This window comes from Bombina bombina, chromosome 2 (assembly GCF_027579735.1).
Source record: "Bombina bombina isolate aBomBom1 chromosome 2, aBomBom1.pri, whole genome shotgun sequence".
In the NCBI taxonomy this organism is placed as follows: domain Eukaryota; kingdom Metazoa; phylum Chordata; class Amphibia; order Anura; family Bombinatoridae; genus Bombina; species Bombina bombina.
Genome location: NC_069500.1, coordinates 1,002,144,820 through 1,002,216,908, shown reverse-complemented (window position 1 = coordinate 1,002,216,908; position 72,089 = coordinate 1,002,144,820). Strand labels below are relative to the sequence as shown.

The 72,089-nt window shown below is 37.1% G+C and overlaps 1 protein-coding gene across 1 annotated transcript; it reads right to left on the bottom strand.

The window, feature by feature from the left end:
• Positions 1-12,614: 12,614 nt before the first annotated feature.
• Positions 12,615-51,199, bottom strand: LOC128649974 (uncharacterized). The gene is made up of 6 exons (XM_053703563.1): positions 51,147-51,199; positions 47,529-47,876; positions 46,959-47,039; positions 44,844-45,002; positions 19,509-19,576; positions 12,615-14,857 (listed from the first exon to the last, which is right to left on the bottom strand). Exons 1-6 carry the CDS (start codon positions 51,193-51,195, stop codon positions 14,801-14,803), a joined length of 762 nt encoding a protein of 253 aa, XP_053559538.1. The 5' UTR covers positions 51,196-51,199; the 3' UTR covers positions 12,615-14,800.
• Between the last annotated feature and the right edge of the window lie 20,890 nt (positions 51,200-72,089).

The window sequence follows — 72,089 nt, the reverse complement described above, 5'->3', positions numbered from 1 at the left end:
AGGACCTCTACACCATTGCCTTTACCTCTCTTTTATCTGCCCCAACCCCACTCCCTCTCTTAATATGAACACCCTCCCCAATCCCTTTTCCCTATATTCCTCCCCTAATTATACTTTCTTTTTTTTTTTCTCCCCTAACTTTATCTTATAACTTAGCACAGTCTGGAAGAGACTAATTTCATGCTCTATACTTACATATACCATGGGTACATTATGGTGTTGGTAATGACAGCTCTCCTATGACCTTATGCCAAATGTGTATATTGCTGTTTTATCTCATTAAATGGATAGCGAATTATCCTTCTAATAAACCAGATCTATTATGATTCCTATTAGCTGGTCCGAGGGGGCCTTGTCACTCATGGACATTGGACTATTCTACCTTGCATACCCCCTTCTCTGATTATATCTACTATGTAAAATGTAATACACTGAAAATGTAATTCTGTTTATCGATGTTACTCACAACTTTGTTATTGTTGTTATTATTGACATTTTTCTGAATAAAAAAAAAATATTTATTAAAAAAATATATATATATTTTGCGCAAAAAAAAAATGCTTGGAAGGCTTACTTCCCAAGAAGGCAAATATCAATCAATTTAATTAATTCCAGAAACCTATTTGGGAGAGTGACAATGAAACACGCATCTGCCATCAAATCCACATGTAGGTAGCCGTTCCAGTCAGAAAAGCATTTTGCGTTAAAAGGATACTAAACCCAATTTTTTCTTTCATGATTCACATAGAGCATGCAATTTTAAGCAACTTTCTATTTTACTCCTATTATTATATATTTTTCTTTATTCTCTTGCTATCTTTATTTGAAAAAGCAGGAATCTAAGCTATGGAGCCGACCAATTTTTGATTCAGCACCCTGGATAGCGCTTGCGGATTAGTGGCTACATTTAGCTACCAATTAGCAAGTGCAACCCAGGTGCTGAACCATAAATGGGCTGGCTCCTAAGCTTGCATTCTTACTTTTCAACTAAAGATAGCAAGAGAAAAAAGAAGAAATTGATAATAGGAGTAAATTAGAAATTTGCTTAAAATTGCATGTTTTATCTGAATTATTAAAGAAAAAATCTGGCTTTAGTATCCCTTTAAAAAGGCCCAGAACACCCACTTCCCAAGTGAGCACACCAACAAAATTCATCAGATCTATAAGGTTATGTGAGAGAGAGACAATGAGCCACACAACCACCACAAAATCACATCCAAGTAGCTGCTACGATAAAAAAATATTTTGTGTAAAAAAGACTTCCCATGTAGCCACACCAACTAAATTCACCTCTTCCCCAAGGCTAAGTACGATAGAGACAATCAGCCACACACCCACCACAGTATCACATATTTACCAAATTCACATATTCCATAAGGTTAGGTGCGGAAGAAACAATAAGCTCAACTGCTACAGAAACCACATCCAAGTGGCTGCTTCACTCCCTTCGTCTTCAAAGGTATATACCATAAGTGGTAGGGTGATCCCTCTTGTGTACACCCTGGCCGACAGCAGCTGGAGGCTTTAGGGTAAATATATTTTAGTTGGTGTGGCATAAGATACAACCTGAAGAAGAATTTATAATTTGTTTCTAGAAGGGTAGCGGAAAGTGCTGATTTTGCTGTGATAAAACATATTGTGACCCATTCCTTTTCTGATAATGTGAAAGGCAGCTCTTTCTGCCAGGAGCATTGGTGGTTAGGGTTTGTGAGGTAGGAGTTATTAGGAATGAGACAAAAAGTGAAATTCATGAGGAATTGGGTTTTCTGAGCAACATAATTTCTCAAAAGGTGTGCACTCCCTGGTTAGTAGGTCTTTACACTTATGAATGTCAAAGAAGTTTTGTAATTGAAGGTATCTAAACCAGTGTGAGAATAATACAATGCTAAAAGAGAAAACTACTAACTAGTAGTAGATTACTCAACCCACAGCGCTAACAGCTTAAATCAGAACACTAAAATATATAATAATATCAAATGATGACAATATGTTGCAAATCAAATACAGCTAACTCACAGATGTAAAATGTATCAAATATTACAATTTATTAAAATACATGAAATACGCTGATCAGACATATATATAAAAACAAAATGCAAAAAACAAATTAAAGCCAATGTTAAAAACAATATTAAAAACTAGAGGGATCATTCATTAACAGTATTGTAAATTAACCCCGAAGAGCCGATAAGATGCACAAAGTGTAGTATCCAAGATCGCTGTGAAGCTGGAATCAGAACCAGCAATCAGATGACTTTCATTGCGTTATTTCAACCCAGGATCGAAGCTGGAACACAAATATATTCAAAATCACACGAAGAAAAAGAACCAAGCAAAAGGTTTTCACTTTTACTGTCCCTCATAGGCTTCTGTATCACAAAGGTTCTGTCTAACAGCCACTGCATACTTCGTACCATTAGTGTGGACATCGATACAGCTGGTTACCGCACAGACAAGGATACGCCTAAGGGGAAGACATCGCTCTCAAATAGAATCTCTGGTGTAAGTAAAAGTGAAAACCTTTTGCTTGGTTCTTTTTCTTCGTGTGATTTTGAATATATTTGTGTTCCAGCTTCGATCTTTGGTTGAAATAACGCAATGAAAGTCATCTGATTTCTGGTTCTGATTCCAGCTTCACAGAGATCTTGGATACTACACTTTATGCATCTTATCGGCTCTTCTGGGTTAATTTACAACACTGTTAATGATCCCTCTTGTTTTTAATATTGTTTTTAACATTGGCTTTAATTTGTTTTTTGCATTTTGTTTTTACATATACGTCTGATCAGCATATTTCATGTATTTTAATAAATTATAATATTTGATACATTTTACATCTGTGAGTTAGCCGTATTTGATTTGCAACATATTGTTATCATTTGATATTATTATATATTTTAGTGTTCTGATTTAAGCTGTTAGCGCTGTGGGGTTGAGTAATCTACTACTAGTTAGTAGTTTTCTCTTTTAGCACGGTCAAACATTTGGAGGTTTCGGATCCTCCGTTTCCCACTGGCTTATCAGGTCTAACCAGTGCAGGGAAAAAAATTTCATTTACGAGAATAATACAATACCTTCATCAATTAGATGTTGTCTTGTGAATAATTAAGCTGAGTCCATTAGGGTATAGAATGGTAGGAAAATATGTCGATTGTTAGTGTCAGATGCAACAAATCCTAGAGGAAAAGGAATGGTACTTCTTTTAGTGTTAGAACCACAACTGCAGATTCTGTGAGTAAATATATTATAGAGATGTATGAAGGACTGCCTGACATAGAGAGTTTGGATTACGGAAGGCAACTCAATGGCAAATACTCTGTAACACCAGGGAGTCTTACACTTGATATAAGGTTGGGTTGATTACAAACAGTTGGGTATGAAAAGCAGAATAATAAAGCCTAACTCAGTGTTTGAGTCACGCCTTCTAAACTCATTAGCTTAACAATTAATGTAGAACAAAATAGTATAGATATCTTAGGTATAAATAGATATCTATACAGAATGTAGAATATGCATAAAGCAGCAAGAAGCCAGGCAGTTAGTTACCAATTATGTATACTACGGTATATAAGGCTAATACTCTGAGCAGTATTAACTGTGTAAATATTTACTTGAACACGAGGAAATAGATTTATGTGCATATATATGTTGATAATTATACATAAGTAGCGATCTACTTACTGTGAGTATAGTAAGGTGAAGGTTTGACAAGCTGTAGATACCGTCAAAGCTTTGGATAAGGATTCGAGCAAAGTCCATACAAACAGCAGCTGCAGCATGTGTATCTGTCTCTTCTGTGTATGCAAATGTGCCGATGGCGTGTGACGTCATTGCTCCAGAGTAACGCTGAGAGGAGTGAATACAGCTGGAGGAGTCTCGTAGTAGACAGATGATAGCTCAGATCAAATTGCATTAGACTGAGTAACGTAGCAGGATTATCAAGCAAAATAGGAGGCGCAGGAAAATGTTTTATGTAAAACTTATGGGCGGTAACAAAAGCCATGGTAAATAAAAGACCTTTATTTTTTACATATGGGGTCCCAGAACAAACATACAACGTTTCAAGCCAGTATTAGGCCCTTAGTCATGTCACACATGACTAAGGGCCTAATACTGTTTTGAAATGTTGTATGTTTGTTCTGGGAACCCATATGTGAAAAATAAAGGTCATTTATTTGCTGTGGAGGCTGGAATCTTTTTGTTTTTTGGATATTGAAGTGGACCTGGCAAGTCTAGTACTCCGTGCCCCACACAGACAAGAAAGGTGTGCTGTTTTCCACTTTCTTTGAAAACAAAAGCCATGGTGCAAGGATATATCAAGAAAGGATTGTCAGAGAGTGAGGTAAGTGGTAAAATTATGAAAGTTAGTATACGTTGGTGTTAGGGGAAATCCTATGCGCAAATCAGTGTTGTAGAGGACTGCTGTCAAAGGCAAGGGGTTGAGCATAATGAAGGGTGTCTGCGTAATAGCTGAGACCACATGTCAAAGGTTTCCTTGATAATTGGGTGACATCCTGTGAGTTTTGGGCAGTTAGATGCATTTTGCCAACAAAGTGCACCCAGCATAAGTGTATGCTCCAAGTGGACCAATCATTTACTGCTTTCTGCATTATATGTGCACCATTTAATAATTCTATGCAAAAAGACATATGCTTGATATTTTCAGTGTGGTTCTGGCCACTCTAGGTGGATGTTTTTTCCAGATATAGAAGTTTATCACGATCTGTTGTCTGGGCAGGTAGGTCTCAGGGAGGGGTATGGGAAGCTTTTGAAAAACATTTAGGAATTTGGGCAGGATTGTCATTTTAATTACAATGATTCTACCCAACCAGGAAATATTTTGGGGAGCCAATAGAATGTTTCTTTAGCTATGTGATCGAGAAGAGATTCATAACTAAGGTCAAATAGTAGTTGGGGATGGGTTGATAGATGAATGCCTAGATATATTAAAGATTTGGGTTGGATCGAATATGGGGTTTGTTGTTGTAAGAGTTGGTTATCTGTGGCCGAAAAGGCTACAGGGAGGATTTCTGATTTATTTTATTTTATTAAGTAGTTTGAAATGAGGTCAAATTTTGCTAAAGTGTGTTGTACTGCGGAGAAGGAAGTCAATGTAGATGGTACAGTCAACAGTAAGTCAACAGCAAATAATGCTAATTTGTAATGGTTATTTCCAATCTTTATCCCCTTAATATCAGGATTTTTGCATAAAGTGATGGCCAGTATTTCCATTGATAGGACAAACAACAAGGGAGATGGAGGACAACCCTGCCGAGTTCCGTTGGTGATTGGGAAAGAGGTGGATAATATTCCTTTCACTCAGACCTTGGCCGATGGGGAGGAATATAAAGGAAAAATCCTATGAACAAAACAGTCCGGGTTAGCCAAATTTCTGAATAGTCAGTTTGAGAAATGTCCAGTCTAGCCTGTCAAAGGTCTTTTCAGAGTCAGTAGACAGAAAGACTGAACGGAGGTTATGTTGGGATGTATAATGTAGGAGATGTAGGACTTTGATGGTATTGTCTCCTGCTCCTCTCCCTGGCACAAAGCCCATCTGGTCTGGGTGAATAAGTAGAGGAATGTATCAGTTTTCTCTATTGGCTAGAATATTTGCATAAAGTTTTATGTCAACATTGAGAAGGAATATTGGGCGGTAGTTGGAGGGTGATTTTAGGTTTGGTTTCGATATAACAGATACTATGGCTTCCAACAAGGAGGCCTGTAGAGAGGGACCTTGGTCAATGTGATTAAAGACAGATAAGTGTGGTATTAATATAGATTTAAATGTTTTATAATAATTGCCAGTGAGGCCATCTGGGCCTTGGCTTTTCCCCTGTTTCAGGGATTTGATAGCAGTCTCTAATTCTTCTGATTGTATGGGCTGTGTAAGGTATTCTAAGTTCTCAAGAGATAGTGTAGGGGAGGTAACAGTGTCTAAGTATTGGCCACAGATGTGGGCATGATGTGTCTGAACTCTATATGAAGTTAAATTATACAGTTTAGAATAATATGTACAAAAGGTTTCAGCAATGCCAACAGAATCTGCAATCAGGTTATGGGAGGGGTTGTATTTGAGAAATTTAGTTGGTTGAGTGTTTAGCTTTTAGAGCTCTAGCTAGCATTTTGCCTGCTTTGCTTCCTTCTATAAAATACTTTTGTTGTGATCCAAATGCTTGTTTTTGGGCAGAAACCTTTAAATTTAATTTAATCTTGATTTAAGCTAAACTATGAGAAGTTGATTTGTCTTCAGGGTGCACTTTATGCGCATGGTCTAGCTATATTAGTTGAGTAATCAAATCTTTATATTGCGCTCAATTTTGTTTCAGCTGGATGGATTTTATTTTAATTAGGTCCCCTCTAATAAAGCACGTTTGTGTTTCCCACAGAGTGCATGGGTTTATTTCTGGACTGTTGTTAATTTGAAATAATTCTGTCAATGATTTTTCTAACCTGCTGCTTGATAAGGTAATCTGTTAGTAGGGTGTCATCTAGGCGCCAATGAAATGGTTTGAGGGGTGCCGATGGCCAGTTTAGCCTACATAGGACTAAAGAATGGTTGGACCACATGGTTGGGAGAATATGGTTTTCCTGTAAAGTAGCTAGTGTAAGATGATAAACTAATATGTAATCAATCCATGAATATGTGTAGTTGGGGTTTGAGTAGAAAGTGTAATCCCTAAGGGTGGGGTGCTGATAGCGCCAGGTGTCATGAACCCCCATTAATAGTAGGTTGTTACTAATTGACTTGAGGGTGCATTGTGGGATGTGGGTTTGGGCAGTGGAACGATCTATAGTGGGGTTAAGTGGGACATTAAGGTGACCTGCTGTGATTAGGGAGCCTTTTGAAAATATTATGGAGTTGGTTATTTTGCGGATAAACGAAGTCTGGCGTGTGTTAGGTGTTTAAATATTAACAGGAGTAGCTGGTCTGCCAAATAACAACCCCAAAAGAGCTAGGTATCGACCCTCTTCATTTCTCTCAATCTGTTGCAGCTGAAATGGTAAAGAGCTGCATAATAAAATACTAACCCAGCAACTTTCCTGGAATACTGGCTGTTGTGATAGTGAATAGGGTATGCTGAAGTGAAGTAAGAGGGTTCTTTCCCAGCTATATAGTGTGTTTACTGAAGAAACAAAATATCTATTTGTTCAGGTTGACGATCATTAAACGCTACGGCTCGTTTATGTGGATCATTAAATCCCTTAACATTTTGCGTAAATAGTAGTAGTAACGGTCTCATAGATATCTTAAGGTATTAGTATGATTTGTGATGGGGAGTTTATAGGTCTCATCTATTATAAGATAGATTACAGGTGACAAATAGGGAAATACAAGTAATATGCAAGTATAAGAGATTACATAAGCAATACATAGTAGCGTCATAAGTAACAATCAGTTGCGTCCGTCTGTCAAAAATAAAAATAAAATAACTAAATATAGACATTAAAGCTGACATCATATGTCACAAAATAGGGGGTAGGTAGTTTATCCCTTCTATATAAGAAGATGATTTAACGGGCTATATAAGAACAACTCTGACCAATAAAGTTTTAAATAATGTGAAAACAGTGTAAACATATCAAACAATCAACTAAATAACGAGGATGTTAACTGTAAACGTTATGTGCATAGTTGCTGCATTAGAGATGTGGCAGTGTCCTTATGTTTAAAGCATCTTGTAAAGATAATCTATCATCTCAGGTAGGTTCACCAGATAGGGTTGTGGGTTTTATCTTGGGCTTCTTTGCAGGGATTTTCTGCCATTTGGCCTTCTGTGATCTTGGTTGAGGGGTAGAACCCACTGTTGTTGTATTTTCTGATGGATGCCGATGTTTAGGGGGTTTTAACCCAATAGTTACACATACTGCTGGAATATCTTCTGGAGATTTACAGATGTGTTTGTTTCCTTCATGGGTTATTGCACGAAAGCAGGGGAAGCCCCATCAGTATAAGATCCCTTTTGCTTGTAGAAGTGTCGTCAGAGGTTTAAATTCCCTACGACTCTGCAAGGTTCAAGGTGCTAAATTGGCAAAGAATTGGATGTGGCAGTTTTAAAAGGAAATTGATCTATATAATCTCGTGGCTCATAGAATTACCTTTTTAGCTTGATTATTATTATCATTTATTTGTAAAGCGTCAACAGATTCCGCAGCGCTAATGATAGCCTTTCAATTTGAGGATAACATCTCGCGGAGGTGCTTGATCAAGTGGATTTGGCCTAAGCACCCGGAGGGCTCTTTCAATAGTGGTATCACTTGTTGAGGAGGCTCCCAATAGATGGGAAAATAAGCCCTGTAGGAATTCAGGGAGTGCGTCCATAAAGACCAAGTGTGATATCACACCACCTGAGCTGTGTATACCCAGAGCGCCGGGTGAAAAACTCTTAGAAGAGAGGAGTGAGGAAGATCAGTGTCAGCCTAATACTGACAAATGGTTTGTGCTTGCCCGAATGAAGGGAAGTAGGAGCAGAGATCCTGATAAAACCAGAGGCTTGAGAAAAGTCTGAGACAGCCTGTGTAGGGATAACACCGGATAGGATATCCCATTACCTAACCCTCAACTACACACAAAAGTACTACATTATTTTTAACGACTAAGGGCTAGATTACAAATGGATTGTTTGCACCCAAGCGATAAGGGGTATATTGTAAGGGTTTGCGCTCATCGTGCTTATTACTAGTATTACTAATTGAAAGTAAACACAATCACGCAAGCGTAATTGCGAATTACGCTATAATCATTACCACGATCTCAGAGCTGTGGTAAACTGTTTCACGAAAATATAAACTTGCACAAAACACATCAAAAATATATTACAAAGAATAGTTTAAAAAAATACAGTGGGTATTGAAAAGAATCACCCCCATTGAAAATAATCACATTTTGTTGCTTTGCAGCCTGAAATCAAGACAGGCACAGTTTTTGTTTATCCAGTTGTAATTACTCAGTGCAACTTATAACATCTAAGTAAAAGAGATAACACCAACATGTCAGGCAAAAATAAAGACAATTCAAAAACAGAATCACTGAGTTGGAAAAAGGATTACCTTCCTAAAATTAATTGTAAACTCAATTAGGTGTAGCTAATCACCTTTTCAATGGCACACACAAACTCATTTGAACTTTAACTGTGATCAGCTGTGGGCATATTGATTAGCTCCGCATAAAAAGAGCTTTCCTGGAGCATCTCATTCCCTGGTAATGCAACTGAAGCAAACAATCAACTATGGGTGGCAAGGCACTGTCAAAAGATCTCCGGGATAATGTTGTGGACAGGCACAAGGAGATGGATACAAGAAAATATCAAAGTCTTTATCAATGCCTAAAAGCACAGTGAAGCCTATTATTAAGAAGTGGAAGGTATTTGGTACAACACAGACCCTCTCTGGATCAGGACGTTGCTCCAAACTGGATGAAAGAGACATGAGGAAACTGGTTAGAGAGGCTACCAAGAGACCCACAGCAACTCTGTAGCAGTTGCGGGAATTTATGACAAAGAGTGGTCATTGTGTGCATGTGACAACAATATCATGAATACTCCCCAAATGTGGCTTGTATGGGAGGGTTGCAAGAAAAAAATAGAACTAAATATATTTGAGAACAAGTTCCCAAAATAACAAGTAGCGCCAATATATATTGATAAAATTAGCAATAAACCAACCAACAAACAAAAATCAATGGTGATAAATAAATAATATTCGTAGTAAATTAATGATTCCAGTGCGTGACTGTGACATGCATGCCTAAATTATTATGATAAATGATTTTGGTATTTGACTCGGGTATTGAAATTCAGTGTGAAAATATGTGATTCAAAACAAAATAATGGTTATAGTGAAAAAAGTTCATAAGTGATAAATGTTCATCACACAAAAAAGGTTTTCGACAAATGTGAATAAATTGTATTGATTTTATATACTTTATGAGTCTCTGGTTATCCTCTGTGTATCCACTGAGGTAGTTTTGGATCTACTTACCTTGCCTTTACCCGTGAACTGTGGATTCTATTGTGGTGCTGTGCAAGGGTTGAGAGAGCAGTGGAGGTGTAAAGCCGGTCTGCGCGTTAGCTGAACAACTCTGAGAGTTCAGCCTGCCTTATTTGCACTGATGAGTGCAATGTGTTTGTGAGTATTAAGTTCATACACTTTTAACTGTCTTAACGTACCATTGAGACATTCTTCACCATTGGAGTGCCCTCTTTTATCTTTTTCTTGCAAGAAAAAAGCCACTCCTCAAGAAAGGCCACATGCAGTCACAAATGAGTTTTGCCATAACACACCTAGGAGATTCTGAGGCCACATGGAAAAAGGTGTTACGTTCAGATGAGACTAAAATTGAATTATTTAGCCTCAACAACAAACGATATGTTTGGAGAAAATCCAATACAGCTCACCATCCAAATAACACCATAGCTACAGTAAAGCATGGAACTGGTATAATCCTGTTAAGGGGGGTTTTCTCTGCAGCAGGCACTGGAGCACTTCTCAGGATAGAATAATGGATGGGGCAAAATGCCGTCAAATTCTTAAGGAAAATCTGCTGCCCTCTGCCAGAAAGTTGTCAATGGGAAGAAGGTTTACCTTCCAACATGACAATGACCCACAGCACACAGCAAAAATGACCACACGGTGGTTGAAGGAGAAAAAGGTGAATGTCCTTGCATGGCCTAGTCAGAGCCCAGACTTAAACCCCATTGAATATCTGTGGCATGACTTGAAGACTGCAGTCCACAAACGGTCACTATCAAATATAACAGAACTGGAGCAGTTCTGCAATGTTAGTAGAGACATATCCCAATTAAAGCAAAAGGTGGTTCAACAAAATACCGACACAAGTGGGTGATCCTTTATCCAACTTAGTGATTCTGTTTTTGAATTGTCTGACATATTGGTGCTATATCTTTTACTTGGTTGTTATAAGTTGCACTGAGTAATTACAACTGGATAAACAAAAAACTGTGTCTGTCTTTATTTCAGGCTGCAAAGCAACAAAACGTGACTATTTTCAGGGGGGGGGGGGGGTGATTCTTTTCAATACCTACTGTATATATTGCACACAAAAGTTATAAAAGCTCAGAGATATGAGATTTTGGGTGGTAGAGAAAAAAGCTGGCAAAGTGCTTTAACATAGAGATACATACATATACATTTCTTAAGATCTATATGTATGTATGTATATATATATATATATATATATATATATATATATATATATATATATATATATATATATATACATATATGTGTGTGTGTTTGTATATATGTGTATATATGTATATATGTAAACATATACAGACATATTTATTAGTCCATTAGAGCCCTTTACCTTTAAAGTTATATGAAATCCATTTTTTTCTTTCATGATTCACATAGAGCATGCAATTTTAAGCAACATTCTAATTTACTCCTATTATCAATTTATCTTCGTTCTCTTGGTATGTTTATTTGAAAAGGCAGGAATGTAAGCTTAGGAGCCGGACCATTTTTGGTTCAGCACCTGGATAGTGCTTGTTGATTGGTTGCTACATTGAGAAGTGTGTCAGGTAACAGCTGCTCTGGGGAGTAGGCATGGAGTTTCCACATTCATTTTCTCTATATGCGAGCTCCTGCTCAGTGCTGTAAGCTATGCACAACACATGCATATGTTTATATGGATGGTATCCCCTAGGACCCTTGCTTGCTAAAGAGAAATTTAAAGAAAACAGCTCCATTATGCTCCATCCAGTCAGGGAACTGCTTTAGATCTTCCTGAACAGATAAGTAAAAACACTAAATGGTATTATAATAATTATGAATTGTGAATCACTATCCCAGTGATATAACTAACTTTAACCCCTTGGATGCTAACTATGGATGCAATGTGTTGCTGAACTCCCTGCCAGTCAAAGACACCAATGTATTTTTTTGGAAACTTCATATATTGCTTCCTCTTACTGAGTTATATACATTCTAAAATGTTTTTAAACCATATGTATATATTTGAGTATATATACAGTATATATATATATATATATATATATATATATATATATATATATATATATATATATATATATGTGTGTGTGTGTGTGTGTGTGTATGTATGTGTGTGTATAAAGCAATATTAATTATGAGGGGGTGAAAGTATTGGTGAGTTTCCACATGTTTTTTCTTTATGTAGGACTTGACCCCTGCTCTGCAGACTGCCACCTTATTTTAGTTCTTTTGACAGACTTGCATTTTAGCAAATCAGTGCTCACTCCTAGGTAACTCCACGGGCATGAGCACAGTGTTATCTATATGGCACTCATGAACTAACGTCCTCTAGATGAGAAAAACTGCCAGAATGCATTCAGATAAGAGGCAGCCTTCAAGGACTAAGAAATTAACATATGAGCCTTACTAGGTTTAGCTTTCAACTAAGAATACTAACAGAACAAAGCAAAATTGATGATAAAAGTAAATTGGAAGGTTGTTTATAATTACATGCCCTATTTGAATCATGAAAGTTTACTTTTGAGTAGACTGTCCTTTAAGTATAATGGACGCTTTTCATGTTCTCTGAAGGGAGTAGCATTAAAACAATATTCAGATGTATTTTACAGCAAAAGTAGGCAAAATAAATAACAAACACATTGCTTTTTTTGTTTTCAATGTTATTTCAAATAAAAAATAATGTTTATTAAAATGTGAAGAGAGCACACTGAAACAGCCACAAATTGTCATAAACAGGTCCAACTTGTATAATACAAAAATACAGTAAAAAATGTTCTTGAGACATATTATCTTACTGATTGGAAGATGAACATTGCATTATAACCATGCAACTATGGCACTTTAGAATCCTGGTAATAAATGTGTTTTTTAATGTGTTTTTTTAAATGGATTGGAATGTTTGAATTTGAAAAACTCTTGAAAAGCCATGATATGCATTTCATATGGTAGTTGTGATGAATGGAGATGAATTGGAGTGGAGATCATTTAGGGGGTTTATTGGAATCATGAAAAATGGGGCTATAAAATGTCTACAAATTTGTTTTGTTTGTTAAATGCCAAATTAGATCCTTAAAGGGACATTAAACTAAAACATTTCATTTTCTGATTTTTAGACAGGTTAAACAATCTTGAAGTTTCCAACTGACTTCTTGTGGTATGCTTTGTTGAAGACATACCCAGGCAATGATATTTTTATATACCAAAAATATGTAAGTATATATTTTTGTATAAAGGTAAATCACGACAGAAATTAGGAACATACACCTAGATTACGAGTTTTGCGTTCTGGTTTTAACGTTGAAAATGAAAATGGCCATTTCAGCTTAAAAACCATAACGCAGCCAATACGAGTCGTGTCGGTATAGCTATATCGCAAGCATTTTAGCCTGTAGCTCAACGTCAATCCCGCACTCAAAAAATGCATGGGATTTTCATAACACTGCCATTACAAGTTTTGCGGTGAGGCTAAAAATCTTGCGTTACAGCCTATACTGACACAATCTGTTCCGCAATCTGAAAGCAGTAGTTATGAGTTTTGTGTAACAAAAATGTTTCACAAAACTCATATTTAAAGTGTTACACAGTACACTAACACTCATAAACTACCTAAACTCATAAACTACCTATTAACCTCTAAACTGAGGCCCCCGCATCGCAACCCAAAATCTGCCTCTCCCGACATCGCCGCCACTAATAAAATTTATTAACCCCTATTCGTCACCACTATAATAAAGTTATTAACCCCTATTTCCCTGCACCCCAATATCGCCCACACTATAATAATTATATTAACCCCTATTCCACAGCTCCCCTACATTGACGCCACTAAATAAAGTTATTAACCCCTAATCCTCTGGTCTCCCACATCACTGCAACTAAATAAACCTATTAACCCCTAAACCGCCAGCCCCCACATCGCAAAAAAAAAATTAAACTATTAACCCCTAAACCTAACAACCCCCTAACTTTATATTAAAATTACAAGATCCCTATCTTAAAATACATAAAAACTTACCTGGGAAATTAAAAAAACCTAAGTTTAAACTATAAATTAAACATTAAATAACTATCAATTAAATAAATTAAATTACACATAAAAAAAACTAACACTACTAAAAAAATTAAATCAACAATTACAAAAAATAAAAAATACTAAATTACAAAAAATAAAAACACTAAAGTACAAAAAATAAAATATAAAATATATAAATATAAAAGAAAAAAGAAAATTCAAAATAAAAACAATTACACCTAATCTAATAGCCCTATAAAAATAAAAAGCCCCCCAAAATAAGCTTTAAATGTAACTTTTTTTTCCCCATAGACATCAATGGGTGCGTTACAGAGCTTTTCATTCTGCGCTTCAGGTTTTTTTCTAACACTCACTCCCCATTGATGTCTAGGGGAAAGCGTGCACGAGCATGTCAAAGCAGCACTTGGATTTTGTGCAGTATGGAGCTCATCGCCACCATATCGCAGCACAAGGAGGCTTTTCAAAAACTTGTAATGGCAGCGTTATGAAGGGTGAAATAACGCAACTTTTGTTGCATTTGTTTTGCACCCTCTATAGCGCAAAACTCGTAATTTAGATGATAGAAAATTGTATTATAATAAATACTGGCATTGTTACAATAATTTATAGGTCAAAAATATATAAATAATTTCATTCATACATTTCATACAGATGATTATTACTACATTCGTCCTATTTTTACAGCTGTAATAAATTTACTATTATATAATATACAGTATTTACAACCCATAACTGAATAGGAAGACCTTCGCTGCGTCTATCAGCTACTGAGAATCCACAAAGTTCCATGAATCAATGATCTGTTTTCTTCAGACTGGTGTACGCAACTTCATAGGGTTTTGTAAGATCCTAGAAAAAGAGGGAATATATTTTACCATTATCCATTTAATCTTCTGTGTCTGAAAAACCTGCCAGGTTAACACTTCCTGAAACACATAATATACTGCAATTACCTTTCAATGAGCAAATACTACCCACTACTTGCTTTTTCTAGAGGAACCCATTTAGACTAGAGTAGACAATGATTGCCAATGTCACTTTGGGGTCAATTACAATTGTTTAGAAAAAAAATTCTAATGTTTTTTCTACAAAATCCACCCTTTAAGTCAATGAGGTATTTCAAAGAAAAAAATAAATCTATCTATCTATATATCAGCAAACCAAAGAAGGCACTCTCCGTTAAAAAAGCTGATTATTAGTAAACGTTTTCGGGGTCTCCCCCGTCCTCAGACCACTCAAGTGGTCTGTGCTGGTTCCCTGCTTGTGCTTATATCTATCTATATATATCTCCTATAATATAAAAGGCCAAGTGTGTTTGTCCGAAGCTGTCATGCGCAGTAGAGACAGCATGAGGACAAACACACCTGGCCTTACCTGACATGCTGTTTGTGGCGAAAGTGGGCATGACCGAGCGGGGGCGTAACGGACGGGAGTGTGGGTGTGGCCTGCTGTGGTTGGGCATGGCGGGGGCATGACCGTGTGCGGTCAGCATGAGAGAGGGGAGAGAAATAGAAAGAGGGGGGGAGACAAAAAGAGATAGGAAAGAGCTAAAGAGAGGGGGAAGAGCAGAAGAGAGGGGAAGTGCAGAAGAGAGGGGGGAGAGAGAGCAAAATAGAGGGAAAAGAGCAAAAGAGAGGGGAAAGAGCAAAATAGAGGGAAGAGAGAGAAAAAGAGAGGGGGAGAGAGAGCAATAGATAGTGGGGAGAGAGAGCAATAGAGAGGGGGAGATAAAGCAAAAGAGAGGGCGGAGAGAGAGCAATAGAGAGGGGGAGAGAGAGAGAGAGAGAGAGAGAGAGAGAGAGAGAGAGAGAGAGAGAGAGAGAGAGAGAGAGAGAGAGAGAGAGAGAGAGAGAGAGAGAGAGAGAAAAAGAGAGGGATGGAGAGAGAGCAAAAGAGAGGGGAGAGAGACAGAGCAAAAGAGAGGGGGAGAGAGGGGGGAGAGAGAGCAAAAGAGAGGGGGGAGAGAGAGAGCAAAAGAGAGGGATGGAGAGAAAGAGCAAAAGAGAGGGATGGAGAGAGAGAGCAAAAAAAGGAGAGAGAGACAGAGCAAAAGAGAGGGGGGAGAGAGAGAGCGCAAAAGAGAGGGGGGAAGAGAGAGCGCGAAAGAGAGGGGGGAGAGAACACGCAAAAGAGAGGGGGAGAGAGAGAGCGCAAAAGAGAGGGGGAGAGAGAGAGCACAAAAGAGAGGGGAGAGAGAGCGCAAAAGAGAGGGGGGAGTGCGCAAAAGAGAGGGGGAGAGAGAGCACGCAAAAGAGGGGGGAGAGAGAGAGCGAAAAAGAGAGAGAGAGCGCAAAAAAGAGAGGGGGAGAGAGAGCAAAAGAGAGGGGAAGAGAGGGAGCAAAAGAGAGGGGGGAGAGAGAGAGCAAAAGAGATGTGGAGCGAGAGAGAGCGCAAAAGAGAGGGGGAGAGAGAGCAAAAGAGAGGGGGAGAGAGCACAAAAGAGAGGGGGAGACAGAGAAAAAGAGAGGGGGAGAGAGAGAGCAAAATAGAGGGGGATAGAGAAAGCAAAATAGAGGGGGGATAGAGAGAGCAAAAGAGAGGGGGGAGAGAGAGCAAAAGAGAGGTGGAGCGAGAGAGAGCGCAGAGAGAGGGGGAGAGAGCACAAAAGAGAGGGGGAGAGAGCACAAAATAGAGGGGGAGAGAGAGCAAAATAGAGGGGGAGAGAGAGCAAAAGAGAGGGGGGAGAGAGAGAGCAAAAGAGAGGGGGGAAGAGCAGAAGAGAGGGGAAAGTGTAGAAGAGAGGGGGGAGAGAGAGCAAAATAGAGGGAAAAGAGCAAAAGAGAGGGGAAAGAGCAAAATAGAGGGAAGAGAGAGAAAAAGAGAGGGGGGAGAGAGAGCAATAGATAGTGGGGAGAGAGAGCAATAGAGAGGGGGAGAGAGAGAAAAAGAGAGGGATGGAGAGAGAGCAAAAGAGAGGGGAGAGAGACAGAGCAAAAGAGAGGGGGGGAGAGGGGGGAGAGAGAGCAAAAGAGAGGGGGGGAGAGAGAGAGCAAAAGAGAGGGATGGAGAGAAAGAGCAAAAGAGAGGGATGGAGAGAGAGGGGGGAGAGAGAGAGCGCAAAAGAGAGGGGGGAAGAGAGAGCGCGAAAGAGAGGGGGGAGAGAACACGCAAAAGAGAGGGGGAGAGAGAGAGCGCAAAAGAGAGGGGGAGAGAGAGAGCGCAAAAGAGAGGGGAGAGAGAGCGCAAAAGAGAGGGGGGAGTGCGCAAAAGAGGGGGGGAGAGATGAAGGCAAAAGAGGGGGAGAGAGAGAGCGAAAAAGAGAGAGAGCGCAAAAAAGAGAGGGGGAGAGAGAGCAAAAGAGAGGGGAAGAGAGGGAGCAAAAGAGAGGGGGAGAGAGAGCAAAAGAGATGTGGAGCGAGAGAGAGCGCAAAAGAGAGGGGGAGAGAGCGCAAAAGAGAGGGGGAGAGAGCACAAAAGAGAGGGGGAGACAGAGAAAAAGAGAGGGGGAGAGAGAGAGCAAAATAGAGGGGGATAGAGAAAGCAAAATAGAGGGGGGATAGAGACAGCAAAAGAGAGGGGGGAGAGAGAGCAAAAGAGAGGTGGAGCGAGAGAGAGCGCAAAGAGAGGGGGAGAGAGCACAAAAGAGAGGGGGAGAGAGCACAAAAGAGAGGGGGAGAGAGAGCAAAATAGAGGGGGAGAGAGAGTAAAAGAGAGGGGGGAGAGAGAGAGCAAAAGAGAGGGGGGAGAGAGAGAGCAAAAGAGAGGGGGGAGAGAGAGAGCAAAAGAGAGGTGGAGCGAGAGAGAGCGCAAAAGAAAGGGGAAAAGAGAGAGCAAGGGATGGGACCACTGTACTACAAAAAAATGGCCCATGTGAATGGGTTTTAGGACTAGTATATATGTAATGCATACATTTTTAGACATGTATATGTAGGTATGTCTATGTTAAAGCCCTTTGCCTGCCTTTTTTTTCTAACACCGGAGAACTCATATCTTATAACTTTTGTGTGAAATATATTTTGTGAATAATTTTTATTAGATGATGTTATTATGAGTGTACCTATACTTTGTAATGTATTTTTTATCTGTTTTGTGACACTTTTTTGTTTCACGAAACAGTTAACCAGAGCTTTGAAGTTGCAGTAATCATTCTAGGGTAAATCACAATTGCTCTCAAACTATCGCATTTACTTTCAACTCGTAGTGCCAGCAGTAAGCACGATGAGCGCCAACACCTGTGATAAATCCCTTATCGCTCACGCGCAAATGTTTGTGCTCTACTCGTAATCTGGTCCTTTGTCAGTGCTATTAGCTAAAGTTGTTGTCTAACTTATAAGCATATAATAATAATAATGTATCTACATCAGCCTAATGCACATAAAACCAACTGTTATGCTTGAAAGTCTTTGATGTAGTATATTGTACACCTTATTTGATATTTATGAAATTAAAGGGATGCTTAAGTCAAAATTAAAATTTAATTATTCTGATAGCACATAGAGTTTAAAAAAAAAAATCAGTTTACTTCCATTATTAAATTGTTCACAGTATTTTAAATGCATTCAGCAGAAAAGAAAGGCATCCAAGTGTCTTGATAAAACCACACTTTATTTCAGCATATAAAATATAAAGGTGATGAAGGCAAAACAGTCTTACGCATTTCGGCTAATCAGTACGCCGTAATCATAGACCTCCTGGAGGTCTATGATTACGGCGCACTGGTTAGCCAAAATTCCTAAGACCATCTTGCCTTCATCATCTTTATATTTTATATGTTTTAATAAAGTGTGGTTTTATCAAGACCCCTGGCTGCCTTTCTTTTCTGCTGAATACATTTCAAGAGCAAGGAGGAGCTAGTTTTACAGATCCAGGTGCCGTGACTGTGACGACAGAGGACAAGATTGAGGCTGTGAAGAGTTTCCCTTGTATCCCCAGGTCTCCAGTGTTTGCGGAGGGTAGCACGGATCCAGCTGCATGGAACTTTCTACCAGCAACATTCAGGTGTAAAAGAAGCGGGTGCCCCACTACCGACTAAGTCCTTGAGAGAACGGTGGACAGAGGATCCAATCCCAGGTATGAGCCTGATGGCTTTGGGCACGTTCATCAGAGGGTACCATTAATAAGGAAAAGTAAGTGTTGTGGCTCATATCCACTTACTGTGCCGTTTGCTGCATTTGGTCTTTGAGATCCGTTTGCCTTGTTTAAGCAATTGGTGCTTGATCTTTTGAAAGTCCTCAGTGTTTTACTATATGCAGCTATATAGCGCTAGTCCAGGCTGGTTTATTGTGTGTGTATTTTAAATGCACTCTTTCTGAGGCACCAGTTTATACATATAAGAGTAAGTGATTGGCTGACGACTGTCACATGACACAGAGGGCAGGAAAATGGAAGAGTATTTTGAAGTTTTTCAGAACAAAATCTACTCCTCATTTCAAATTTAGAGCATTATTCCATAGTCTTTTTATTTTGCCCTTATTGATTATTGCATGCCCTTTAAAGAAACATAATTATGCCCCTAGCTTTATTTGCAGATTTAATCAAACTGTTCATTATTTAAACTAACCTGGTATGCAGGATTAATATAAATGGGTGGACTGGAAGGCAAAATCTCCAAATAAGGAACAACTTCCCCTGTGAAAACAAAATAAGAGTTTTTAGTTGCATGTCAGTAGATAAACAACAGGACAGAAACATTGTGTTCAAATACTTGGTATTTCAAAAATGAAAAAATGTTTGGAGCCCCCAAAAAATATAAATATATATTTATAATCACATAATTTACAAAATATATTTATAAAGTAATTAGGGTTGCACCGCTACTATTTTTTTAAGACCGAGTACAAGTTCCGATACTTTTTCAAATACTCACCGATACCAATTACCGATACTTATTTTTATGTCATGAAAGTTAGCCAAACACAATATAGACTAATAATCAATATAGACTAATATTTAAGATTGCTTCTTTATAATTATGAACTGTATCTCAAAAGACATTTTTAAATAATAAAACAGTTGTATGTTCTTGTTGTCACAAAGTTCACAGAACATGTTTATAAATAAAAATATTACAATAACATATATTAATAATAACAATAATAAATAACAGCTGTAGCAGCTGGGGCTGGAAAGCTACAATTTAAAGGGGTGATTACTGGGTGCAATTGGGTTGTAGGGTGCCTATATAACTCATCAATCTGACATTTGTACTTAATACAAAGTAATATAATTTAATTCTGGAAATAATATTGGGGAAGGAGTAGCCCAGTAATCCCCTTTGAGAAAAATGGGGCATTTGCATTCTACTGACTCAACAGAAAATAGGGCTGGTCTTCATATTTTTACAGGGCTGCTTTTTATTCCCAGTCCAGCCCTGGCTAAGGATGTTCCTCAGAGTACAGCATGTGTTGTGCATAATTGTGCAAGATTAGAACAAGCAGTATAACAGGCAATCTAGCAATTAGAATCATTTTTCAAAAGTTAATGGCAAGTTGTTATTAAGGAACAGAAGCATCTCTTCATGTTCATCTATAAGTCTGTTTCTGCTATCAGTAAGGACATTTGATGCAAGGCTGAACAGTCTTTCAATTTTCACACTACTGCATGGGTAAATCTCAGTTTACTAACTGCCCAGTACTTCAGAGGTTTGTCTGAATGAGGTACAGTGATCTCTCCCAGATAGGTTTCCAGCTGTAAAGTAGCAGCTTTTGGAGCAGTGCTCTGATGTACAATAATACAAATAACAACAATTTGTATTGGCAGAACAGAAGTGAACAATTTTTAGTTAAGTCTCCACTCCAGCTTAATGAAATGGGAACATGCAGTTTGAAAAACGCCACAAGCTGGCAAATGGGTAGGAATTGGAGGTATTGGTTTAAGTATCGGTGCATTTGCACGAGTACAAGTAGTCTTGCAAATATTTAGTATCGGCACTGATACCGATACTACTATCGGTATCAGTGCAACCCTAAAAGTCATAATTGTGACTAATGATATCTTTGTATCTCATTTTGTATTTCATTTCTCTGGGACTTTCGAAACTCAAAGGAACAATCTAGTCAAAAATAAACTTTCATGATTCAGATAGGGCATGTCATTTTAAACAACTTTCCAATTTACTTTTATCATCAAATTTGGTTTGTTCTCTTTGTATCCTTTGATGAACGCTAAACCTAGGTAGGCTTATGTGCTAATTTCTAAGCCCTTTAAGGCTGCCTCTTATCTGAATGTATTTGACAGTTTTTCACAGCTAGAGGGAGTTGGTTAATGTGTGCCATACAGATAACATTGTGCTCACGCCCATGGAGTTACTTATCAGAGGGTACTGATTGGCTAAAATGTAAGTCTGTCAAAAGAATTGAAATAAGGGGCAGTCTGCAGAGGCTTAGATACAAGATAATCATAGAGGTAACAAGTATATTAAAGGGACAGAAAACCCCAACATTTTCTTTCATGATTTGGATAGAACATACTATTTTAAACACATTTACAATTTACTTCCATTAGCAAATTTGCTTTGTTCTCTTGTTATCCTTTGCTGAAGGAACAGCATTGCCCTACTGGCAGCAAGATGAACATATCTAGTCAGTCAATCACAAAAGACAAATGTTTGTAGGCACCAATTAGCCGCAGCTACCACTAGTGTATGATATGTGCGTATTATTTTTCAACAAGGGATACAAAGAGAACAAAGCACATTTGAAAATAGTGAATTTAAATGTGTCTTAAAATTACATGTTCTATCTGAATCATGCAAGTTTCATTTTTACTTTCCTATCCCTTTAATATAACAGTGTTGGTTATGCAAAACTGGGGAATGGGTAATAAAGGCACTGGGGCCTATTTATCAAGCTCCGTTTGGAGCTTGATGCCCCGTGTTTATGGCGAGCCTTCTAAAGACTGCTGGTGCAATGATACTGTAAATGCAGACAGCGTATGCTGTCGGCATTTATCGATGTGCAGCGGACATGATCTGCAATATCGGATCATGTCCACTCGCATCAAGATAAATAGGCCCCATTATCTATCTTTTTAAACAATACAAATTATGGAGTAGACTGTCCCTTTAAAACAAAATCCTAATATGTTGGTGTCTGGTGTAGGGATGGGCGAATGTTTCGCAACATTCAAAAAAATGAAACGAATTTTAACACATTCGTTCGTTCAAATCGAATTTCGAATGTTTACATAACATTCTAATATTCGATTTTCGAATGTTCGGTTTCGAATTTTACAATTACATTAGAAAATATTGGTTTCGAAAAATCTGAATTTATATTTGTAATAGTATTTCTAATGCTTTCTTTAAATGTAATACAGTATTCAAATTATGCAATATTCTATATAGAAACATTAAAAATGATATATTTGTATCTATTATGTATCAATTTACTAGATTCCCTCCCTACCACATGAACTATTAAACTTCTTAATAGTATTTGTTAAATAGAATGTTAAATTCGAAATTTCGAATGTGGACATTCGATATAATTATAAACATTCGAATTCGAAAACTGTAAATAGCATTCGATTATAGAATTTTTAAGAATATTCGTTCTTATCAACTTTCGGATTTATAATTCGAATTTCGGTAATAACATTCGTTCTAACTTTCAAATTTGGAAATTTACACATTCGCCCATCCCTAGTCTGGTGTAATGATATATAGGTTTAGAAGGTATACTTTTTTCATGTTAATTTGTTTTTTCTTTACAAGTAAAATATTTTTCTTTATAAGTATTATTGTAAACCTAGGCATAGATATCTATTTTACATTTACATTATTACATATACATATATATATATATATATATATACCGTATATATATATATATATATATATATATATATATATATATATATATATATATATATATAATACAAATTTAAAAAAAATTCTATTTGAACAACATAGGAATTTAAAATATATGTAACGCTCATCGGGTTTCATGCTTTAGGTCAAACACAGTCGGGTAAATGCACATGAAGAATTAGTAATCTTAAAGTGTGTTCTTGAATATTATTAAAAAGTGTTATACATACTGTAAAAAGTAATTACATTCTATAATAATTGTTATTAATATTTTTTAAGATTTTATATTTCAAGAATATGCTTTAAGATTACTTCTTTATATGCACTAACCCGGCAGCGTTAGACCTAAAGGGTGAAAGCCTATCCACGTTAACATTCCTATGTTTTTAACATTGAATTGTTTTAATTTTTAGTATTTTATATATACAGTATATATATATATATATATATATATATATATATATATATATATATATATATATATATATATATTTATATATATATATATATATATATATATATATATATATAAAAATAAATATATATATATATATATATATATATATATACATACACAGTCATGGACAAAAATATTGGCACCCCTGTATTTCTGTTAGATAATGCACCACTTTGCCCATAAAAAATGGTTCCAATCACAAATGTTTAGGCATTCTTGTGTTTATTTCTTTTGTTTGTATTGGTATGACATAAAAAGTGGAGCAAAAAAAAAGCAAAATCTGACACATTCCACGCAAAACTCCAAAAATGGACTGGACAAAATTAATGGCACCTTCTCAAAATTGTAAGAAGTAATTGCATTCCAAGTTTGTGATGCTCCTGTAATGTGTAATTAAACTCACCTGTATCAATTAACAGGTGCTGACAATATAGAAATCACATGAGCAACCAGCTAAAATGGTGAAAAATTGACTCAACCTTTCTGTTATGTGTCTCTGTGTGCAACACTGAGAATGGAGAAGAGAAAGAGCAGCAAAAAATTGTCTGAGGCTTTGAGAACAAAAAGTCCAGCTCCACTGTGCGCAACATTGTCAAGAAGTTTACAGCCCATGGCACTGTACCTAATCTTCCTGGACGTGGACGAAAGAGAAAAATTGAACAAAGATTGCAATAATGGATTGTTCGAATAGTAGATAAAGAACCTTAATCAACTTCCAGACAAATTCAAGCTGACCTTCAGGCACAGGGTACAAATGTGTCAGCTCACACTATAAGTTGCCATCTGAATAAAAAAGGGACGCTATGGTAGAAGACCCAGGAGGACCCCACTGCTGACACTAAAACATAAAAAGCCAGTTTGGAGTTTGCCAAAAACTTACCTGAGGAAGCCAAAATCCTTTTGGGAGAAAGTGCTGTGGGCAGACGAAACAAAATTACAGCTTTTTGGTAAAGCCCATCATTCTACTGTTTTCAGAAAAAGAAATTAGGCTTTAAAAGAAAAGAATACAGTCCCTAAAGTCAAACATGGTGGAGGTTCGCTGATGTTTTGGGGTTGCTTTGCTGCTTCAGGCACTGGATGTATTGATTGTGTGCATGGCATTATGAAATCTGAAGACAACCAAAGAATTCTGTGGTGCAATGTAGGGCCCAGTGTCAGAAAGTTGAGTCTCTGTCAGAGGTCATGGGTCTTACAGCAGGACAATGTCCCGTACATGTCAAAAAGCACCCAGAAATGGTTTAAGACAAAGTGCTGGAGAGTACTGAACTGGCCAGCAATGACTCCAGATCTCAATCCCATAGAGCACCTGTGGAGAGTTCTCTAAACAGCAGTTGGGAAAAGGAACCCTTCCAATCTGAGAGACCTGGAGCAGTTAGCAAAAGAAGAGTGATCCAAAATTCCAGTAGAGAGGTGTAAGAAACTCATTGATGGTTTCAGGAAACAATCGATTTCAGCTATTTTTTCGAAGGGGTGTGCTAGCAATAATTTTATGTGCCAATATTTTTTTCCCAGCCCATTTTTGTAGTTTTGCGTGGAATGTGTCAGATTTGGCTTTTTTTCAACTTTTTTGTGTCATACCAATACAAACAAAAGAAATAAACATGAGAATGCCTAAACATTTGTATTTGCAACAATTTTCTGGGCGAAGTGGTGCATTATCTGACAGAAATGCAGGGATGCCAATATTTTTGGCCATGACTGTATATATTTGATAATGTAAAATAGATATATATACCTATATATCTATAGGAATAGATATATAGGTATATACAGATAAATATAGGAATATGTATTTACAATAAAAATCAGCACATAAATACATATGTACACATGTATATACACATATATATATATATATAAAATAAAGTGAGTCACACTATTAAAAGGATATGAAACCCATATTTTTTTTCTTTAATGATTCAGATAGAGCATGCATTTTTTTTTTATATATTTTATTTATAATATCAGCAGAAGAATTAAATACATTCAAAAATACAGAACAAAACAGAAATCAAGACAACATATATATTTGTTATCATCTTTTAGGCAATCAGTTCTTGACCTTTGACTTCCATCAGCTATTTTATCAATTTATATAACAAAAACCCCTAATATCTGACTATTCAATTAAAAATTCAAAACAATTCAAAGACAAAACAATTCAATTAAAAATTCAATAAAACGAAACCAACTAAATCGAAACTAAAGCAATTCTAACCAAAACCCAGAAAAAAAAAAGGGGGAAAAACCCAAGTAACTTAGTAAAATAAAAAAAAAAGGGGAAAGGGGGAGGGAAGATTCCCCTCTCACTTCTACCCCACCTCTACTACCAGATGTTTTATTGTACCAGTTCTGAATTTCTGAAGGGGAAAATCATATACTCTATTTCATTTTCTGGGAGGCTTTTAATAAGAACTGACCATTTCTTAAAAAATGTTTTAATATCCTTTTCATTATTTATGTTGGTATCTCTTTGCTCTAACATGCATTGTTTTTTGAGGCAATTTTTGACTTCTAATATTGTGGGAGCCCTATGATTTTTCCAACATTTGATAATTAAATACCTGGCTGCTAATATTGAAAGTATTACTAATTTTTCTTGAGGGTGTTGCTCTTCACTTTGTTTTATACAAAATATGACTTGTGTAAGTGTGAGACCCAGAGGGGAGGCTTTAAGTGTATTACTGAACCAATATTCAAGTTTATGCCAGAATTGCCCGATTTTCGGGCAGCTCCAAAACATATGTTTTAAATCAGCTGCTTCTAAAGAGCACTTTGGACATTTATCAAAGTTGCCATTGTGTAATTTATATCCCTTCTGTGGCGTAAAATATGCTCTATGCAGTAGCTTAGTATGAGCTTCTCTCCAAGTTGCTGAGAGCGTTACCTGGGATACTTTTCTTATAGATTTTTGAAGAAATTTTGGGTCTATACTGCGGGGAGCAATTAGCCTGTTCCACTCTACTGTTAATTGATCAAGGAAAGATACTCCCTTAATATTATTTAAGGATATGTAGCAAAAAGTTATAGACATGTGACCACTCTTTGTTAATGCCAACCAGCTTTCCATCTTACCCATGTCCCAGTTCCAACCTATCTTTCTAACCAATTCTGAAATAAAATGCCATAATTAAAGATATGCAAAAAAATCATTGTTTTCTAACTTAAACTCATTTTTTAATTCCTCAAATGTTTTTACACACTGTGTGTCTTTTTTAATGAGTTGCTGAACCCTCTTCAGATTCTTAGTATGCCATTTGTCAAAAATTGCCAACTCAATACCCGGGGGAAAGTCGGGATTCCCTTGATGGGCAGATGTTGTGAGGCATTGCAATTAATTTTTAAGAGATTCCCAATCTTCCACCACGCTCTAATAGGATTTGAAATTGCTTTAAGCTTTTTAATTTCTGTTGGCAGTGCTTTGGGCTCACAATGAGCCAATCCTATGGGAAGAAACGGGTAACAGATGTTTTCATCTAATAGATTGTTGGTCACATAGTTTTTAATGTGAAACCAATCTGTCACTGTACGTGCTAGAAAGACTAAGTTATATAGCCTAATATCCGGGAGGGCGAGCCCTCCAAATTCTTTTCCTACGGAGAGCTTAGATATTGATACTCTAGATCTTTTTCCTTGCCAAATAAAATTTCTGACTGCTGAGTTAAGTGACCTGATATCTTTTTCAAACAAAAGTATTGGAGTATTCTGTATAACATATAAGAGTTTTGGTAGAAGAACCATTTTGTACAACGCTATTCTCCCCGAGAGTGAAATTGGTAAATTCTGCCACATTTTTAATTTCTCTGATATAGTTGACAAGATTGGCGTCACATTTAATTTGTAGAGATCTGATGGGTTAACTGAGATAATAATTCCTAAATATTTGAATGATTCTTTCACCTCCTTAAAAGGGCATTCCCTTAATGAGTCTTTTTTTTTCCTTAACCATAGTATTTCTGATTTGGATGCATTTATTTTGTAGCCGGAGAAAGACCCAAACCTATCTATTATACTAATGAGTTTAGGAATGTTTCTCTGTGTATTTGATAAATAAAGAAGTACATCGTCCGCGTATAACGCAATTTTCGATTCATGTTTGGTAATTGTAATCCCTTGAAGAGAGTGTCTGACTTTTATTGCCAGAGACTCTATAGCTATATCAAAAAGAAGAGGAGATAGGGGGCAGCCCTGCCGCGTACCCCTCCGAATTTCAATTTCTGATGATAGAGAATTATTGATTATTCATTTTGTAGAGGGGTTTTTGTATAAATTTTCTATGAACCGAGGAAAATTATCTGTAAATTTAAATTTATCGAGAGATGTGAATATGTGGTTAAAGTAAACTGAATCAAAAGCCTTTTCAGCGTCAATTGCGACAAATCTGTGTCACCCCCTATCTCCTCCCCAATATCTGACTTCAAGGAAAGATATTCTGTTATTGTTAATACTTCTCTGATTTTAGAGGCAGAATTGCGATGCTTAAGAAACCCTGCTTGATCTTTATGGATAATGTGACTGAGACAGCTTTGTAATCTACTCGCTAAAATTGAGGCTAAAATTTTATATTCTGTATTCAAGAGAGCTATAGGCCGATAGGACTCTTTTTGAGTTGGGTCCTTCCCCCCTTTAAGCAATAATGTTGTATATGAGGCTGTGAAACTAGGTGGAATAGTTTTGCCATTGATATAAAAATCATTATATTGATTACACAGGTAAGGGCCCATTTCTGGAGCGAGAATCTTATATAGCTCGTTAGGGAGCCCGTCTGGGCCTGCCGCTTTATTCAGTGACAATTCAGAAATCGTTTTTCTTATTTCTTCCTCTGAGATCAGTTTATTTAACTTAGTGCATAATTCCTCTGGAACTTCGGGACGTTCCAGAACTCTCTAGACTGCTCCAAATCAGTAATTATGAAGAGTAAAGATCTTTATAATATTTTGTGAAGATCTCTGATATGTCCACAGGTTTTGTCAACATACACCCTTCCTGTTTTATTTTATCAATCATTCAGGGCTTTTTTTCCCCTTTAACCAGTCTGGCTAGTAATTTGCCCGACTTATTACCAAACCGGTACATTTTTGCCTGGAATCTGAGCTCTTTTTGGGTTTCTTTGAGCAATGCTAAGTCGTCTCTTTCTTTTTTAGCTTTGGTGTATTTGGCCCAATAAAAGGATGCCTTGTGGAGGAGATAACTGTTATACGAATTTACAAGAAAATGAATAGCTTCCTTCTCCCTGTTCTTCAATTTTTTGGATAACTTTGCAGCATATGCTGTTATTTCTCCTCTAATAACTGCCTTTGCAGCCCCCCAGAAGATTTCTGGCCTATCAATGTAATCTGAGTTAAATTGAATGTATTCTTTAAATTTATCACTCAAGTGTTTTTTAAATTTAGAATCATTTGCCAAGTAATAAGGAAACCTAAATCTCGTTGTTACTTTTTTTGAGTTGTTTAATTGTATCTCAAGAGTAATAGGAGCGTGATCTGAGATAATTATTGATGTAATTCCTGCTTTAGTATTATAGGAACAGAGTCTCTCGTCTATTAAGAATAGATCTATTCTAGATAACGTTTTAAACGCCCTAGATATACAAGTATAGTCTCATTCATCTGGGTTTTGGGCCCGCCAGATATCTTTGACCGATAAGTTTTGGAAAAGTTTCTTAAATATTTTTGTTTCCAGATTATCTTTTTTAGACTTTACTTTTCTGTTATTACTTCTCAGTCTATCTAGTGGGGATTGTGGGGACATATTAAAGCCCCCTCCTAAGATCAGGTAGCCTTCTGATAAAGAAAGCGCCAGGGATTGTATTTGATTCCAAAACTCATGGTCAAGTTCATTAGGTGCATATATATTGAATAGTGTATAAATTTGCTTGGCAATTCGGATTTTCAATATCACAAATCTCCCCTCTGGGTCACTCCTTACCTGCAATGTATCATAATCTACCCTTTTACCAAGTAGTATTGCCACCCCTCTTTTCCTTCTGATACTAGGTGAAGCAACTACCTCTTTTATCCAAGAACCTTTCAGTTTCATCGTTTCTTCAATATTTAAATGTGTTTCTTGCAGAAACATTATATCTGCATGGAGCTTATGCATATGAGAGACTATGGCTTTCCTCTTTATAGGGGTTGAGATACCTCCAATGTTCCACAATATCATTTTTAACTTATCTTGTAGCTTTGTCATCTTTAATCAATTTTAAAACAATGCATAAAGAGAGAAGAAGGGAGAAGGAGAAGAGAAGGGGAAAAAAAAAACGGAAAAAGTAAATTATCTCAATTAAGTGACTAGAGAGGGGGACTGACCCCCCCCCCTTTCTCCCTAGCCTGAAGGGAATCCCATTTTACTATTACATCCATAGTATTATTTTACTAAACCTATCCTTGCAAAAGGATGAGAAACAAACAAGAGGAAGAAAGAACACTCCTGTATATTTTTCTTTATCTAAGAGATCCTTACAAAAAGAGCACTTAACCTGGAGAGTCTAATTCAGAGAAAAAGTTCTCAGCATCTTTTGCGTTATCAAAGAAATGTGTATTATCACCCATGTAGACTTTAAGTTTAGATGGATATGTTAATATTGCTCTGTAACCTTTTTGAATGAGTTTTGTACAAATAGGTGCTAGTTCTCTCCTTTTTGTGGAGGTTTCCACTGAAAAATCCTGGAACAGGAAGATCTTAACTCCATCTATGCTGATAGGTTGCTTCTTCCTATATTGTTGCAACATTCTGATTTTGTCTAAATAATTCAAAAATCGTACTATAACTGGCCTAGGTCTATTATTTTTATTATTATCGGCCGGTGGGGGACCAATTCTATGAGCCCTTTCGATTATTATCTGTGTGTCTGGTAATTCAAGAAGTTGACCTAGAGTTCCTATTATAAATTGGGATAGATTTTCATATTTTTTTCCTTCAGGTATGCCTATTATCCTAATATTATTCCTTCGGGCCCGATTCTCGAGATCTTCGAGTTTTAACTGCATTTTATGAATTTTTATACCTGCGTCTTCTAGCTTAGAATCTTGTACTGCTGTGAGATCCTCTATCTGATACTCTCTGCTCTACCTCTACCTCTGCTCTACCCCTTGTAATCTGCTCGAAAACTGTTTAATTTCCTGGGACAGTAAGACTATGTCATACTTTATTTCAGTTCTTAAATTTTAGTAACCAGATCCTGCATGTTAAAAAACTAATTGGTTGGATTTTGGTTTGCTACTTTATGAACCTCTGCTACAGAGTCAGCGACTCCTTTTGATTTTTTATCTCTTCTGCTCGCCATGCTTGGGGGACGAATTTTTGGAGGAGGTGTTAAGAAATGTGTCCATGTGACTCTTACGTGTGGGAAAAAAAATATATATATATATATATATATAATTGTTATAGGGAGCAACCCTAAGTGACAAGTAGTGAGATTAAGTTGTGAAAGTGACACTGTGAACTAAAAGTGAGAGATCCTGATGACTAAAAAAAAAAAAAAATTCTAAGTAGTGAGGAGGGGAAAGTGAGGGAGACAACCATTAATTGCGTGACTGTTCATGCCTGTATGTGACGTGTAGGAGGGAAACAAAAAAGAAAAAAGGAAAAAAATATGAAAAAAAAGGGGGTGGAATCTCCTTATATATCCGTGAATAGATTAAGGTTGTGTTGACGAGCTTTGATACTTTAAGAGTGAGTCTCAAACTCTATAACAGATATATCCTTTTTAGGTCTTAATGCTCCAGGCTTCCTGAGTTACTGCTTAAATAAGTAAGTTAGTAGCAAGACTTACTGCTTGTAGAGTATATTACCCCTTTTAGTTTCTCATTCAGTTTAGCAGCTTAAATCACATTAGTACAATTCTTGTTTCTTATAATATGGTCTTCTAAATATGTTTGTATTGTTGTTCTGTTTAATAAAGTTAAATTATATGACCCCTCACAAGAGAGAGAATTTTTTCTAATATTAGATTAGAACGCTTGGCATTCAATTCTTTTATATACGACTAATATCCTTCTTAAAGAGGGAGAAAGAGTTAACAATAAAGAAAATAGTTATTTGTAGCCTATAATATAGTTAACCCCTGATTTCTTCCCTCCTCTCTAAATATGGATAAGGGAGGCAGAGGTGCCAACCTTTATCTTTTTCAAACAGGTATAACTTTTAGCATCTGTTATTACATGCCACCTTTTAGTAGAGACAATAAATCAACAATATTAAGAGCAGTTAACAAGACTCAGACCATAAAAAAACAATTCATTACAACTAAGTCCATATGTTGACAGGCCCCAAAAACAAAAACAAAAAAAGAACAACAAAAAAAGTTAGTAACAAGAAAACATAATTTATGTAAGAACTTACCTGATAAATTCATTTCTTTCATATTAGCAAGAGTCCATGAGCTAGTGACGTATGGGATATACATTCCTACCAGGAGGGGCAAAGTTTCCCAAACCTCAAAATGCCAATAAATACACCCCTCACCACACCCACAATTCAGTTTAACGAATAGCCAAGAAGTGGGGTGATAAGAAAGGAGCGAAAGCATAAAAAAATAAGGAATTGGAATAATTGTGCTTTATACAAAAAATCATAACCACCACAAAAAGGGTGGGCCTCATGGACTCTTTCTAATATGAAAGAAATGAATTTATCAGGTAAGTTCTTACATAAATTATGTTTTCTTTCATGTAATTAGCAAGAGTCCATGAGCTAGTGACGTATGGGATAATAAATACCCAAGATGTGGAACTCCATGCAAGAGTCACTAGAGAGGGAGGGATAAAAATAAAGACAGCCAATTCCGCTGAAAAAGAATCCACAACCCAACTCAAAAAGTTTTAATCTTATAATGAAAAAAACTGAAATTATAAGCAGAAGAATCAAACTGAAACAGCTGCCTGAAGTACTTTTCTACCAAAAACTGCTTCAGAAGAAGAGAAAACATCAAAATGGTAGAATTTAGTAAAAGTATGCAAAGAAGACCAAGTTGCTGCTTTGCAAATCTGATCAACAGAAGCTGCATTCCTAAACGCCCAGGAAGTAGAAACTGACCTAGTAGAATGAGCTGTAATCCTTTGAGGCGGAGTTTTACCCGACTCGACATAAGCATGATGAATCAAAGACTTTAACCAAGACGCCAAAGAAATGGCGGAGGCCTTCTGACCTTTCCTGGAACCAGAAAAGATAACAAATAGACTAGAAGTCTTTCTAAAATCTTTAGTAGCTTCAACATAATATTTTAAAGCTCTTACTACATCCAAAGAATGTAAAGATCTCTCCAGAGAATTCTTAGGATTAGGAAATAATGAAGGAACAACAATTTCTCTACTAATGTTGTTAGAGTTCACAACCTTAGGTAAAAATGTAAATGAAGTCTGCAACACCGCCTTATCCTGATGAAAAATCAGAAAAGGAGATTCACAAGAAAGAGCAGATAACTCAGAAAATCTTCTAGCAGAAGAGATGGCCAAAAGGAACAGAACTTTCCAAGAAAGTAATTTAATATCCAGAGAATGCATAGGTTCAAACGGAGGAGCTTGTAAAGCCCTCAGAACCAAATTAAGACTCCAAGGAGGAGAAATTGACTTAATGACAGGTTTTATACAAACCAAAGCCTGTACAAAACAATGAATATCAGGAACATTAGCAATCTTTTTGTAAAAAGAACAGAAAGAGCAGAAATTTGTCCTTTCAAGGAACTTGCAGACAAACCTTTATCCAAACCATCCTGAAGAAACTGTAAAATTCTAGGAATTCTAAAAGAATGCCAGGAGAATTTATGAGAAGAACACCAAGAAATGTAAATCTTCCAGACTCGATAATAAATCTTCCTAGACACAGATTTACGAGCCTGTAACAAAGTATTAATTACTGAGTCAGAGAAACCTCTATGACTAAGAATAAAGCGTTCAATTTCCATACCTTCAAATTTAATGATTTGAGATCCTGATGGAAAAAAGGGCCTTGAGATAGAAGGTCTGGTCTTAACGGAAGAGTCCAAGGTTGGCAAGTGGCCATCCGAATGAGATCCGCATACCAAAACCTGTGAGGCCATGCTGGAGCCACCAGCAGTACAGACGAACGTTCCATTAGAATTTTGGAAGTCACTTTTGGAAGAAGAACTAGAGGCGGAAAGATATAGGCAGGATGATAATTCCAAGGAAGCGACAACGCATCCACTGCCCCCGCCTGAGGATCCCTGGATCTGGACAGATACCTGGGAAGTTTCTTGTTTAGATGAGAAGCTGTCCAGATATATAGATGACATATTCTTTGTATGGAATGGCCCGGAAGACCTCCTGACAGAATTCATAAGTATTCTCAATGATAATCCTTTTGGATTATATCTGACTTCAACTGTAGAAAGATCGAAAGTGGAATTTCTGGATCTGTACATACAAAAGTCTGATAATGCAATTATAACCAATGCATACAGAAAACCCACATCAACGAACAACATCCTTCATGCTAGTAGTTACCATCACCCGAATACTATTAGGGGATTACCCATGGGGGAATACATACGTTTAAGACGTAATTGCAGTACCATTGAGAGTCAGCTAGAGATCTGAAACAGAGACTACTTGAACGTGGGTATTCAAGGAAATTACTGGCTAAGGCATATAACAATGCTTTATGCAAAGACCGTAAGGAGTTACTAACTCCGAGATTAAAGACAAATGACACCCCCCTGAGATTTATTACCACCTACTCTCCAGTAAGTAATGAGATCACAAACATTCTTCAAACACATTGGCATGTCCTTACCCAAGACACCCTATTAAAACCATTGTTACCCAATAGGCCCTTAATAACATATAGGAGAGCTAACAATCTTCGTGACAAGTTGGTTAACAGTCACTACGATAGAAATGCTAAAAGGAATCCTATATACAAGGGGTCTTTTGCATGCGGGCACTGCAAAGTGTGCCAACACATGGTAAAAAAACAATCTATAGTGGATAGATTTGGTAAAACGTGGGCCATTAAAGAACACATTAATTGTCAGAGTACAAACATGATTTACTGTTTATCTTGCAGTTGTAATTTATTATACGTTGGTATGACTACACGCAGCCTTGGCACACGTATGACCGAGCATCTAAGTAATATAAGGACAGCCCATAGAGATGTAGAAAAGAAAAAACAAATTACTAGTGTGGCTAAAAACTTTCTGCAATCTCATAATGGAAATACCAATGTAATGCAATGTTGGGGTCTTGAAAAACTTAAACCGGGTATAAGGGGGGGGGGGGGGAACTGAACAAAAACTCCTTAAGATGGAAACCAAATGGGTCTTTAATCTGAACACGGTCATACCAAATGGTATGAACGAATTCAACAATTAATGGGTGTATATCTAAAATAACCAGTAGCATTTACAGGTCATTTTTAATATCTATAATCATCTGATGTATAATTGCTATTCTATGATAAGCATGTTATTTCTGGTACTAATCAACAAAATTAGCGACATCTTATATGACATGACAGATGTAGCAATATGAAATGTTAGACTTTAAATAGTTATTTTACCTGAGGATTCTATTGTGTTTTATACATTTTCTTAGAATCCATGGATAATATACACACAACTGCTAGAATAGTATTTTATAATAAGAGTGGGATATGCCTTTAAGAAGTTATATGTATATAGAACACATTAGACCTACGTACCCCTATTAACAGTCATAGTTTGGAAGCAAGCAAATAGCTTCTACTAGGTCGTATTTGGGGTGTCTGTAGGTTTTTTTTATATACATTTCAACTTTGCACCATTTAGTGTTTGTCACGCAATTGTATATAATTTTGACCTGTAAATTTCCATCATTGTCATACACTGATGCTGATGTATTAATGTGCTTAATATGGAGTCAATCATTTATAAGCGATAAGAGATCTTAATATTTAACCACTAACCCACATATGACTTAATGTCCTCAATCCCAGGGATAATGTATAAATATTGTCCCCTTGTTTTTGAAGGATAATCAATGTGGCTGTGGTCTGATACAAGAATTTTGCTATATATATAGTTGGACACAAGACGATGTGTTTGACCGCAGAGTGATTTAATGCTGGTATTAATCATGCACTAACACATACTTCTGTGTTGGTATGATAAATCTGACTGCAGAGTATTTTATGCCCGCAAACTACAGAACTAACTCACTCGGTAATGCAAGATCGTTAGCATTTATCTGTTTTCATTTCTCCATATAAGCAATATATAATAACTAATCATTTTGGAAAGATGACATGTTAGATGGAATAATTAAATGCTGCTTATGGTTATTTGTTTTTGAGGCTTTAATAGTATTTTATGCACAATTCACAAAGTACGATATTGCACCAATGACAAGAAGTAAGGCATTGCTCCAATCAGAAGGAGACTTTCCTATGGACGTGGATTGTGCATGATAAACTGAGCACCAATGACGAGGTGTGCGGCATAGCTCCAATCGGAAGGATCTTTTCTTATGGGCGTGAATTAAGCCCGTAACCGATTGGAGGATCTGAAGGTGGAGTCTGTGATATGCCTCGGATTGGCTGCTAACCGGCGTTATGGAGATATATTAAGCTCCGAACATCAGAGCCTCGGCTTATTCTTTTAGGCATTGAATGTGAAACATTGAGAAAGGCTTTCTAATAGCCGAAACGCGTTTGTACAGCACGTTCTTTACAGGCTTATCCTATCACTCCAGCCACCTGATGCCGACGTTTCCAGTTATCGGCCAGGAAACAGAGGAGTGTTAGGAGAGCCCTTTTTGCTTTTAATATTGTTAAATAGGTGGTTGTGGGTAGTGTAACTTACCTATCAGGGATGTTTATCCTGGTTTTAACTTTTGATTAATAAAGTATGAATGGTTTTACTTTATATCCTTAATTAGAGTGAGAGTGAGTGCTATAGTAACCCCTTACTTTCCAGTTTTTTTTTTCTTTGGTTCTTAGATGAGAAGCCATCAGATGTATTTCTGGAAGTCCCCAGATTTGAACAATCTGAAGAAATACCTCTGGGTGAAGAGACCATTCGCCCGGATGTAACGTCTGGCGACAGAGATAATCCGCTTCCCAATTGTCTACACCTGGGATGTGAACCGCAGAGATTAGACAGGAGCTGTATTCCGCCCATACAAGTATCCAAGATACTTCTTTCATAGCCTGAGGACTGTGAGTCCCCCCTTGATGATTGATATATGCCACGGTTGTGACATTGTCTGTCTGAAAACAAATGAACGATTCTCTCTTCAGAAGAGGCCAAAACGGAAGAGCTCTGAAAATCGCACGGAGTTCCAAAATGTTGATTGGTAATCTCGCCTCCTGAACCCAACCTGTCAGACTCGCATCTGTTGAGATCACAGTCCAGGTTGGACAAACAAAAGAAGCCCCTTGGACTAAACAATGGTGATCTATCCACCACGTCAAAGAGTGTCGAACATTTGGATTTAAGGATATTAATTGTGATATCTTGGTATAATCCCTGCACCACTGGTTCAGCATACAAAGCTGAAGAGGTCGCATGTGAAAACGAGCAAAGGGGATCGCGTCCGATGCAGCAGTCATGAGACCTAGAATTTCCATGCACAAAGCTACCGAAGGGAAAGATTGAGACTGAAGGTTTCGACAAGCTGAAACCAATTTCAGATGTCTCTTTTCTGTTAGAGACAAGGTCATGGACACTGAATCTATTTGGAAACCTAAAAAGGTTGCTCTTGTCTGAGGAATCAAGGAACTCTTTGGTAAATTGATCCTCCAACCATGTCTTTGAAGAAACGACACAAGTCGATTCGTATGAGATTCTGCAGAATGTGAAGACTGAGCAAGTACCAAGATATCGTCCAAATAAGGAAATACCGCAATACCCTGTTCTCTGATTACAGATAGAAGGGCACCAAGAACCTTTGAAAAGATCCTTGGAGCTGTTGCTAGGCCAAACGGAAGGGCCACAAACTAGTAATGCTTGTCTAGGAAAGAGAATCTCAGAAACTGAAAGTGATCTGGATGAATCGGAATATGAAGATATGCATCCTGTAAATCTATTGTGGACATATAATGCCCTTGCTGAGCAAAAGGCAGAATAGTCCTTATAGTTACCATTTTGAATGTTGGTATCCATACATAACGATTCAATATCTTTAGATCCAGGACTGGTCTGAAGGAATTCTCCTTCTTTGGTACAATGAATAGATTTGAGTAAAACCCCAGACCCTGTTCCAGAACTGGAACTGGCACAATTACTCCAGCCAACTCTAGATCTGAAACACATTTCAGAAATGCCTGAGCCTTCACTGGGTTTATTGGAATGCGAGAGAGAACAAATCTTCTCACAGGCGGCCTTACCTTGAAACCTATTCTGTACCCTTGTGAAACAATATTCTGAATCCAAAGACTGTGAATCGAAGTGATCCAAATGATTTTGAAAAATCGTAACCTGCCCCCTACCAGCTGTGCTGTAATGAGGGCCGCACCTTCATGTGGACTTGGGAGCTGGTTTTGACTTTCTAAAAGGCTTGGATTTATTCCAGATTGGAGAAGGTTTCCAAACAGAAACCGTTCCTTTAGGGGAAGGGTCAGGCTTCTGTTCCTTATTCTGACGAAAGGAACGAAAACGATTAGCAGCCCTATATTTACCTTTAGATTTTTTGTCCTGAGGCAAAAAAGTTCCTTTCCCCCCAGTAACAGTTGAAATAATAGAATCCAACTGAGAACCAAATAATTTATTACCTTGGAAAGAAAGAGAAATCAAAGTTGACTTAGAAGACATATCTGCATTCCAAGTTTTAAGCCATAAAGCTCTTCTGGCTAAAATAGCTAAAGACATATACCTGACATCAACTCTAATGATATCAAAGATGGCATCACAAATAAAGTTATTAGCATGTTGAAGAAGTTTAACAATGCTATGAGTATTATGGTCTGACACTTGTTGCGCTAAAGCCTCCAACCAGAAAGTGGAAGCAGCAGCAACATCAGCCAAAGAAATAGCAGGTCTAAGAAGATTACCTGAACATAAATAAGCTTTCCTTAGGAAGGATTCAATCTTCCTATCTAAAGGATCCTTAAAGGAAGTACTATCCGCCGTAGGAATAGTAGTACGTTTAGCAAGAGTAGAGATAGCCCCATCAACTTTAGGGATCTTGTCCCAAAACTCTAATCTGTCAGATGGCACAGGATACAATTTCTTAAACCTTTGAGAAGGAGTAAATGAAGTACCCAGATTATTCCATTCCCTAGAAATTACTTCAGAAATAGCATCAGGGACAGGAAAAACTTCTGGAATAACTATAGGAGGTTTAAAAACCGAATTTAAACGCTTAGTAGATTTAGTATCAAGAGGACTAGACTCCTCCATATCTAATGCGATTAAAACTTCTTTAAGTAAAGAACGAATAAATTCCATTTTAAATAAATATGAAGATTTATCAGTGTCAATATCTGAGACAGAATCTTCTGAACCAGATAAATCCTCATCAGAAACAGACAAGTCAGAATGATGACGGTCATTTAAAAATTCATCTGAAATATGAGAAGCTTTAAAAGACCTTTTACGTTTACTGGAAGGAGGAATAACAGACAGAGCCTTCCTAATAGATTTAGAAACAAATTCTTTTATATTAACAGGAACATCGTGAGCATTAGATGTTGAGGGAACAACAACAGGTAATGGAATATTACTAATGGAAATACTATCTGCATTAGCAAGTTTATCATGACATTCATCACAAACTACAGCTGGAGGAACAGTTACCACAAGTTTACAACAAATGCACTTAACTTTGGTAGAACCAGCATCAGGCAGCGTCTTTCCAGAAGTAGATTCTGATCCAGGGTCAATTTGAGACATCTTGCAATATGTAAAAGAAAAAACAACATATAAAGCAAAATGTATCAAATTCCTTAAATGACAGTTTCAGGAATGGGAAAAAATGCCAATGAACAAGCCTCTAGCAACCAATAATGTGAAAAAAAGGTGGAGACAAGAATGACGCCCACATTTTTTGGCGCCAAAAATGATGCCCACATTATTGGCGCTAAGTACAACGCCTAAATTTTTTAGCGTTAAGAATGACGCCACATCCGGTGACGCCGACATTTTTGGCGCAAAAACGTCAAAAAAATGACGCAATCATGAACAACTTCCGGCGTCAATTAGGACGCCGGAAATGAAAATTTTTTTTGCGCCAAAAAAGTCAGCGCCAAAAATGACGCAATAAATTGAAGCATTTTCAGCCCCCGCGAGCCTAACAGCCCACAGGGAAAAAAGTCAATTGAAACAATTTTTAAGGTAAGAAAAAATGATCATTTATATGCATTATCCCAAATAATGAAACTGACTGTCTGAAATAAGGAATACTGATCATCCTGAATCATGGCAAATATAAGTTTAAAGACATATATTTAGAACTTTATATATAAAGTGCCCAACCATAGCTTAGAGTGTCACAAAAAATAAGACTTACTTACCCGAGGACACTCATCTACATATAGTAGATAGCCAAACCAGTACTGAAACGAGAATCAGTAGAGGTAATGGTATATAAGAGTATATTGTCGATCTGAGAAGGGAGGTAAGAGATGAATCTCTACGACCGATAACAGAGAACCTATGAAATAGATCCCGTAGAAGGAGACCATAGAATTCAAATAGGCAATACTCTCTTCACATCCCTCTGACATTCACTGCACTCTGAGAGGAAAACCGGGCTCCAGCCTGCTGCGAAGCGCATATTAACGTAGAATCTAGCACAAACTTACTTCACCACCTCCACGGGAGGCAAAGTTTGTAAAACTGAATTGTGGGTGTGGTGAGGGGTGTATTTATAGGCATTTTGAGGTTTGGGAAACTTTGCCCCTCCTGGTAGGAATGTATATCCAATACGTCACTAGCTCCTGGACTCTTGCTAATTACATGAAAGAAACAGTTCTTTTCTCTCAGTGAGATTCAGATCCAAATTGTCTGAATTTATAGCTAGGGCTTTTTACTTTTGATGTGCCAAGTTATCCTTTCCCAGCTTAATTTCTTGAATGAGTTTGTTACTTATATTGATACAGGGAAGAACAAAAAGATACTGTTCGTTGCAGCTTTATTTAGTAACTCTGTATTTTGTTTTCCCTTTTGAGTTAGTCCTTTAATTTTCCCCTGCTTCCGTTCCTTTACTTGTATTTATTTTGAATTTGGAATGAAATTTTTCTAAGTTATATTCCCAGGTCTTTTTTTATCTGTGTACTGGGATAAAATTATTGTAAGACACATTGCGACAGGTAGAGAAGTCTTGGCTTGTAATATTTTAGACCTTCTTTTATCCTGTTTTTATTTTTGCCTTTATCCCCTCCTTTATGTCCTTTTGTTAATTTTTAACTAATGTCCCAATATATACAAAAACATGAAGTATGACTCCATTTTTATGTACTCACCCTGCGGCGCTCTTTCATGGTCTTCAGACCTGGTATGTCGACTTATTTTCGGCCCTCTTTCCAAACAGTAGAGGGGAGTAGGGATCTGATAGAAAGTAGTCAGGGAAACGCTAGCCTTCCTTACCTGAACTCCTCCTGCGCAGCACCGGTGGGGGAGGAGGGGGCTCCAATGGGTGTCCTGTGCTGAGTTCTGTAGCGGTAATAGATATGTGCAGCCTGAGTGGTTACCTCCTCGCTGTAACTCCAAACAACAATGCCGCTACCCGGACCCGTTCAAAGCTTCCACCAATCTTGAACACAGAGTCACCCTCTCCCGCGCAACACCGGTGGGGGAGAAGGGGGCCCCGATAGGCGTTCTGCACCGAGTCCTGAGGCGGCAGTAATTATATCCAGGCTAAGTAGTTACCTCCTTGCTGTAGTTCCCAGCAACAGTACCGCAGCCTAGACCCGTTCGGGCTTCAGCCCGGCTTGAGCATGAAGTCTCCCTCTCCCGCGCAGCACCAGTGGGGGAGAGGGGGGAGGCAATCCTTGATCGCTCTCTATTCTCCAGGGCACTTCCAAACATGCGGTGGTACCCCGCGATAGCAACCCTCAGTGACCACTGCAGTCATACCTCAATCTCTGCGCCGGAGGGGAAGTCAGTCTGGCCAGTGGCCCAGCAAGGGGGGGGATAGGGCATCAGCAACAGCAGATTTGGTGTTGGTATGAGCTTCCGACCGTGCAGGTGATTACTGTAAAGAAATATTTTAAGTGCCGCACCTTTAACTTTACTTTCTTCCAAGTTTACAGGAACGGTTTATTCAAATTGCGGTCCCCTTCAGGCTAAGGGTTTATAGTACCAGTGGGTTGATTTTTCCACTATGTGTTCCGGCAGCATATGTTTCTTGCCGACCCAGTGGCAGCCCCTCTTCTCAGGGCTTGGCGCGTGAAAGACACCGCCAGGTGCGTTAGGGCTGGAGAACAACCGCTCAGCCACCTGTGCTGAGCTCCTCCTCCGGAACCACCTCTCTCTCCTCTAGAGCATGCAATTTTAAGCAACTTTCTCATTTACTCCTATTACCAATTTTTCTTCATTCTCTTAGCATCTTCATTTGAAAAATCAGGAATTTAATCTTAGGAGCCCGCCCATTTTTAGTTCAGCACCCTAAGCAGCACTTGCTGATTGGTGGCCACAGGGTTCCACAAGCCTTAAATTTATAAAAAGAGCAATATATGTGAAGTGCAATAAAATTAGGTGTGCCTGTATATACAGTATATATATGCATACATACACATATTTAGAAATGTATATCTATGTATATATACATTATAGCCCTATGCAATCAAACACCTTGTGATATACCATATACCATTTAACTCTTATAACTTTTTGAAGAAATATTTATAGGACTCATTTTTATCAGATAGTGTTTATATGAGTGTAACTGTAATTTCTGATTGCAAGGAAACTCCATTTGAAAGGTTTGAGGTACCCCTATTTGTTGTTTTTTTGTTTGTGTGTTAAATATATTTCCTTTTATATCATTTACTAATTCGAGTGGTACAAAAAAACAAAGAAAAATGAAAAAAAAAAAAACACCATACAATGTTATATGCTTCTTCTACTCATTTACTGGAATGGGGCTTTATATTAAATGAATGTTTTATGCTTACTGAACCTCGTATTGGGCTAGATTACAAGTGGAGCTCTAAATTATTGCACTCCCACATACGGGCAACTTTATCTGTTTGGGGAAGCGACATAATTAACCAGCCATTACAAGTGTCTGGTAGTAGTAAGCAAAATCAATTATATACATGGATAGATGGATGGTAGTTCCGCCCTGATGCTTGAACATGTTTGTGATTCCTGGACATTATGATTTATATATTCATAACAAAGTGGTAAACAGATTGCAGGATCATGTTGTAAATGTGTCTGTCTCCAGTGGGTAGGGGGTATTATACCAGTCATCTATATAATTAAATAGTTCTGAAGATCAAGAAATGATTAGATTTGCCATGTCCTTAGCAAATACATGAGTTCTTAAAGCCATGGGTCAGGTTCCACCATGAATTGAAAGAATCAAACAGGCTTATGAATTTGTATTCCCAAATCCTTCTTTCTCTTTGGCATCTGAAGTTTCCTTTTAGTACGTTTATTTTCAAATCCTGGAAAATGGGATTTGGTTGTTGAAATGTTTACCTTGCAGTGTATCCATTATTTTATTGGTGATTGTGAACCGGTGAAGATTCATCCTCTACCTCAATTGTCCTTTTTCTCCAATGTAGTGTCCCCCATTTTTGTATTTGTTACATGTAATGAGGTACACCACATTTGGGGCTAGATTACAAGTGGAGAGCTAATTTATTGTGCGCCCGTAAACGGGCAAATTACAGGAACATGTTAAATAACCATTACAAGTGGCTGGTTAATGTTACCACAAGCTTCCGGTAGCACTCTGCGCTCAAGTTCATTAGCCAGAGGTCATATCTGTGGTTAATGAAATAAATGCCCCCCGATTTCCCCCAAAATACAGTGGACAGTTCCTTAATTAAAAAAAAAGCAGCATCTTTATTTTTTTTAAATAACTGCACAAGCAGTTATAAGGGGTTAAAGTGAGTGCATATGTGGTGTTAGAAAAAAAAACGACACTGAAAAGTGCCTTTATATTGCGGTCTATAGGAACTGTGTTTAAAGTGTAACTATATGTATATGCTTATATACATATATATTTATGTGTTAATATGTGAACACATATAAATATATATGTATAGTATATTCATATATATTTTAAATACGCTGCCCGACTTACCCCCTTCGCTGCGCTAGGTTCTCTGCCATGTCTATCAGCATCAGAACGATGCTCCTTTTGGAGCCTATGGAAGCCTGCTCTCATAAGCGCAAAGGTTCCATGCAAGGTCGCGTTCGCATTTTGCTCAACTTTTAATACGAGCGCACATTTGCTTGTATTACTGAGTGGAGAGCACAGGAAACAAGTTGTGTGCAGTCAAAAGTGAGATGTGCACTCTAAATAAATGTGCAGGCAAAACCGGGATTTATAGGGAACCAGGTAGGACTTTTTTATTCAGTTATCTCTGGGACTTTCTATTTTTTTTCTGGGACATATGGCAACCCTACTTTTGATTAACCATTTTTTAAAGTTTTTTAAAGTCGGCCTGTATAATAGGAGGTGTAGGTCTGGGAATATTCCTTTTAGTTGTCTGTCCTGGAGGAGAGTTGGATGTAAGTATGTCAATTTTTCTTAAAATGTCTAATTATGGGTTATAGGATACCCTGTTATTAAGATGTACCCTGTTATTCTCCAGTATTGACCTATATTGTAAAAAAAAATCCCTGGGTATATAGGTTGCTCTGTGAATTTGGTTTCCTTGTTTCCTTGGGTGGGAACCTTGGTTTCTGAATACAATTTCAAATGATTTTATATGTGAATACCTGTCAGCTTTGTTTGAACAGATGTGGATGTATTTTATAGCTTTGCTGTAAATGATGGAGTGTTTGGTGTGTTTTGGATGGAAGCTGTCATATTTTAGATATGAGCAACAGAGATAAAAAGAAAACTAGTTCAAACATGGCTGCATCTATTTATTTATAGAAACTAAAGTACTTTATAGAAAGTAAATCTTCCCACTTATATTTGCAATATTTAAACAACGAATATAATTATAAAATTATATTTACATATTATTCTAAGACTAAGCTTTGCTTTGTATATATCATTATGTCTAGAATGTCTTTATCGTTTACTAACCCTTTGATGATATTGTTGTTATAATTTTCTTTGATGTCTTTCACATGTAGGGGATTATTTATGAATATGTGAGCGGACATAATCCGATATTGCGGATCATGTCCACTGCACATCGATAAATGCCAACAGCATACAGCATATCACTGCACCAACAGTTCACCAGAATGCAATGCTGCCCCCTGCAGATTTGGGGTGTCAATCAACCCGATCGTATTTGATCTTATTGATTTCTCAGAGCAGGCGGACAGGTTATGGAGCAACAGTCTTTAGACCGCTGCTTTATGACTTCTGTTTCCGGCAAGCCTGAAGGTTCGCCAGAAACGCGGGGGCATCAAGCTCCATACAGAGCTTGATAAATATGCCCCGTAGTGTTGTGTATATTTGTGTCACTCTCTGTTTAATATGAAATAGGTTTCTCTACAATTTCTCAATAATATAATGATATAATAATAATAATAATAGAAACATGCTCACGTGTTGGTGCTACTGATTCCACATAATGATAAACAGGTTCCTGAGTGTCTTTCTTGCTCCGTTTTTTAATATAAATGACCGACCCAATGATGACAAAAGTTAATACAGCTACTGCACCAATCGTAGCTCCGACAGAAATAGCTAAATAATTCTTTCCACCTGTAATTTTATGTTGGGAAACAAAGAAAACAAAACATTAACACAATTACAATTTAAAAATAAATAATCAGTATGGGTCAGGCACTCTGATTGCAATAGTTTTTATTCTGACTTTCTAGAGCAATAGAAATGTATGACATTATATTTTATCTGAATGAATGCTGAACGTTTTGCATAGCTTAAAGTATTCGTTAAAAAAAACAAAAAACTTTATGACAAAATCAAGTTATACAATTATTATTTTTTTATTTTTTTTAAAAAAACATCAAAAAAAAAGTATGCAATTTAAAAAAAAATTACTTGTAAAAGTTAAAAAATCTTTGTGGATGAATGGTAAACAGGTGTTTCAGATTTATGCTATAGTCTTAGTTAATCATTCACACTTGCGTTTGCATTAAAAAAAACAACACTTGTCTCACACTGGATAAAAACATGAACGCCATCCATCCCATTCTTAAAGATACAATAATATGTATGTTAATAATCTTTTTAATTAATCCCAATGATCAAACATCAGAAAAATTAGTTATAACATAGAAAACATCATAAAAGAAGAAATAACGAAACATTTGGGAATACAAAATATGACATTAATAAATATAACACAAAATTCTGATGTAGACTGTCTTTTTAACTCCTTTGAGGGGGCTTAACATTTAGGGCTTAATCACAACCTATCATTTGATAATTATTTGCACATTTAAATGCTGTTGATGCAATCACAATCAGCCATTAACATTATTTACATTGTTGATTTGATAAACAAATGGACCTATACTTAATATGTGCCAGTCCTGTTTTGTTTTGTTTTTATTCAAATTGAATCTCTCTGTACTTAAAGGGACAGTAAACTTACAAAATAATATTATATGATTCTGCACATAGTGCAAAATTATATAACATTATCTTAGCAGCAGCTGTCTAAATAAAAGCATTCCGAGATTTTGGATTCCAAAGTTGGACTTACATGGTCTCTGCTCCAGGTTTTACTAAGCGGGTCTTGTTTTTCAAAAGCACTTTCCAGGTGCGCTGTCTAGTCACAGCACGCCCAATTGCGCCATTGAACTGAATGTAGTCTGAATGGGGCTTGGAAGCGGGAGCGAGCTACATTCAGTTCAATGGCGGGATCGAGCGCGGTTTGACTAGGCAGCTTGTCCGCGAAGCACTTTTGAAAAACAAAACCCGCTTAGTAGAGCCTGGAGCGAAGACCAGGTAAGTCCAACTTTGGAATAAAAAATCTTGCAATGTGTTTGATTTAGACAGCTGCCACTAAGATAATTCTATGTGCAGAATAATATAACATTATTTTGGAAGTTTACTGTCCCTTTAAGGAAACATTTACATGGCCATTTTTTTGCTTATCAAATTTCTCAGCTAAAAGCACTTGCTATACCCCAAGACAACATTTTTTTCCACTTATAACTGAGTACCCCAAAACGTTTTATAATGGAACGTTCATTTAGCACATGTAAAACTTCTTGACATTGCCCCCTTATATTGGATGATATTAAGATGCAATACCGCCAAAGAAATACAATCATTACTTGTTCAATCAAGTAACATTTAAAAAGTAATAATAAGCATTTATAGGCCCTTTTTAACATTGTTATTAAATCGCTAAACCCACCAAATCACCATTTTGTTTGTCAGTAATTGCACACATTTTATTTTGGGATTACAAAACCAAGAGATGCAGATAATATTTTTATATTGTTTTGGGGAGGTAACAATTCAGAGCTGCAGGTATTAAATGGAGAAGTGTTTTTGGATTGTGGTGACTGGGAAAACACCCTGACAATAGCAACAGGTGTACAGAAATCATTATCTGCCAAAACTACATGTTCTAACAATTAAAGCATATCCTTTTTGCAGTACAATTCTTCTTTAATTCTAGAGAGTGCAACAGTTGGATCTGTAATGGTGTACCGGAGAACCTAGCGCAGAAGATACCATTACCTGGGGGTGAAGTGGTTTTAGTTTCAGGTGCCTTGATACTGTTTGGTGGCAAAGTATTTTGATGAAGTATATTTGAGGTAACTACAGAATAGAACAAACATGATTATTAATAAAAAATATTCTTAATTTATTATAAACATCCAAAAGATATGTGAAATTGAAGACATAGTGCTGGATCATAAAAATATACACTTCAATTGTTTATAAGTCAAAGTAAATGAGTACACAATTGCTAAATATAAAACGTAATCACTTCCAATGTAAAAAACAATATATTTTGTGTACAAATAGTGGAATTAGTGTAAAAACATTCATAGTGAACATATAGCAACAAATATAGAAAAATAAAGAAGGCAATTTGAAATGGGTAAGCTATAGTAAGTGAGCTGACACAAAATATTAAAGATATTTAGATTATCTTTCCTAGATATTTCACATTGTGTAGACCATACTTGTTAATAACTTTCAAATATAAATCCATTATATTGTGCTGGACTTTCTTATGTTTAACATCTGCTGGTAATCAGATAATCAAGACATTTAGTAGGACAAATATTTTACTCAACTTACTTGATATGCGCAGCTCAACCGAATTATGGATTGTTAATTCCGGTGTTTTGATCTCTAAAGTGTACATGCCACTGTAATTTGTCATCAGGTTCTTTATATAAAGTGATCCATCTCCCATTAGTGTTTCTCTTTTAGTGTACTGTGGCCCAGGTATGAACTTTGATTCACTATAATATGTGAGTATATTCATTGACCATTCTGTTTTATCGCCTCTGAACCAGCTAAGATGATTGATCTCAAAGGAACACTTAACATGTAGTTCGACATCCTTCCCTGCAGAAGGTAGTGAGGGCTTTGGTTCAATTAAAAGCTGGGACCAGCTCATCTCAACTTGGGAGCATATGATTGCTACATAAAGGAACAGAAAAACATTTCTTATACATTTCAAATACCATATTTAAAAAGTGTCAAAATCGGCCTTTAATGTCCGTTTAAAGAGACACAAAACCCAAATAAAAATTTCAGAATTCAGCCAAAGTATACGATTTTAAACAATTTTCCAATGTGTAGTTATATTAATATTAGCAAAATTACTTAATTATCTTGTTACTCTACTGGGAGCTAACTGAACACAGCAGATAAAGCAATGATAAGAGGGATATATGTGTAGCTACCAATCAGAAGCTAGCTCACAGAAGTACATTGCAGTTCCTGAGCCTTCCCAGGTATGATTTTAAACAAAGGATACAAAGAAAATAATGCAAATTAGATCATAAAGGTGACTTGTAAAGTTGTTTGAAATTGAATGCGCTAAGTTTAATTTTGACATCACTGTCTTATTAATTATGCTATAGGATTCACACACAAATTTATATATATATATATATATATATATATATATAGACACACATATATATAGAATACAACAGAAGTGAGTAATACCATGTGTAATTTCATTTAAATGTCGAATGATTCAAAATTGTATCACCTTAACTTGAACAGTAGGGCATTTGCTCTTTTGTACAGAGTAGATTTACTATATTAAAAGTACAGGCACCACAGTAGGAACTGTAAGTTTCTCCTTTGGGGTCTGTATTTTCAACAAAGTCTTTATAAAGTTTTGGTTTTTGATTGTTCATAAGAGGAAATAATCTTCTTGTCAACTTAGAAATGAAGCAATTATTGAAAGGTGATATAATTCTGAGTCAGTTGACAAGTGATATTGCACAGGGGTGTACTTACATCTCTTTTATACATTTCCCACCAAGCAGTCTAGATCATTAATGTTGGTGAGCAGTATGAAGTATGTTTTATTTGTGTAGCAGGTAGCACTCGTATTACAAGTTAAAAGTAATATGTTTTTGCTCGTGCACTAACCCGAGGCTCGCAAAAAGCCAAATTTCGATTCTCTCGCACGCATTAAAGTATTCCCTCATAGAAGTCAATGAAGAAAAAAAATGTAAAAACCTAATACCCTACTCGTCCCTAAACCGACCTCATATTCTCACGTGCTCTAACCTGATATGAAAATATGAATATTTTACATTCCAATGTTCTTCACATAGAAGAATATGTTCTATTTATTCATAAATTCATATTTCTACAAATATCTGAGGTATTTTTGTACAATATATATCTATACCTATATATCTATATGATTATATATAGGTATATATATATATATAGGAATATCTATTTAGAAATACATAAAAACATATTCTGCTATGTGCAGAACATTGGAATGGGAAATATTTACAGTAAATACACATTATAACACTTTATAAAAAAATTTATATTGCATAAATATGCCTTTATATAGGAAAATATGTATATACAGCGCCTACACATGTATTAACACAAACTCTCAAAAGAGAACCCTAACTGACTCAAAACTAATAACAATATTACAAGTGTAGGGAGCGCCAACATAGGCTAAAGTGACCAGTGTGTATATTTAAAATTAAAACTTAACATTTATTATGATGCAAAGCATTTGGGTACCCAATATAGGTCAATAATGCAGCCAATATAAATAATAGATATAGTGCAGATATTGTGAAATTATGAATCCTAAAAAAAAAAACAATGAGAATATTATTAAATGTAAAAATGTCTGTAAGAAGTGTCCTCCGTAGTAGTGTCCGGAGATTATTTGTCCCCAAAAGATAATATCCTGAAGTAGTGTCCCACAAAAATATGTGTGATAAAAATAAAAAATAATGAAAAATAAAAAATAAATAATAAAAAATAAAATAAAAATGAGAAAAATGAAAAGAAATGTTGACAGTAAAAAATTTGTGTGGTATCTCAAACGTATCTCAAAATGTTCGATTACCTGTAGAAATAAAAAAATCACATAGTGCAAATATTGCAAAGTAAAACTAATAGCCCTACTATGAAATCAAGCTTACCCTTTTTATTTCTACAGGTAATCAAACATACTTTTTGGATACCACAGACTTTTTACTGTCGGAATTTTTTTTTATTTTTTAATTTTTATTTATTTTTTATTTTTATCACACATATATTTTTGGGGGACACTACTTCAGGATATTATCTTTTGGGGACAAATGATCTTCAGGCACTACCAAGGAGGCCACCCTCTTAAGACATTTTTTACAATTGATAATATTGTCATTGTTTTTTTCAGGATTCAAAATTTCACAATATCTGCACTATATGTATTATTTATATTGGCTGTATTATTGACCTATATAGGGTAAAAATAAATGTTAAGTTTTAATTTTAAATATAAACACTGGTTTTATATATATACATTTATATATATATATATATATATATATATATATATATATATATACAGACATGTATATGTCTGTATCTCAATTTAACACCTGAGACCTTATAACTTGTTTGTATAATTTTTTTTCATTTTTTTTTATTAGATGGTGTTATTATGAATTTAAGTGTACTTTGTACTGTATTTGTGACGTGTTTTTTGTTTTGTTTTGCAAAACAGTAAACCAGAGCTCTGAGGATGCAGTAATCATTCTAGAGTAACTCACTATTGCACACATACGTTTACATTTCCTTTCAACTTGTAAGACCAGCGCAATAACTGATTTGGGCAAACACTCACATAAAGACCCTTTTCGCTTGCGTGTAACTGTTATAATGCTACTCATAATCTGGCCCTTAATTAGTTAAAAATAGCTTGATTTCCCTTTAAATATAATTCAATCCTCTACACTAGTAGTGTTTTTATATAGAACCAGTAAAACAATGGTTTGATTTGTACACTACACTGTTTTGTTTATTTTTTTACATATTCTGTTTCTTATAATTCGTGTCTTTATTTAGTTTTTAGCTAGTGTTGAGAAATTGTTTATGCTCTTCTGGACAGGTATTAAACAACAACATTTTAAAAATGTATGCACAATCTGCAATTATTGGAAGGCTGTAATTTAAAAGGAAGGTAGGACAGGTAACAATGCTTTCACTCATAATTGTTAACGGTTAAATATTCTAAGAATTTGTTAACAATATTTCGATAATATAGTAATACATAACGTCTGCTCTGTGAACAATGATTATTAATTATCATATTATTGTATTAAAGCCAATTATCTGTTTAATGCAAAAAAGGTGATTGATACAAACTTGTTTTAAAAACGTCATTATCAATTTTCTAGATTTAAAAAAAAAAATGTTTCTTACCAGCCAGCAAACATCCCCACTTCCCCAGGCAGATGCATCTACGGATCATTTCAGAAGACTAATTCTGCTTAGCTCTCTTTTGAAACATTGTCTTTTTATAGGAAGATGTGCTGTGTTATGGCACAAAGGAAACTAGCTAAATTAGTCATCAAAAAAGAAGGAAGTTTCCACAGGACATTTGCGTGCTAACATTAAAGAGCTCTAGTTAGAGCGTATCACTTTTGCATTATTTTTAATACCTAGTTTAACACCTAGTAAACTAAATACAGTTGCTGATTGAAAGTTCTCTACCACTCCCAAGTGGGACTTTATCTATGATTTTAAAATATTTTGCACTGGATGACACGTAGGTCACATTTACATAGTTGCCATTTTTTCCAGCAGCTGTTAATCATTAAAAGTGTTGTTTTATGGGTTACCGTCTATTGGCAGTTTACATACGGCTAGATTACGAGTTTTTGTCGGTAAGGCTGTGCGGTGCTAACGAGCCTTTTTTTCTCACCGCTCCCTTAAGACAACGCTGGTATTATGAGTTTTCTGCAAGCCAGCGTTAGCCTCAGAAAAGTGAGCGTTGAGCAAAATTTAGCTCCACATCTCACTGTAATACCAGCGCTGCTTACGGTAGCGGTGAGCTGGCTAAACATGCTTGTGCACGATTTCCCCATAGGAAACAATGGGGCTGAGCCGGCTGAAAAAAAACCTAACACCTGCAAAAAAAGCAGCGTTCATTGATTTCAATGGGGAAAGGAATTTTATGTCTACACCTAACACCCTAACATGAACCCCAAGTCTAAACACCCTTAATCTTACACTTATTAACCCCTTAAATTAAATTTACCTGTAAAATAAACCCTAACCTAAGTTACAATTACACCTAACACTACACTATAATTAAATAAATTACCTAAACTACCTACAATTAATTACAATTAAATTAAATAAACTAAATTACGAAGAAAACCACTAAATTACAGAAAATAAAAAAGAAATTACAATTTTTTAAAACTAATTACACCTAATTTAATCCCCCTAATAAAATAAAAAAGCCCCCCTAATAAAATTAAAAAGCCCCCCTAATAAAATAAAAAAGCCCCCCAAAATAATAAAATTCCCTACCCTATACTAAATTGCAAATAGCCCTTAAAAGGGCTTTTTGCGGGGCATTGCCCCAAAGTAATCAGCTCTTTTACCTGTAAAAAAAAATACAATACCCCCCCAACATTAAAACCCACCACCCACACACCCAACCCTACTCTAAAACCCACACTACCCCTACCTTAAACCATCTTCACCCAGCCGGGCACAAGTCTTCACCCGATCTGGCCAGAAGAGGACATCCAGACCGGCTGAAGTCTTCATCCAGGCGGCATCTTCTATCTTTGTATTTATATTTGTAATTTAGTATAGGGTAGGGAATTTTATTATTTTGGGGGTCTTTTTTATTTTATTAGGGGGATTAGATTAGGTGTAATTAGTTTAAAAATTTGTAATTTCTTTTTTATTTTCTGTAATTTAGTGGGGGGGGTTTCCGTAACTTAGTTTATTTTATTTAATTGTAATTAATTGTAGGTAGTTTAGGTAATTAATTTAATTATAGTGTAGTGTTAGGTGTAATTGTAACTTAGGTTAGGGTTTATTTTACAGGTAAATGTGTACTTATTTTAACTAGGTAGTTGTTAAATAGTTAATAACTATTGTACCTAGTTAAAATAAATACAAATTTGCCTGTAAAATAAATATAAACCCTAAGCTAGACTATTATATAACTATTAGTTATATTGTAGCTAGCTTATGGTTTATTTTATAGGTAAGTATTTAGTTTTAAATAGGAATAATTTAGTTAATGATAGTAATTGTATTTCGTTTTATTTAAATTATATTTAAGTTAGGGGGGTGTTAGGGTTAGGGTTAGACTTAGGTTTAGGGGTTAATAAATTTAATATAGTAGCGGCGACGTTGGGGGTGGCAGATTAGGGGTTAATAAATGTAGGTAGGTGTCGGCGATGTTAGGGCAGGCAGATTAGGGGTTAATAAAATGTAACTAGTGTTTGCGAGGCGGGAGTGCGGCGGTTTAGGGGTGAATATATTTATTAAAGTGGCAGCGATGTCCGGTCGGCAGATTAGGGGTTAAACATTTTAGTTAAGTTTTTGCGATGTGGGGGGGGCTCGGTTTAGGGGTTAATAGGTAGTTTATGGGTGTTAGTGTACTTTTAGCACTTTAGTTAAGAGTTTTATGTTACGGCGTTAGCCCATAAAACTCTTAATACTGACTTTTAAATGCAGTAGGAGTCTGGACAGGGGAGGGTCTACCGCTCATTTTTTCCAGCAATCATAATACCGGCGTTAGGAAAATCCCATTAAAAAGATAGGATACGCAATTGACATAAGGGGATTTGCGGTATGCTAAAATCGTGGGAAAAAAGTGAGCGGTACACCTGTACCTGCCAGACTCGTAATACCAGCGGGCATTAAAAAGCAGCGCTCAACGCTGCTTTTTAAGGCTAACGCAAGACTCGTAATCTAGCCGATAGTAAATATCGGCAAATGTTTAGTATTATCATCTCCTGTTGACATCATTGGGAACCAATAAATTAGGTTATTTAGGATGTTGAAAAATAGAAATCAGAAGTGCTACAACAATTAAATAAATAAAGAGGAAACAAACAGAGGCGCCGCCTTGCGCAATATCATCAAGGTTAGGAGACGGTAGTAAAAAATATATATCCTATTCATGTGATATAATGCACACAATTGTGCTTAGAATGTAGGCCGATGCTTCTGAGCCGCTCGGCTGACTCCCCTCACAATGGCAATAAACACGTCCCACGGAGGTAACAACTGTTATGCAGGCAGCCCGCTAGATGGTCCAGTGGATCTCAGCGTCCTTACCAGTGGTGCCCGATACCAAAAAGCTCCTATATAGCAATAAAGATAAAGGCCAGGACCAGAAGCAGGAAATGACCCAAAGGGAGATAGCGGTAGATTAAAATCATTTATTAAGGGGCGTGTCCGAGCATCGACAAAGATCGCTGCTATTTGATTACGGTCCATAGATAGGGACAGATAGATCTGCTGTTTTTTTCTACTAAGAGCTACAAATTTCAACCTGTTTATAGGAAATATGTTATAGATCATTTACGGAACGTATCTAAGAGAGTTTCATACGTTTCTGACGATTGGCAGAACGGAGTTGAGAAGGTACGCAACAGAGGCCTGGGAACCGCTTGTACCTCTCTCCACCCCCCATTAATCTGACAAGTCAGAGTGTCCAGCCAGTTGTGCTGAAGCGAATTATAAGATTGAGCCTGCGGATTCAGCTTTACTAGAGATACTATAAGGTCTCTTTCATGAGCACTTTGCACGGCTTGAACAAAGTCTTCTAGAAGCATGGGAGGAGACTGCCACTCTGGAGAAAGGGGGAGATACTTTCGACACCCTAGGAAGCATCACACAGAACCTACAAGCGACTAGTCCTATCGGAGATAGTGCTAAAGCGGTTGAGACATTTTTTACACGGCACTCAGCACTGGTTGAACTGGTATGTAGGCTGGTTAGATATCGGGATCGCTAGCCTGGCAAATGAATTCAGGCTTCTTAGAGCTGGAATAGGATAAGCGCGCTGTAGAGACTGCTCTATAATACTCAGCATTTAGTTATGATGTATGTTCCAGTAGAAGCGTTTTAAAGGGACAGCTTTATACTGTCCTCTATTTGGATCCTTTTTCTGGCCTAGTAGAGACATTTTCTATACATGGAGATACAGGTTTTATGGCTCCAATAGCCTGGACTGTACAGTGATTTATCTACTTATATTTAGTGCTAGTGGATCCTAACCCTTATGTTTTAAATTGCGGATAGTGTGCTATTCATTTAGTGACTCTATGTCTATATTTATGCCATTTCTAAAATGTGTGTGATTACCCAGAAAGGACTGCTATGTAACCCATTAAGATGTATATATTTTTTTTTTTTCAGGAAAGCTAATTGTCAAGTTTTGTTTTAGGGTAGCCGAATTCTGCCATTACTGTATTGCTGTATATTTGTATTCTACTTTATTTTATTCTATGACCCATTCCACACCACTGTATGCCTAGGTCTTGGAGGCGTGCTATCAGCGGCCGAGGTGGCACGTCTGTAATATTTTTTTATTGTGGTTATATATTTTGGCCCCTCATATTATCGCCATACTAGGTGTCTCTAAGTGTAGACAATTGGTTGTACATATGCATGAGGGTCTAGATATATATGTGTGGGGTATATGTATTAATGATTTGAGCTATTACACCCAGAAGTTATATGCTGATGTTATGAAATTGTACTAATGGTGTTCAAGGTACTCTACTTATTGTAATCACAGTGCATTTTTTTTTCTTTTTAATAGTTATATTTGCACCTTACTGGTAAAACAATACAACTCCAGCTAGTTACTATAAACAGATACCATGTTTAAATTCCCGGATGGCCTATTAGGACCCTATATGTTACCTTAGATGTATGTAGAATTTATGTATTTTAAGAGACCCCCTCCTTTGTAACCTTGGGTGCAAGACCAACGGGCACTATTGTATAATTCTTCTAGGTACTTTGCTCTAGAATGCCAATTTTCAAACCCTCTCTCCCCCCTTCTTATTGCCCCTCACATATTGTTGGTACTGATATTACTTGCTTCATACTGTCTATGTCTCTTTATTTTTCTTCAAATGATTACCTAATTAAGATATACATGTAAGCTTTAGTGCTGTGAGAAAGAACTACACAAGGTCCTAAGCTTATAGTAGTACTTACTTTTTTTGTGTTTTTCTTTTTTTTTCATACTAGGATTCATAGTGCTCCTATTTAAGTCTATTTGTGCAAATACAGATACAAGGGCTTAAATATGGCCCTATATGTTACATGATAACTTTACATATATACGGACAACTATTTTCACTAGGGCTCTAAAGTTGGCCCTATTTGTTAACTTGAAATCCTGAGGTTGGTAGTATTATGGTTTTCCTTAGTCTATGAACAGTACTGTATATTGCTATTGTTTGCCCTTACAGGTTGAGGGCCTTTGCGATTGTTTTTTTTCTGTATTGTTTTATTTTTAACCTCAATAAAAAATTATAAAAATAAAAAAAATAATTTATTAAAATTCACAGCAACACGTTTCTCGGTGGCCCATGCTATTTCATCAGGCTGTGACAGACCCTTTGCTGAACTTGGAAGATTGAGACTTATTTTTGTGTGTATTTTCTCTATCTTATCTTTATTTTGTTTGATTTCCCAGATTTACCTCCATTTATTGGGATCTAGCACCCCCTTTATTGTGGATTTTTATCCTCATTTCTCAACAAATAAATTATACTTCAGTGTATGAGACACTACTCAAAACATCACTAAGGATTTAAGAAAGTTGTTAGATAATGCTCTCAAATGTGGCCTTATCAGTAAGAAGTTGAGTTCTTAACACCAAAACATCCAGTAGCACCAGTATTTTACATTGTAACCAAAATCCCTTAGAGCCCGGAAAATCCTCCAAATAGTTGCCAGTATAGGCTCTATGTTAAATCCAGCTGCACATTTTTTAAATACAATTTTGTCCCCTCTATTGGTCAAAGGGAAGTCTTACATCAAAGACACTTTGGGGCATATTTATAAATGTGCGAGCAGACATGATACGAATTAGCATATCATATCCACTGCACATCGCTTCACATTGATAAATGCAGACAGCATACGCTGTTGGCATTTATCATTGCACCAGCAGTTCTTGTAAACTGCTGGTGCAATGCCACCCCCTGCAGATTCTAGCAGGGGGTGTCAATCAACCCGATCATATTGGATTGGGTTGATTTCTGTCCGCCACCTCAGAGCAGGCGGACAAGTTATGGAGCAGTGGTCTTTAGACCGCTGCTTCATAACTTCTATTTCTGGCGAGCCTTAAGGCTTGCCGGAAACAAGGGGCCTCAAGCTCCATACGGATGTTATTCTGTCTACTTGGAAAGTTACTAGCTTGTATACGGAGATTCCTTATCAAGTGGGCATCTCTAGTATTAAAAAGGTACTTAAAAGGAATTATTCTTACAATGAAGAACATATTGCTTTCTTGGAAGATTTACTTGAACTCATTTTAATGGGAAAGTACTTTGTCTTTGGTGGTAAATTTTACTTGCAGAAAACTGGGACAGCGATAGGGGTCCAATGTGGTCCCATCTTGTGCTTGTTTGGTCATGGGCTTGGTAGAGGACAAAGTAGTATACACCCATTTCCTTTTTCAAAAAACATTGTCTTGCATGGCTCTGCTACATAGATGATTTATTCATCCTGTGGTGGGGCCAGTCAGACACTTTGTATCAGATGAAAGACCATAAAGAAAGAAAAGTACCTTTTTTCAAATTCAGTGCTAAACATGACATATCAAATTGAGTACTTAGACACTATGGTAATGAAACAAGATGGATGTTTAAAAACAGATCTATATGTTAAACCCATGGATAGTAATATGTTTTTACAAAGGATGAGTTTTCACCTCCCTAGAATCTTTAAAAGTGTGCCCAAAAAGTGTGCCAAACCCTCAATTGATGCGTATTGAAAGATGTGACAGATCTAGTAAGAAAGAGTAAGGAAAAAACAAAACAAATGGTGGATACATTTGTTAGGAAAGGTTATGAACACAAAGAATTGCAGGAAATAAGAGACACTATACATACAGATACACAGGCTAAGGGGAAAAATACTGACAGGTTATCTTTTGTCAGTACATATGACACCTTGAGTAACCTGATATTTGGAATTATTAAGAGAAACTGGTATATTTTACAGGATGCACGCCCTGATATTAAAGAATTTGCCTATATGCTGAGGGCTTCATACCAAAAAGGTAATACTAATGGCAGATGCTTCACACATGCTAATATAAATCCTGTCAATAAGGATGGCACTTTGCTGTTTGGCCAACCCAGACTTTCCCGTTTTTGGACTGTGCACAATGTCATAGTGTCATCAAGGGAGGAGGAATTTCTCACTCATACACAGGTAAAAAATAATAATATTTCTGGATATTATACATGGAATTTAACTTACATTGTATATGCTTTGACATGCCCCTGTGGCCTTTTATATATTAGGGAGAGGACCCAAAACATAAAAGACTGTAGATGTAAGCATAAGTTCACAGTTAGAAATCCCAAAACTGCAAATTTACCAGTGCCGGCATATTTTTTTAGAAAAAAGGGATCAGGCTAATCTACTGAGGTTTATGGTGATAGATCGATCCCATATATAAACTAGGGGTAGGGATAGATTTCAAGACTGGCTGAACAAAAATACCAAATGAATATGGAAATTGGACACTACGTATCCAAAGGGCCTGAATTTGAGCTATTATGCCTTTTATTATTTAATGCTGACCGACAAGTTGTAATTGGTATTTTAGATGTATAATTGATCCCTTTTCTTCGAGGGATTCATTTGATTAAGTGAGCCCTCTAGGTGCTGTTTTATGGGAATGCTGCGGAATCTGTTGGCTCTCTACAAATAACCGATAATAATAATGGGTTTAAAAGTTTGAATATTTTAATGTTGCATTAGCTTGATAAAGGAGCAGGAACTCCAAAACATTTTTCTATGTTTAACCTACAATAAAGTTCTTCACTTTTGTTTAAAAGTTTGGAAAGTGACCTCATCTGATTTGTTGGATTACACGACGGTTTGGGGAAGACCCTGAGTGTGGGCACCATGTGATATGTTACTTCCTCTGATTAGAGTTGGTGTGAACTGTGTTTTGCCTACGTATGTGAAGTTAATAGACATATAAAGCCTTGATAAAGTACATGCTATTGCATTTTTTTTTTTTTATTTATAACCAATAAAGGGTACAATAATACAAATTATATCATCCAGCCACCTCGCAGGGTGAGTTAAAAGGCAGAAATAACAGTACAATAACTTGAGGTATCATAAATTGTCATATATAAGCAGATAAAGAGCTCAGTTGAAATATGAACTTTGAAAGTTTTCAATTAATTAATGGTTGTTTTAACAGATGTGTTTGTACCACAGTATTGGGATTTTTTTATATTATTAAACTTAACATAAAAACAGATACAAATTTTTTTTTTTAACTAAACAAAACATATTAACTCTAGAACATCATGGACACCTGGTAATACAATTTTTCTGCATCCTGTTTTTACATGGGTAAAATGAGTTATATCTATTCTTTTTCTTTGAGTCATACTAAGGGGCCTATTTAAGAACGTGCACATCGATAAATGCAGACAGTATACGCATTATATCGGGTTGATTTCCGGCGATGTCTATCCACCACCTCAGAGCAGGCGGACAGGTAATGGAGCAGTGGTCTTTAGACTGCTGCTTAATAAATTGTGTTTTCGACGAGCCTGAAGGCTCGCCAGAAACACAGGTCATCAAGCTCTGTTCGGAGTTTGATCATTCGGCCCCAAAATGCAAAATCATCAATGCTAAATTGCAGCAAATCAAGCACAACATTATGCTGTTATAACATCTAAAATATGCAATTATTGTTTGCTATTCATTGATATGAATTAAGGCATAGATTAGTAAATTGAGTTAGGTATTAAATCTCCACTATGCATAGAGAATACGTAAGCTGTGTAGTAGAATGTTAAGACTTTATAGTTTCCAGTCAAAGTATGTTACATTATGAAAATCAATTACTTAGTGACCTACACTCATGAAGAAGTCAGCCTAAGTAGGGCATTTGCAGTGTTGCATTGTTTCCTAGTTCCATGCTAAATTTCAAACTAATTATAAATTGCAAGCAAAATTGGTCATATTGATTTAAAGTCATAATATATTATGATATCTTTTGATAATCATAGCTATAATAAACTGGCATCATCAGTATTAATCACGTGGTATAACATGGTTTTCAATATAATAAACTATCAAATTGAGGTTACCAGGTCCACACAAAATCTAAACAACAGTGATAAAAGTGAATGACAAAATGCCAATTATTAAAGTGAGTGACAAAATGACATACGCTAAAAACATTTTTAGGATTTAACCTAAGATGTATTGAATACAGATATTATGATCCCTATCCATAAGTCAGATTGCTGTGACTCTATGTAAACTTTTAAGTGAGTGTAGACTATGCACTGACTATTATGTCCGGCCCAATGTAACATTGCAGAACACCATTGCTTCAGTATAGTATCAACACGTAATGCACTATAGAATTGATGTGGAGCTAAGGGAACCCTGTCCAGGGTGTGTAGAGATTTGTGATATTAATCTCTGGAGGCCAACTAATCAAAGTGAACATATTAAGTTAAACAACTATTGTAAAGCGTGTTTCTTTCCATGCATTGCTGCAAATACTGTGAGAGCGGAAGCTCCACGTGCACGTCTCCTGGTTAAGCTGTATGAGATTCAGGCCCAGAGTAAATACATTTTAAGGATTTTTAGTGTATATTTTAATTGAGTAAGGACTCTATTATCTCGATATATTAGTCTTAGCTAGAATAGATGTGTATGGTGATAAACATAAATGGATCATTGTCACAATATAGTACCTGATAGCACCTACCATGAGATTGATGTGCGATTTAGGGAATACTGGTTAGGATTCTTGGGGAATTGTAATAGCAAGAGCCCTAGACCTAGGTGTAGTTCTTTCTCTGTGTTGCTTTAAGTGCTGAAAATGTGTAGGTTTACAGTAGGTTTACCTCTGAAAAATACATGCTGCAACATTAGGCACCGACCCACCAAATGCAGTGTTATTAACGGCATACAGCATTTGTGTCCAAAGTATGACATTCATTTAGTGTTTATATGTAGTTTTCTTGTAGTGGGTACGCCAGAGACACACGCACTGTACAGTGAAGGTTTGACAGTGCCCACATAAACCGCCACAATAAAAAAATTAATATCCAACTATTTACAAGATAAATTTACAAGGTGTATGAAAAAAAAAAGAAAAAGAAAAAAAACACATCTTGATAGTAAACAAAAATAGAAATGAACCATTTCTGTAGTGTAAAGTATACCCCATGGGATTGATGCATAGCTAAAGTAATATCGGTTGAAGTTCATGGGGAGTTGTGAGATGATATCTTTAAAGTCAAACCATCAGAATGGGACTACCTTAGATGCAGCCAACATCTGTGGATATCTCCAATCAGCAAGAGTTCCATTTTCTGATTAGCCGATTCCGCTCCGGTTTGAGGCAAGCTGGCAATACGGCAGACGCATATGTGAAATCGGTAAGGCTCCATTAGTTTGAGTGGTTCTGCGGTCTCCCTGCCTGATTTGCTGCAATCAAAGTCTGCTCCACTTCACTCCAGGAGCAGGGATAAGTTGTTTAGATATTCTATGCGAATAGCAGTCATGGTGGTCCGTTATACTTGGTGCTGGGTAGGTATTGTAAGCCGAGTAACCTCCCAATTGCTTTTGTAGAATTATAGGAGTTGTAGGCAATTCTCTCCCAACTGTGTGGTTCGGCTGAGGTAAGCGCCAAAGATGGGGCGAAGAAAGCAGAGAATTCATCCCTGAATCCAGAGGCTGTATATCGGGGATGGTGAGTGGCCGCATTGTCCTAAAGTGGTCTGCAGTATCATTCATTTCTTGTCTTTCCTCCTCTAGCCCAGGGTGAATCTGTGTCATAGTTGTAGTAGCCGTTTCGTGATATGGTAGTTGTGGCAGATGTTGGCGTTTAACAGGTAAAGGTGGAGATCTATGCGCCGGTGTCAAAGCCAGCAGACGCTGCATGGCTGTTTCCAAATTAGTGAGCACTGGGAGTAGTAGCATTTCCAAGGCAGAAAGTATGTCTCACCTCTGGCAATCTTTCATTAGAATAGCAGTAACAATTAGTGTAGTATCAGAGGCTCTGTGTAAAGTGTAGTAGGTTTCTATACACTTCGGAGCACCTAACCTGCGGTTTCTGCGTCACTGAAAATGGCACTGTTTCAAAAGATCAGTCCAGTTTAAGGGCCCTCCTGGGGCAAGGGTGGTGATATTTCCCTTTGCAAAATATATAGGCGATCGGCCCACCGTTTAGATACAGTGTCCAACAAGCTAAAGCAGCGGGGATGCGGTAGCTATGGGTTTTTAAGCTAAGTTATTAGGAGTCTTCATGGAGCACTTCAGCCATGCTACCGCTTGTTAGTCCCGCCCAACATAAGTCCACATGCTATTGCTTTTTAACAAAACATTGGCTCTTTAATGTGTTCCATGGCTAAATCATCACATCGGATATATGTCTTAAATTTTTAGGATATGAAAATGTTTGACAACCTCTAGACATCATCACTCATTAAGTTTCCTACTCTCTGTGGTGACGTAGCTCACAGATTTTATCCCTGAAAAATTCACATAGCTGGTTTTAAAATCCCTTCTCCCCAGATACACCTTTGTCTCTTATCTAGCTGTTTAAAGACACTCCCATTAGCCTTTGACTAGCATGTGATAGGCCAGACACTTTTGAATTGAGAATAAAATTGGGAAACCAAAACTCTCTCTCTACTTTCTCCCTCTCTTGCTGAAGATGGCTGATATTGGACACACTGGAGAATTTGGCTAAGTATATTCCTAGGATAAAATTCTGTGGAGCACAAGTTGGAGCTATCCTAGTAGTATGGTTTTCCCCCTCCCCAAATGTCTTAAGCGTGGATTAACCTTGGTCTGATATGCATGTATAAAACACTTGACTTATCTACATCTGTTTGTTCGAAGCTTATGAAACACTATAAGCAAACATAGTGGTGATTTTTTTGCTGGATGCTATATGTGTATATAGAGCTAGGAATGTCATATGTAGATATATCAGTCCTAAGAATGGTACCTAGGACCCCATGTTCTCTATGAATATTTTACTTTCCTATCTATAGAACCCATTACCACGCACTTATATCAAGCCAAAATGAGCAAGTAGATGGTATCTGCATTTTAATCTTGTAGTGATGCCTGCGTGACTACTCTACGGCTAGATTTAGAGTTTTGTCGGTAAGGACCCGCGTAGCTAGCGCTGGCTTTTTTCTGGCCGCACCATAAAAATAACTCTGGTATTGAGAGTCCACAGAAAGGCTGCGTTAGGCTCCAAAAAAGGAGCGTAGAGCATATTTAACGCAACTGCAACTCTCGATACCAGAGTTGCTTACGGACGCGGCCAGCTTCAAAAACGTGCTCGTGCACGATTCCCCAATAGGAAACAATGGGGCTGTTTGAGCTGAAAAAAAACCTAACACCTGCAAAAAAGCCGCGTTCAGCTCCTAACGCAGCCCCATTGTTTGCTATGGGGAAACACTTCCTACGTCTGCACCTAACACTCTAACATGTACCCCGAGTCTTAACACCCCTAACCTTACACTTATTAACCCCTATTCTGCCTCCCCCGCTATCGCTGACCCCTGTATATTATTTTTAACCCCTAATCTGCTGCTCCGTAAACCGCCGCTTCTTACATTATCCCTATGTACCCCTAATCTGCTGCCCCTAACACCGCCGACCCCTATATTATATTTATTAACCCCTAATCTGCCCCCCACAACGTCGCCTCCACCTGCCTACACTTATTAACCCCTAATCTGCCGACCGGACCTGAGCGCTACTATAATAAAGTTATTAACCCCTAATCCACCTCACTAACCCTATAATAAATAGTATTAACCCCTAATCTGCCCTCCCTAACATCTCCGACACCTAACTTCAATTATTAACCCCTAATCTGCCGACTGGAGTTTACCGCTATTCTAATAAATGTATTAACCCCTAAAGCTAAGTCTAACCCTAACACTAACACCCCCCCTAAGTTAAATATAATTTACATCTAACGAAATTAATTATCTCTTATTAAATAAATTATTCCTATTTAAAGCTAAATACTTACCTGTAAAATAAATCCTAATATAGCTACACTATAAATTATAATTATATTATAGCTATTTTAGGATTAATATTTATTTTACAGGTAACTTTGTAATTATTTTAACCAGGTACAATAGCTATTAAATAGTTAATAACTATTTAATAGTTACCTAGTTAAAATAATAACAAAATTACCTGTAAAATAAATCCTAACCTAAGTTACAATTAAACCTAACACTACACTATCATTAAATTAATTAAATAAAATATCTACAATTACCTACAATTAAACCTAACACTACACTATCAATACATTAATTAAATACAAAATCTACAAATAACTTCAATGAAATAAACTAACTAAAGTACAAAAAATAAAAAAGAACTAAGTTACAAAAAATAAAAAAATATTTACAAACATAAGGAAAATCTTACAACAATTTTAAACTAATTACACCTACTCTAAGCCCCCTAATAAAATAACAAAGCCCCCCAAAATAAAAAATGCCCTACCCTATTCTAAATTACTAAAGTTCAAAGCTCTTTTACCTTACCAGCCCTGAACAGGGCCCTTTGCGGGGCATGCCCCAAAGAATTCAGCTCTTTTGCCTGTAAAAAAAAAATACAATACCCCCCCCAACATTACAACCCACCACCCACATACCCCTAATCTAACCCAAACCCCCCTTAAATAAACCTAACACTAAGCCCCTGAAGATCATCCTACCTTGTCTTCACCATACCAGGTTCACCGATCCGTCCAGGCTCCAAAATCTTCATCCAACCCAAGCGGGGGCTGGCGATCCATCATCCGGCGGCTGAAGAGGTCCAGAAGAGGCTCCAAAGTCTTCATCCTATCCGGGAAGAAGAGTAGATCTGGACCGGCAACCATCATCTTCCAAGCGGCATCTTCTATCTTCATCCGATGAGGACCGGCTCCATCCTGAAGACCTCCACCGCGGACCCATCTTCATCCGGCGACGTCCAACTGAAGAATGACGGTTCCTTTAAGGGACGTCATCCAATTAAGGTAGGAATATTCTGATTGGCTGATGGAATCAGCCAATCAGAATCAAGTTCAATCCGATTGGCTGATCCAATCAACCAATGAGATTAAGCTCGCATTCTATTGGCTGTTCCAATCAGCCAATAGAATGCGAGCTCAATCTGATTGGCTGATTGGATCAGCCAATCGGATTGATCTTGATTTTGATTGGCTGATTCCATCAGCCAATCAGAATATTCCTACCTTAATTCCGATTGGCTGATAGAATCCTATCAGCCAATTGGAATTCGAGGGACGCCATCTTGGATGACGTCCCTTAAAGGAACCGTCATTCTTCAGTTGGACGTCGCCGGATGAAGATGGGTCCGCGGTGGAGGTCTTCAGGATGGAGCCGGTCCTCATCGGATGAAGATAGAAGATGCCGCTTGGAAGATGATGGTTGCCGGTCCGGATCTACTCTTCTTCCCGGATAGGATGAAGACTTTGGAGCCTCTTCTGGACCTCTTCAGCCGCCGGATGATGGATCGCCAGCCCCCGCTTGGGTTGGATGAAGATTTTGGAGCCAGGACGGATCGGTGAACCTGGTATGGTGAAGACAAGGTAGGATGATCTTCAGGGGCTTAGTGTTAGGTTTATTTAAGGGGGGTTTGGGTTAGATTAGGGGTATGTGGGTGGTGGGTTGTAATGTTGGGGGGGGGTATTGTATGCTTTTTTTACAGGCAAAAGAGCTGAACTTCTTGGGGCATGCCCCGCAAAGGGCCCTGTTCAGGGCTGGTAAGGTAAAAGAGCTTTTAACTTTAGTAATTTAGAATAGGGTAGGGCATTTTTTATTTTGGGGGGCTTTGTTATTTTATTAGGGGGCTTAGAGTAGGTGTAATTAGTTTAAAATTGTTGTAAGATTTTCCTTATGTTTGTAAAATATTTTTTTATTTTTTGTAACTTAGTTCTTTTTTATTTTTTGTACTTTAGTTAGTTTATTTCATTGTATTTATTTGTAGGAATTGTATTTAATTTATTTATTGATAGTGTAGTGTTAGGTTTAATTGTAGATAATTATAGGTATTTTATTTAATTAATTTATTGATAGTGTAGTGTTAGGTATAATTGTAACTTAGGTTAGGATTTATTTTACAGGTATATTTGTAATTATTTTAACTATTTTAGCTATTAAATAGTTCTTAACTATTTAATAGCTATTGTACCTGGTTAAAATAATTACAAAGTTACCTGTAAAATAAATATAAATCCTAAAATAGCTATAATATAATTATAATTTATATTGTAGCTATATTAGGGTTTATTTTACAGGTAAGTATTTATCTTTAAATAGGAATAATTTATTTAATAAGAGTTAATTAATTTCGTTAGATTAAAATTATATTTAATTTAGGGGGGTATTAGTGTTAGGGTTAGACTTAGCTTTAGGGGTTAATACATTTATTAGAATAGCGGTGAGCTCCAGTCGGCAGATTAGGGGTTAATAATTGAAGTTAGGTGTCGGCGATGTTAGGGAGGGCAGATTAGGGGTTAATACTATTTATTATAGGGTTAGTGAGGCGGATTAGGGGTTAATAACTTTATTATAGTAGCGCTCAGGTCCGCTCGGCAGATTAGGGGTTAATAAGTGTAGGCAGGTGGAGGCGACATTGAGGGGGGCAGATTAGGGGTTAATAAATATAATATAGGGGTCGGCGGTGTTAGGGGCAGCAGATTAGGGGTACATAGCTATAATGTAGGTGGCGGCTCTTTGCGGTCGGCAGATTAGGGGTTAATTATTGTAGGTAGCTGGCTGCGACGTTGTGGGGGGCAGGTTAGGGGTTAATAAATATAATATAGGGGTCGGCGGTGTTAGGGGCAGCAGATTAGGGGTACATAAGGATAACGTAAGTAGCGGCGCTTTGCGGTCGGCAGATTAGGGGTTAATTATTGTAGGTAGCTGGCTGCGACGTTGTGGGGGGCAGGTTAGGGGTTAATAAATATAATATAGGGGTCGGCGTTGTTAGGGGCAGCAGATTAGGGGTACATAAGGATAACGTAGGTGGCGGTCGGCAGATTAGGGGTTAAAAAATTTAATCGAGTGTCGGCGATGTGGGGGGGCCTCGGTTTAGGGGTACATAGGTAGTTTATGGGTGTTAGTGTACTTTAGAGCACAGTAGTTAAGAGCTTTATAAACCGGCGTTAGCCCAGAAAGCTCTTAACTCCTGACTTTTTTCTGCGGCTGGAGTTTTGTCGTTAGATTTCTAACGCTCACTTCAGCCACGACTCTAAATACCGGAGTTAGAAAAATCCCATTGAAAAGATAGGATACGCAATTGACGTAAGGGGATCTGCGGTATGGAAAAGTCGCGGCTGAAAAGTGAACGTTAGACCCTTTTTTGAGTGACTCCAAATACCGGAGGTAGCCTAAAACCAGCGTTAGGAGCCTCTAACGCTGGTTTTCACGGCTACCGCCAAACTCCAAATCTAGGCCCAAGTTTTTTTGCATAATACTACTAGCACAAGAGGTTAATTCTATTTATTGTATAGAGCTTCTGCTCCTCAGAAACATACACCTTTGTTATGCTCCTACTTTTGCAATGTTGTTCACACACTTTTTAAGTTGAACTTGAGCAGTTCTCTTGTATCTTGAGAGAATTTGTTGTTAATATAAATTTTTAATAGTAGTTACAATTTACAAGGCTCCAAGAGTGACCTGATAACTTGCTAAAAAATACAAAATTAAGGTCACTATTGTTTCATTTTCTTTTTATATGATCGACGCATAGCACTTCAGCTGTATTACCAATGATTACAAGCAATATTTTCTTTTAATTATGGATAGCTTCTAAGGAATGTGATTGTCTAAAATTATTTAATGGCAAATATGCCCTTGGTACCAAATGTATATGTTGCATTTTCTGTTTTTTGGAATGGGCGATCGTATAAGCAATGTAACTGTGCAGATGTATTTTATTGTGATTTTATGTATGTTATGTCATGTATAAACCTCAATAAAAAATAAAACAAAAAATAAATTTTGTATGCAGATCTTTTGAAATCTTTTGGGGCCCTGGACAAAACAAAATAGAGGGCCCCCTCAGTCCTGCACCTTTATTCAACTCCCCCTGCATGCCCTGCCCCCTATATGGTCCACCCTGTCCCAACATTCAGTGTTACCTATATAAAGAATAACAATATATATTGCACCTCCTGATGCCATAAACACTTGTTCATAAACTAAATACTAATGTACATTGCACCTTCTCATACCCTAACCGTGACAATGTGGGCCCCCCCGCTAAATAAAAGCGTGGGGTCCTGGGTTAGTGGCCCTCTAGTCATACCTAAAGGGCAGGGCTGGGTATATACTATGTGTATATTTAAAGGGACATGAAATTGAACATTTTTCTTTCATGATTCAGTTAAATAATTACATTTTTAACAACTTTCTGATTTACTTAATTTTTTTTACATGGGTAAGCCAATACTAGGAGGTATATATGTGCAGCCACCAATCAGCAGCTCCTGAGCCTACCAAGGTATGCTTTTCCACAAAGGGTACCAAAAGAACAAAACAAATTAGATTATCTAAGATATAAGTAAACTGGAACATTTTAAAAATTGTATGCTTTCTCTCAGTGATGAAAGAAACAAATTTGGGTTTTATGTCACTTTAATGTGCATTTAAAGAAATGCAGACTGCTTACATTGTGGAAACATTTTATAGTAAAACATTTCTTAGATTTTAGTTTGTTTGTATGTGACTGTCTGTTATGCTTTTTCTAATATAAACATTTGTAATAATTATAAAAAAGGTACATTTCAAAGCGAAAAAAAGTTGTGTTTTGCTAATGAAAGCAAGAAAATTATACACCATTAAATAAGTTCTCATTCAAATCACAACTCCAAAAAAAGTTCCACTAAAATAATTTGATTAAACTTGTTTAAGAGAACTCCATTAATGGATGTTACTATAAATGGCAATGTGGTTAGCACTTCTTTTTTTGCAGAGGATGACGTTTCACTGACATTATCAAATCTAAAAGGAGAAAGCCTGTGTGTTCAGATAAAATAAGGATTTTAAGAGATTTTAATCGGTTTTAGCTGTGTAATTAGCTAGTTTGTCTATCTGCATTGTCACATGGGGTCTCCACGTCAGCCACACTCCTAGGTCTTTAAACAGACAAGGGTGGTGTAGGTATTTTACTTTCCTCTCCCTCTCAAAGCAATATTCAACAAATACACCTTATCTCTTTCCTCACATTTTATTCCTTCAAAACCCACATGATTTACTTATTCCCTCCCCTCTCTATGGCCTAGATTTGGAGTTTGGCGTTAGCCGTGAAAACCAGCGTTAGAGGCTCCTAACGCTGGTTTTAGGCTACCGCCGGTGTTTGGAGTCACTCAAAATAGGGTCTAACGCTCACTTTTCAGCCGCGACTTTTCCATACCGCAGATCCCCTTACGTAAATTGCGTATCCTATCTTTTCAATGGGATCTTTCTAACTCCGGTATTTAGAGTCGTGTCTGAAGTGAGCGTTAGAATTCTAACGACAAAACTCCAGCCGCAGGAAAAAAGTCAGTAGTTAAGAGCTTTCTGGGCTAACGCCGGTTTATAAAGCTCTTAACTACTGTGCTCTAAAGTACACTAACACCCATAAACTACCTATGTACCCCTAAACCGAGGACCCCCCACATCGCCACAACTCGATTAAATTTTTTTAACCCCTAATCTGCCGACCGCCACCTACGTTATACTTATGTACCCCTAATCTGCTGCCCCTAACACCGCCGACCCCTGTATTATATTTATTAACCCCTAACCTGCCCCCCACAACGTCGCCTCCACCTACCTACACTTATTAACCCCTAATCTGCCGACCGCAAAGCGCCGCCACCTACGTTATCCTTATGTACCCCTAATCTGCTGCCCCTAACACCGCCGACCCCTAAGTTAAATATAATTTACATCTAACGAAATTAATTAACTCTTATTAAATAAATTATTCCTATTTAAAGATAAATACTTACCTGTAAAATAAATCCTAATATAGCTACAATATAAATTATAATTATATTATAGCTATTTTAGGATTTATATTTATTTTACAGGTAACTTTGTATTTATTTTAACCAGGTACAATAGCTATTAAATAGTTAATAACTATTTAATAGCTACCTAGTTAAAATAATTACAAAATTACCTGTAAAATAAATCCTAACCTAAGTTACAATTAAACCTAACACTACACTATCAATAAATTAATTAAATAAACTACCTACAATTACCTACAATTAACCTAACACTACACTATCAATAAATTAATTAAATACAATTCCTACAAATAAATACAATTAAATAAACTAGCTAAAGTACAAAAAATAAAAAAGAACTAAGTTACAAAAAATAAAAAAATATTTACAAACATAATAAAAATATTACAACAATTTTAAACTAATTACACCTACTCTAAGCCCCCTAATAAAATAACAAAGCCCCGCGAAATAAAAAAATGCCCTACCCTATTCTAAATTACTAAAGTTCAAAGCTCTTTTACCTTACCAGCCCTGAACAGGGCCCTTTGCGGGGCATGCCCCAAAGAATTCAGCTCTTTTGCCTGTAAAAAAAAACATACAATACCCCCCCAACATTACAACCCACCACCCACATACCCCTAATCTAACCCAAACCCCTCTTAAATAAACCTAACACTAAGCCCTTGAAGATATTCCTACCTTATCTTCACCCTGCCAGGTTCACCGATCCGTCCTGAAGAGCTCCTCCGATGTCCTGATCCAAGCCCAAGCGGGGGGCTGAAGAGGTCCATGATCCAGCTGAAGTCTTCATCCAAGCGGGAGCTGAAGAGGTCCATGATCCGGATGAAGTCTTCATCCAAGCGGGAGCTGAAGAGGTCCATGATCCGGATGAAGTCTTCATCCAAGCGGAAGCTGAAGAGGTCCATGATCCGGATGAAGTCTTCTATCAACGGCATCTTCAATCTTCTTTCTTCTGGATCCATCTTGCAGACCTCCGATGCGGAACATCCTCTTCTCCCGACGCCTACTAGCCGAATGACGGTTCCTTTAAGGGACGTCATCCAAGATGGCGTCCCTCGAATTCCGATTGGCTGATAGGATTCTATCAGCCAATCGGAATTAAGGTAGGAATATTCTGAATGGCTGATGGAATCAGCCAATCAGAATCAAGTTCAATCCGATTAGCTGATCCAATCAGCCAATCAGATTGAGCTTGCATTCTATTGGCTGATCGGAACAGGTCCGGTCGGCAGATTAGGGGTTAATAAGTGTAGGCAGGGGTTAATAAATATAATATAGGGGTCGGCGATGTTAGGGCAGCAGATTAGGGGTACATAGGGATAATGTAAGTAGCGGCGGTTTACGGAGCAGCAGATTAGGGGTTAATAATAATATGCAGGGGTCAGCGATAGCAGGGACGGCAGATTAGGGGTTAATAAGTGTAAGGTTAGGGGTGTTTAGACTCGGGGTACATGTTAGAGTGTTAGGTGCAGACGTAGGAAGTGTTTCCGCATAGCAAACAATGGGGCTGCGTTAGGAGCTGAACGCGGCTTTTTTGCAGGTGTTTCCTATGGGAGAATCGTGCACGAGCACGTTTTTTAGGCTGGCCGCTTGCATAAGCAACTCTGGTATCGAAAGTTGAAGCTGCGTTAAAATTGCTCTACACTTTTTTGGAGCCTAACGCAGCCTTTATGTGGACTCTCAATACCAGAGTTATTTTTATGGTGCGGCCAGAAAAAAGCCGGCGTTAGTTTTTCGGGTCGTTACCGACAAAACTCCAAATCTAGCCGTATGTGTGTCGCAGTTATATATCACCCCTTTGGTTCCCCAACTTAATTTCTTGATTATTTTGCTTTCTGGCTATCTTATTTCCTCTCCTTAGACACTCCTGCCCTCATTCAGCGAGATTACATATGCGGCGCAAGTTTCAGAGCAACTGCTGAAACCCACATCCCCCGTAATTTCACCCTGCACATCGGGGAATCACATAATCCCCACCAGCAGTTCATAAACTGCCGTAAATCGGATAAACTAGCGATGTCCAGAAATGTGAGTAAATACACATTTCTGGAGTCACCAGTGATTTA

Bases quoted from the DNA above. Each gene is read 5' to 3' on its own strand.
- LOC128649974 (XM_053703563.1), bottom strand. From the start codon at position 51,195: ATGATCCGTAGATGCATCTGCCTGGGGAAGTGGGGATGTTTGCTGGCT. The intron at 47,040-47,528 runs GTAAGTTGAGTA...TCTATTCTGTAG, and splicing joins GGTTGAGCTGCGCATATCAA to TTACCTCAAATATACTTCAT. The intron at 14,858-19,508 runs GTTAGTTTAAAT...CTCTTTTTCTAG, and splicing joins ATATTAATCCTGCATACCAG to GATCTTACAAAACCCTATGA.